At 41.6% G+C, this 68,709-nt stretch overlaps 1 protein-coding gene across 3 annotated transcripts; it reads left to right on the top strand.

Moving 5' to 3' along the window:
• The first annotated feature begins 37,196 nt into the window (after positions 1 to 37,196).
• Nrros (negative regulator of reactive oxygen species) lies at positions 37,197 to 63,652 on the top strand. 3 transcript variants are annotated; one of them, XM_047565593.1, is made up of 3 exons: positions 37,197 to 37,433; positions 57,981 to 58,101; positions 61,227 to 63,652. In XM_047565593.1, exons 1-3 carry the CDS (start codon positions 37,345 to 37,347, stop codon positions 63,195 to 63,197), a joined length of 2,181 nt encoding a protein of 726 aa, XP_047421549.1. In that variant the 5' UTR covers positions 37,197 to 37,344; the 3' UTR covers positions 63,198 to 63,652. The 3 variants fall into 3 exon arrangements, with proteins under 3 accessions (XP_047421549.1, XP_047421551.1, XP_047421552.1); XM_047565595.1 differs by having other exon boundaries at positions 37,197 to 37,689; XM_047565596.1 differs by having other exon boundaries at positions 37,198 to 37,380.
• Positions 63,653 to 68,709: the final 5,057 nt, after the last annotated feature.

The raw sequence follows: 68,709 nt of genomic DNA, 5'->3' as shown, positions 1-68,709 counted from the left end.
TTGCTGTATGTATATTTTGTTTTAAGTCTAATAAAATTAGGGACAGCAAGCAGCTTGCTGGGGTTCTTGGTTTGCTCCTTGAGAGTTAAAATTATCAATATTCCTGTGAAGCAGGAGATGTCAGCCATAGAACAAAGATTTGTTATTGCTACCTGAAAGGTTTACAAGTATTTATTGTGTATTTGGTATGTTGTTTGAAAAGATGAACTTTGTTAAAGATTCTTTTTGATATCTATGTCAAGAAAAAACTGCCTTGTAGAGTGAAAGTATATGTTAAATGTATTAGAGAATATAGCTAACACAGAAATCGTTTTTTCTTGGTGTAGAACAACTCAATTGGCAAAGTCTAAATGATTAAAGAAGAGAACTGGTTCAGGATGAAAATTGACTAGTTATAAAGTGATAAAGTTCTTAAGTACTTGTTGCATTTTCAGGTTGTAATATGGTCAATTTCAAGAGCATCTGCAAAGAAATTTGTTTATAACTTCTATTTTGTCTTGTTAGTAAATGTTCATTTACAACAAAGTTTTGAAGGTGCTTACTGGAAATCAAAGACATGGTTATTCATTCCATATTGAACCTAGAATCAAATAATTGCCTAAATATTTAACAACAAGCCATTCTTATATCAAAGATTTGAATTCCCTAATATCCCTTTGCAAGTTTTATAAAATGGAGTTTCATAATTAGCATGAGCATCAGGAAAATAAAGAATCTTCATTTATAACCTGATGGATGAATTTGTTACTAGGACCAGCACTGACTGTCCAAATGATTAAAACAAACTGCTACCATGTTCAGGGAGATCTCTTATTCATTGTTGTTGAGAGCATTTAGGTAGAAGATTACTTGCACCTGAAGATTGAGTTTAAGTCACTTAAACCAGTGGTTCTCAACCTTGGCTGTATTTGAAATCACTTTGGAGTGTGTTTTTTTAAAAAAGTATGCTTTCCAGGCCCAGGGGCACACACCTGTGATCTTGGCAACTTGGGAGACTGAAGCAGAAGGATTGAAAGTTGAAGGCTAGACCCAGCAACTTAAGGAGACCCTGTCTTTAAAAAAAAAAAAAAAAAAAGGGCTGGGAATGTAGCTCAGTGGTAGAGTGCCCTGGATTCAATCCTCATTACCATAGGAAAAGAAAAATATTATGCTTTGGTCCCATATCCTAAGACTCTGATATTGGTCTGGGATATGATCTGGCCTAAAGGATATTTTAAAACTTCTTGACCAGGCACCATAGTGCACACCTGTAATTTATAATCCCACAGCAGCTCTGGAGGCTGAGGCAGGAAGATCAAAGCCAACCTAAGCAAGAGCGAGTTGCTAAGCAACTCAGTGAGACCCTGTCTCTAAATAAAATATAAAATAGGGCTGGGGGTGTGGCTCAGTGATTGAGTGCCCCTGAGTTCAATCCCTGGCACTCCCCCCACAAAATAAACCCCAAACAACAAACTTCCTGGTGATTCCAGTATGCCACCAAGTTTGAGAACCGGTAATCTAAATCTAAAACTCAACTACTTTTCTCATCTGCAAAATAGAAAATTCTTGCTCCCTCCCTTCACTACCTCACAAGGATATTGAGGGTAAAGGAAAATATAAGGGTTTCGTGCTTGTACTATGAATGAAAGGCAAAGTAATATTTGTTATATTTTAGCTGCAACCATGATCAGGAAAAATGTATAATTGAATTTATTGTGTTGCCTTGGGTAACCGGGAGCTCTTTGGTTCTTTAATGAAGTATGCAGATGTGGAAGCCAATATTAACATTACTATTACCCTTATTCAGATGATGGTCTTCTGTCATACTTGAGATAGACTGTTTTTATTATCTGGTTTTACATAGGAAAGAAAGAACTATCAGTAGGTTCAAAGTCTGTAACGTTCATTGGATCATAACTCATTAAATTTTTTCATACAAGGAATTTTGTGGTTAATAGATATCATTTCATAGTTGCCATATACTTTTTCATTATTTGACTTTTGAATGTCAAACTATTTCATCTTTCATCTTATTCATATAAGTAAGGCACCTAAAGCCAAGTAGGTTTTGCCCAGTTGAACACATGAAATCATGGCTTAATGATTAGGCCTCTTCTGCCTTTTAGATATGACTTGACTGGGTAGTTTAAAAAAATAACAGAACCCTAAACTTTACAGAAATGATTATGACTAACTTTTAACTTAAATCCTCAACTACTGTTTATGTAGACTGTAACTAGTATTTTTTGGACCACTGGATCATTTTTAAAAATGAACTGTTTGAAGAGATAGATGTTTAAGGGGTTTTAAATATTAGTGTTTGAAAGATTACGTTCCAGAAATCAAGACCACCATAGTTGGGACTGTGGTAGATAGGCCCACTTTGAAGCCTTTGTTAGGAAGGAAGAGTCCATACTCAAGCCAAATGCAATCCTCATAGAAAACATTCCTCAATTCCTTTAGCTGAATGTAATCTCTCCTTCCTTGAAATTTCCTTAGTTTTATATGTATCTATGCTTAACTCAAGCTGTATGACTTTATACCTTGCATAAAATTATTTATATTTATTGATTATTTATTGGTGTCTTAACTCCCCTACACTAGGACAGGATCTCTTATAGACTCATCTTTATGCCCTCCTCTCTAAGCTTCTCTAAGCTCAATAGGCTCACATGTATGTTGAGGAACAGAGGAAGAACTGTGTAGGAAGACAAAAGTTCCTCTACAGTTACAGGATATTGTAACAAGATAGATGAGAAGGAAATTCTTTGTCCTAGTTGAAGTGAAGCAGAAAGAAGAAAGATGCAAATCCAAGGCTAATGAAGAAGAAATAATTTTTGTGAATGCATTTTAGCCATTCCCCTTTATTTGTAAATATTGGTAAACTGATTTTTAGTTCTTGGTGTAGATTTCGTATTTGTTTAGAATTGAAACTAGAATTCTGTATTTTAATTTTTTGGAATTCTGTTGTTTTGCTTTAGTTTCCTAATAAAAAGTTAAAACAAAGCTTAAATACCCGTGATTGCTTACATTTTGAAAAGGAAAAACTTTATACATTGGTCAGAAAAATTGGGATGCCTTGTAACCAAGGATAGTGAAGAAATTAACCTATAAATGCTATGACTTTTAACAATAGGATGTTTGGAAGGGAACAGTAATTCTCCAGGGTCTTGTTCCTCTTTGGCACGATCCCAGTTAACCGTTGATAAATAAAGTTGTTTGCCAAGAGTTAGAAGAGGCAGCAACTAGTCCAGGACTGGCTGAACAAATGGCTTCCAAGATCTAAAGCTTGGAAGAGAATCAGCTCATGTTGTTAAATGTGCTTAATATATTAATGTTAAAATTTATACAAAGCATTTAAATTTTCTAACAAAATTAAGGCATGAAATTTCTGTATCTTGTTTAGTGGAAAGAAAACAGGGACAGCTTTACCAGTCTGTTGTCCTAGTTTCTCTTTTAGATCCTCCCCTGAACCAATTGCCTTTTATTTATGTATTCATTAGAATATTGTTGACAGCATCATGTTTTCTAATCTTAATATGATTTTCTGAAAGTAGTCCCACAGGATTTAAAATTGTCCTTATTCAGCTTTTGTCATAATGAGTGACTCAAGAAGGATCATTTAGGGAGTGTCCTTAGGTCACCCTGTTGGCAGTGCTTAGTTTGTTTTATATAGGAAAGCATAAGAAAAAGATAAGGGAAGTCAAGTCCTTTCTATTCTATGGTGTGTTACTTAGTATGATATACCGTATTCTGTTCCATTACAAGTATAATGGGGAGGAGTGAAATCAAGTAATGGTTTTGAGTTCCTATCTCCCTTAAGAAAGACTCCCTAAAATAATTTTTTAAAATAATGTCCTAATTTGACTAATTAAAGGTATATTATAATGGGAACACATCACGTACCTGTTAATTTTAATGTAGCTAATTTGTTTTCTTTTCCATGCCAGTGTTTAAAGGGTATTTTATTTGTCTGTGACCCTTGTTGACCACCTCCACCTTTGAAGGGAAGCAGTCTTAAGATAGGGATGAGTTGTCAGTGACATCCCCCCCTTCAGTAGGGCAAAGAATGATATTGTTCATGACCAAAATTTCCAGAGCAGTAGAGGACAGATAGCTACTTGCTGAAAGGCATGTGGTAGCAAAGACTGCATCAAATTTTTGGAAGCAGCTAAATGCATCCACCCTTCCAAACATAGCTTATTTGAATAGTGATCTTAAGTAGCTATGGAATCACCTGGAGTTGTTATTCCCTAGGCCACACTGGGTTTCATGTGGCTGTAACTGCACCATAGCTTCTGAAATTATGAAGGATCTCCCTGCCCACCTATAGTAACTTAGTAATTTAGGAAGAATGAAAAATAATAATTCAGAATTCATTAAATAGATTCTCTCACCCTTATGTACCAGGCTCTTGCCAGGTACTAGGGATGTGGGGTGGGGTGGAGAAAGGTCTATTCTGAAGTTGCTTATAAGTCAGTATGAAAACAACTGTGGAAATAGACTACCATTAAACAGTGGAATAGTTGCTTTAATTATGTATGAGGACCAGTGTGGCATAGGAGAGTGAATATTCAAGTTAAACTGGGGTGAAATATCTAATGGAGTCTTAGATGAGTGAGATCTATGTTAATGAAGATAGATCTATTGTAGGAAGATGGAATGTATATTCTGTGAGGGTCTAGCATGTCTGAAAATGATGCATACTGGTAAGGTGGGAGAGGGCATGGATCAGGGAAACTAAGGCCAGATCATAATAGTCAATCTAAGGAGTTTGGGTTTTATTCTGTTTTTGGTGTTTTATTTTTCCCCGCCTGAGGGTCAAAGGATTCGAACCGCGGTCCTTGTGCATGCTAGGCGAGCGCTCTCCAAAATGAGCCATTTCTTCAGCTCCTATTCTGTTTTTCATGAAGAAATCATTTGAAAGTTTTCAGCAGGACCATTGTATGATCCATGGTGTTTCTCAATGATTATTCCCACTGTAAACAGCAGTAACAGGTGGGAAGGTATAGGCAGAATATGATGAAGACCTAAAATCAGGTGACTAAGGATAGAGGAGGGATGTATTTAAGAGATATTTTGGAAGATAAGCAGACACCATTTGTCAAGAGTGAGGCACCTCGTTTAGTGTGGACATGTAGAGAATAATGGTATTCTTTTTATTAAGAAAGGGAATAGAAAAGGAGTAATAGATTGGGTGGTGGTGGTGCTACATTAACTTTCAAACAGGTTGGATGTGAGTTAGAAAGATTCAAAAGGTAGTTGGAAGCTGAGCGCGATGACCACACCTGTAATCCCAGGAACTTGGGAGACTGAGGTTGGAGGATCCCAAGTTCAAAGCAACAGTCTCAGCAAAAGCGAGGTGCTAAGCAATTCAGTTAGACTCTGTCTCTATATAAAATTACAAAATAGAGCTGGGGATGTGGCACAGTGGTTGAAGTGCCTCTGAGTTCAATCCACATACCCCCCCTCCAAAAAAAAAAAAAAAAAAAGGCAGTTAGAACTAATAAGTTTATAGTTGAGATAATGAACAGTCAAGTGAAAGAAATGCTGATGTGAAGTTGGGCACATGCCTGTAATCCCAGTGACTTAGGAGGCTGAAGCAGGAGACTCACAAGTGCAAGGTCAGCGTCAGCGATTTAGCAAGAGCCTGTCTGGAAATTTGAATCCTCTGTCTTAATGCCTACTCCTTCAAGTTCTCTCTTCTGCCTTGTTGTAGAAAGCAGCCCCCCTTCAAAGGAGTACCTCTCCCCGGGGGCCAACAATGTTCCTTCCAGCAGGCGGCAGCAGCAGTCCACATCAGGTGCTCGGTAGGGTGGGGAGCTGTGGGATGCCCTGAGGGGAGAACCTGCCCGAGGAAACCCATTAAGTGGAAAAAGTTAGGTAATTCCTCAACCCCACTTCACCACCCTGTGGTGAGCTGAGTCACAAATATCATGTTTTCTGTAAAAGCTGACAGTCTTTTTCTGGAAGGAGTTGGTCAAGTCAATAATCATGAGAACCTGGCTTTTTATTCTTTTGCTTTTCCCCTCATTATCCTTTGCTTTGGCCGTGAAATTCCTTTCACCCTCCTTTTTCCTTCTTTCATTTTCAACATTTTCCTGTCACACAACCCCCCCCACTGTCAGGATTACGGATCAAGCCCCAGAGCTACCTTCCAGTCACTGGCAGGCTCCCAACTTCCTCATCATCCCTGTCTCATCACGTGTATCTTCAAGACCACAACCACTAGATGACAGCGGCCTGTTTTTTGCACATCTCTCTGTTCCCCACTTACTTGAGGGACCCACTCACTTGCTGAATCCTCTGACTGAACAGGAGAGAGTTTTGATACCTGCCTGCAATCTGTCTGGCAGCTTTGTGGACACCTGCATGTCTGGGGGCCGAGCACGTGGTTGGGGGTCAAAGCACAGTGGTGAAGAATAATTCTGCTGGGATCCCCCAGGAATGTGAGTGTAGGACCTTCTCACTGCTTTTCTTTCAAATCCATTATTATGATGTGCTCATATAATCTTTCCATCCTGGCATGCCACGGGAGAGGTAGTGTGGTGGTATACACAGCACCTGGGAGAGTAGCATCTCGTGCTGGGACTAGGTCATAGGTCACATGCTTGATTTTACATACTTGATTTTGGGCAAGTCATTTGCCTTCTCTGAGTCTATGTTTTCATGTTTATAAATGGGTATTAATAATGACTTCTAAGCGGGGCATGGTGGTGCACACCTGTAATCTCAGCACTAGGGAGGCTGAGGCAGGAGGATCTCAAGTTCAAAACCAGCCTCAGCAATTCAGCTAGAACCTAAGCAACTTAGACCCTGTCTCAAAATAAAAAGGGCTGGGGATATGGCTCAGTGGTTAAGTACACCTGGGTTCAATCCCTGATGCCAAATAATAATAATAATAATGCCTTCCATAACTACACAGAATTGAGGTACTCAGGTAAAATAATTATATGAAAAGATTTTTATGTGACAGAGTGCTTTTATTTTTTAAGTAGTTTTGTTGTTGTTGTTAAATTCTGTTTTGTGTTTTAATCTTTTGGTACTGAGGATTGAACTCAGGGCCTCATGCGTGGTATGCAAGCATCCTACCACTGAGCTACATCCCCAGCTGACAGAGTGCTTTTAAAGCTTTGTTTTTCCTTATTAGTTCCTTTGTACTAGCACTTTCCCTTGTTTCATGAGCATATGGAATTAGGTGTTGGAAATAAATGATTCTTCAGGGTTTGAGGGCTATTGAGAGGCAGGACAGGACAGAGAAGAGAAGGATTATTTCTAGGGATTGTGATTCCAGTCCTTTGTGAGAAGAGAGTGTCCTTTCTTTTTTTTCTTTTTTTTTTTTTTTTTTGCGGTGCTGGGGATTGAACCCAGGGCCTTGTGCTTGCAAGCCAAGCTCTCTACCAGCTGAGCTATCTCCCCAGTCCAGAGTATGTCCTTTCTTTCCCTGGGAACCAAGAGAGCCTAACAGGGAGTTCTACTTCTAGAATCCTAATCTAGAAGAGATCACCAATGGGTCATTGGTTTTAGGCCATTTCCCTGCCCCTCACCTAAAGCTGCATCTAAACCACCCTAGAAGGATAAGAAAGAATATGGGATATATAATTTGTTATATTGTTATACATCCAGGGAGAGTTCATATTCTCTCCTGGTAATTCAGGACTAAATATGTTTTATGGTGAGTTATTCTTTGTATTTAATTTTTAAAAAATATTTTTAGTTGTAGATGGACACAATATCTTTATTTTATTTATTTATTTTCATGTGGTGCTGAGGATCAAACCCAGTGCCTCACATGTGCCAGGCAAGCGCTCTACCACTGAGCCACAACCCCAGCCCTTGTATTTAATTTTTAGCTTTCCAGATGCAGTTGAAGGTTGTGAATGCTTTGAGGGCAAGGAAAACATGTATTCATCTTTATATCCTTTCCAGGCTCAGCACAAAGTGGCCCTAGGGTCCAGTTTGTTGACCTGAACTGCATTGTTCTTTTCCCTCTGGAGCTGGAAAATATGCTGGTCACTGTTCTTTGTTGACTTTAAATGTGGTACTTGTAAAGTTCAAAACAAACCTTGCAATCATTTGGCTTGCAGCTTCTCTCCTAAATCTCCCTGCTTTTGGAATGGATTGGAATGGGGGCAGGAAATGTCAAGACCAAGCTCCCCTTTCTGCTGAAAGACTGTCCTCCCTGGCTGTTGGCTCCAGCTCCCCTCTCTCTCCTTATCAGATGACATCAGCTACTGCAGGAAATTGGTTTCTCCAGATTGTGAGAGACAGGAAGCAGCACCAAGAATCTCTAGAGGGGAGGGGGGAGGCACAGGGAAACTACAGATCAGAGAATCAGCTCAGGGCCCCACCCAGCCAGCGCCTGATCCCTGGCTCCTGGCCTCCTTTCCTTCACCTACACTTTTCCTGGGTCCTGAGGCTGCAAGGGACTGTGGAAGTCCTCAAGGCCTGCTCCTGTCAAGTCTTCCCACCTGTGCTTGACACTTGGTGAGTTGGGAGTCATGCTGTTTCTCCCAACAGATTAGCTCCTTTTGGCTTTTTATCCATCTGAAATCTGCCTCCAGTGTTCCCACTGGCCCACCGGGGCCTTCTCTGAAGTGACAGCACTTCAGGTGCCTTGTCTCCTGGCTAACACCCAAGGGGTGGTCCCTTGATGGCAGGAGTTTCTCAGAAACTTAAAACTCAAGGAAGTCAGGAGAAGAGCCTAAGCGAGAAGGAAATGCCAAGAACAATACAGTCCATCCTTGGAACTTTCCTTGCCAAGGAGGCATGTGTGGTGGGTTTTCCTGGATGTTTAGGGCGACCTCAGCATACTGCTGTCCCCTCCTGTGTGTCCAGAGCCTTATGGAAAGAGAACCCATTCTTGCTTTATTACTTTTTGATGAAATATTTTAAAATATATTTAAAGGCATCGTGACATTGACAATCCAAATTTGAAATTTCTGCAAGTTGTCCCTAAATGGTTCTTTACCACTGTTTTGTCCCAAATTGGTTCTTTTTTGTTGTTTTGTTTTTATATGTTCTTTTTAGCTATACATGACAGTAGAGTGTATTTTGAGATATCATAAATACATGGAGTATAACTTCCCATTCTTGTGGTTGTACACAATGTGGAGTTTCACTGGTCATGTATTCATATATGTACATAGGAAAGTGATGTCCGATTCATTCTACTGTCCTTCCTATTCTCATTCCCTCTCCCTTCCTGTCATTTCCCTTTGTCTAATCCAATGACTTTCTATCCTTCCCTCCTTCACAGTATTGTGTGTTAGTATTCCCACGTTGGAGAGAACATTTAGCCTTTGTTTTTTTGGGATTGGCTTATTTCCCTTAGCATGGTAGTCTCTAGTTTCCATCCATTATGACAAATGCCATAATTTCATTCTTCTTTATGGCTGAATAATAATCCGTTGTGTATATATACCACATTTTCTTTATCTATTCTTCTATTGAAGGGTACCTAGGTTGCTTCCACAGCTTAGGTATTGTGATTTGAGCTGCTATGCACACTGATGTGGATACATCTTTGTAATATGCTGTTTTTAAGTCCTTTGGGTATATACTAAGGAGTGCATCAAATGGTGGTTCCATTCCAAGTTGTCTGAAGAATTTACATGCTGCTTTCCAGAGTGGTTGCACCAATTTGGTCCCACCAGCAATGTATGAGTGTACCTTTTCCTCCACATCCTTGCCAACATTTATTGTTATATGTATTCTTTATAATTGCCATTCTAACTGGAGTGAGAAGAAATCTTAGTGAAGTGTCAATTTGCATTTCTCTAGTTGCTAGTGATGTTGAACATTTTCTCCTATATTTGTTAACCAGTCATATTTCTTCTTCTGTGAAGTGTCTGTTCAGTTCCTTGGCCCATTTATTGATTGGGTTACTTATTTATTTATTTTTTGATGTTAAGTTCCAAACTAGGTTCTAATCCAGGACTATGCTTCACATTTGCTTGTTACAGTAAGTAAGGCCCTTTTATTTATGATGTTGACAAGTGGAAGGGAATATCCCATTTTATGGATTAATCTGACTGCTTTCTTATCATAATGTTCTTAGTTGACTCTTCTATGCCCTTTATTTCCTACAAGTGATAAGTTAGATTTCAGGGTTTGATTCAATTCAAGTTAGACATTTAAAAAAAAAAATTTAGTTGTTAATAGACCTTTATTTTATTTTTTATATGTGGTGCTGAGAATCAAACCCAGTGCCTCACACATGCTAGGCAAGTGCTCTACCACTGAACTACAACCCCAGCCCTCAAGTTAGACATTTTTAGCAAGGTTATATCCTAGGCAATACTAGGTACTTCATGAATCATACCAGGGATCATATCTGATTGTTCTACCAATAGTCATGCTAAGATTAACTTCTGGATTAGGTGTTGACAGTTTGACAGTTTCATGTGATTTTTTTTTTTTTCTTTTTCCTGTTGAGATCAGGAAAAAAATAATCTGTATGGTTACTGTAGTATCACACAAATTTCAAGAGATACATGTTTGTATTAGTCCATTTTCTATTATTGTAACAAAGTATCTGAGGTCAAGTAACATATAAAGAAAAGAGGTTTATTAAGCTCACAGCTTTTTTTTTTTAAATTTTTTTTTATTTGTAGATTAACACAATACCTTTATTTACTTCTTTTTAGGTGGTGCTGAGGATGGAACCCAGCACCTCACACATGTGAGGCAAGCACTCCACCACTGAGTCGCAACCCCAAACCCTAGCTTACAGCTTTGAATGCCAAAAGTGTAAGACTGAGTGGCCCCTCAGGTTGGTCTCTGGTAAGTGTCTCATGGGGTTGGCATCACAATGGTGGAAATGTGTGCAGAAGAGATCACGTAGTGAGGCAGGAAGCCAGAGAGCAGGGAGGGACCAGTCTTGTTCTTTTATAATAACCAGCTCTCAAGGCCCCAGGATCAAGGCCCCACCCAGTCAGTAAACTCACTCCAAAAGACTATTAATTCCTTCTATGGGTAATGTCCCCAGTGAGTTAATTACCTCCCACTAGACTCCACCTCTTAAAAGTTTCCACCATCTTGTGTGTGTGTGTGTGTGTGTGTGTGTGTGTGTGTGTGTGTTGCTGGGGATTGAACCCAGGAACTCATGCATGTTAGGCAAGCACTCTACCACTGGTCTTAATGCCACCGCATTGGCAACTAAACTTCCAATACAGGAACCTTTGGGAAACATACCCAAACCACATCCAAATAGTAGTAGTATTTTAAAGACACAATTGGGGGGAAAAAAGGATAATTGATCAGAAGAAAGGCAGCTGTATTATTCAAGATTCTCCAAGGAAACAGAACCAATAGGACGTGTACATATACCAAGAGATTTATTATGAGGAATTTGCTTACATAATTATGGAAACTAGCAAGTCCAGAGTCTGCAGTGGGTGCCAGCAGGATGGAGATTTTCCTCTTGGTGTGGAAAAATCAGCCTTTTTGTCCTGTGCAGCCTTTCAACTGAGTGGGTGAGGTCTACCCACATTTCAGAGCATAATCTGCTTTGCTCAAAGTCCTTTGAATGTTAATCTTCAATGCTAATATCTCCAAAAACATTATCAAGGCAACACCCAAAATAATGATTGACTACACATGTGGGCGCTGTGGCCCAGCCAAGCTGAAACATAAAATTAACAATCACAGTAGGGCTGAGATAGAACTATGATCTGTTATACAAATAATTTAACACTCAGAGACTCCATTTTTCTCTCTGTATAAAAGAAAAATGGCAGGGGGAATGTCTACACGTCCAGCTCTAATCTTTTTTAAAAATTTTGTGGTAAAATACACATAACAAAAAATTTACCGTCTCAACTTTTTTTTTTTTTTTTGCTACTGGGAATTGAACTCAGAGGCACTGAGCCACATCCCCAACCCTTTTTGTTTTTTATTTTGTGACAGGTCTCAGGGTGCTTAAGGTCTCTCTAAATTGCTGAGGCTGGCCTTGAATTTGTAATCCTCCAGCCTCAGCCTCCCAAATTGCTGAGGTTACAGCGTGTACCTCAACACCTGGCCATCTTAATCATTTTTAAGTGATCAGTCCAGTAGTATTAAATATATTCACATTGTTCAACCAATCTCCAGAATTGTTTCATCTTGCAAAAAAACTCTATAGCCATTAAACAAATTCCCCATCTTGTCTTCTCCATATCCCCTGGATGCCTTCGGGTCTCTTGGATATACACTCATAATTGGAATTGTTCCCCTCATAGTGGAATTACCATATAATTCTATTTTAAGTTTTTTGAGGAATCTCTATACCGTTTTCCATGGTGGCTGCACCATTTTATATTCCCTCCAAGAATGCACAAATGTTCCAATTTCTCCACATCCTTGTTATTTTCTGCTTTTGTTTTGGGGTGTGTATGCATTTATAGCAGTCATTCTAGTGGGTATGAAATGGTATTCCACTGTGATTTTTATCTGCATTTCCCTAGTGATTAGTGATGCTAAGCAACTTCTCATATGCTTGTTGGTCATTTGTGTGTATTAAAGAAATGTCTACAAAAGTACTTTGCCAATTTTTGAGTCAAGGAATTTATTTCATTGTGATTTATAGGAGTTCTTTATATATTTTGGATATTAACCCTTATCAAATAGATTAGTTAAAATATTGTATTCTTTTTTGGGGGTGCTGGGGATTAAAATATTGTATTCTATTCCATGGTTTGCCTTTCACTCTGCTGATCATGTCCTTTGATGAATATGAACTTCTTTAAGACTATGAAATTTGGAACTGCAATTTCTTTCTTTTGTGGTCCATGGCTACAGCCTGAGGACCCTCACTTTTCTTTCCTAAATAAGTGGCATTCCCAGTTTACTATCTCTTTGATGATACCTATCTCAAAATTTTAAGTTCTTATAATTGGAAAAGACCTTAGAGGGCTTGTATGACCTCATTTTACCTATGGAGAAACTTGCCCATTGTTAGCAACAGAGCTGGGCCTGCCTGCGGATCTTCTCCCTGTCCATCCAGCGCTCTTTGTATTTCACCAACACAGGCATTCAGCTCTGTAAGTCTCCTGGTTGTCTTAATGACCTCGTTAGGAAACATAACCAATTACAGGAAAAGACAACAAGGCTATTAAAAGGGAATTTTATTCTGTGGAAACTCTATTATGGAAGTATGCATGCGTTTATTATAGGTAATCCATTTACATATTCATAAAAACTCTTCATTTTCTTAAAGAGTTACAGAGAGGATGATCATCACTTTTATCTGCCAGTCTTTATCCCTCTTCTGATTAAAGCATACTGATTTTCTTCAGGAGACCACTCCTTCCTCCAAATTTAGCTCATGTCATTTGGGTGGAGTTTCAGGAGTAGGAAGATGACTCAGTCCAGAAAAATCAGTGCATTCCATCCCCCAGCCACAGTGACTGATCAGGGGAGAGGCGCTTGACCCCAGGTCACACAGGAAAACCAGTCCTAGGTCTTTTACTGGATTCTTTGCTAAAGAGGTCTTCTTTCCCCAGGGATTGCTAAACTGGGAGGTCATTGACCTGAAGCTGCCATGAGCCATTCTCCATGCCATCTGGGAGGAGGCTGCTGCTGCTGGCGTGTCACAGGAGGGCCAGGCTAGAGGTGGACACACTGGTTCGTGAAAGCGTTGGGTCATCTCGCCTTAAACCAGATTTTTTAGTTATTTGAGCCAATACATCTCTCTTTTGTTTATGCCACTTTGAATTGGGTTTCTCCATCACTAATTATTAAAAGAGTCCTGATTATTCCAAGCTGTATTTTAAGATATTCATATATGTTATCTGGAAGAGAGTATAATTGGCAAACAAAGGGTCTAATGGGCAAATAGATGATATTAAATTATTTTAGTTAATAAAAAGCTGCTTGTTGTGGTGGCACATGCCTATAATCCCAGCAGCTCAGGAGGCTGAGGCAGGAGGATCACAAATTTCATCCTAAGCAACTTAGTAAGACCCTATCTCAAGGAAAAAAAAGCGGGGGTGGGGTTGGCACTGGGGATGTGACTCTGTGGTTAAGCACTCCTGGGTTCAAACCTCAGTATCAAAAACAAGTAAAAAAAAAGGGAAACTGATAGGAATAATTCGGCTGGAAAATTAATTTCTTTCTTTCTTCCTTCTTCCTTCCTTCCTTCCTTCCTTTTGGAGCTGGGGATCAATCCCAAAGGTCTGTACATATTAGGCAAGCAATTTATCACTGAGCTACACCCCAGCCAGTTCTCTGCTGGAAAATTATGTAAAACTATGTTACATAGGAAAAGTAACTATGTTCAAGTTTCAGTGTAAGCAAGTGACTGGTAACTCAGGAAATAATTTAAATTGTTTGTAGTATGCCAAATTGCAAGGCTAAATATGAGGGTCATTAAAGGTTCTTTAAGAATGCATTGTGCAAAGATGCTACTGTTGCCAAAACATATTACAAAAGCATAATAGAAATAAAACAGGTGACATGATGTAAATAGAAATAAAACAGGTGATATGATGTCTCCCACCATTGCCTAAAACCACAGTGGTTCAGCCCTCTTCCATTTGATCTTCCAGATCAAGTCTCCACCTTCTCTTACTGGATGCTCAGAACAGTTTGACCTGACTATACCAGCCATTCCTATGTCTGTTGGCTTCTAGTTGGGATTCCTAATCGAGACTCCTGGCAAGGGATTAGAAGCAGGCACTTATTCCCCTGGCTCCCTCATATAGGGGTTTCTTCAGGGTGACTGCTTCCCTTGATCAGGGTGACTTGCTTCCCTCTCTATGTCACTTTTGAACTCTCATTTTCTGGCCTTTGCTCAGACCTAGGGTCATTAGTGACCTTGTATACCAGTCCCTTTATTAATCCTTCCTCAAACTGCCTAACTTGCATGTGCTGACTCTCTTCTGTGATGTGGTATGATATGTCATTATACACATCCTATGTCCACAGTTAGAAAACTGCACTAGATTGTGGCTGTTGAGCCTCATGAAAAATACAAGCAAAGTAGGGAAAGTCTGAAGGAGACTACAGTGATCAAGATGCCAGGGGTGAGAGTAAGAACAGCCATGTAGCATAACCAGAATGTGGAGCCTGAAATCTGCAAATGAATAAACTTACAGATTCAACTATAGAATAGAAAGTCAGTAGTGGGAACACATCTTGAATCTGGAGATAGACTTTAAGCAAATAAAATGAAGTATTGTGCTGAAGGTGTAGCTTAGTGGTAGAGCAAGTACTTAGAATGCAAAAGGTCTTGGGTTCTCCAGCACCAAAAATAAATAAATAAATAGTTATTATTTCATGCAGAGGATTGGATTGTATACTCATGAAAGAGTGGTGTGATTAGAAAGCAAAAAATCAGTTCCAAAGTGGTTTATATAACAAAATAAAGAGTTTTTTTGTTTTGTTTTTTTTTGTTTTTTGGTGCTGGGGATCGAACTCAGGGCCTTGTGCTTACAAGGCAAGCACTCTACCGACTGAGCTATCTCCCCAGCCCAAAAGAAAGAGTTTTAAGGCACCAAGAGAAATGTGAATTTTGAGGCTAACATCAAGATGTGAGAGAAGTCACTGACTGGTTAACATAGAACTGGCCAGACAAGTGTTATATTTAATAATCAAACAAAATCTTGAACATAAACTGCACACAGTGGAGGACACTTGTAACTTCAGTGACTCAGGAGGTTGAGGGAGGAGGGCCACAAGTTCAAGGCCAGCCTCAGCAACTTAGCAGCACCATCAATGGCTTAGTGAGACCGTGTCTCAAAATAAAAAATAAAGAGGACTAGGGATGTAGTTCATTGGGGATGTAGTTCAATCCCAAGTACCAAAAACCAAAACAACAAAACAAACAAACAACAACAACAAAAATCTTGAACACAAAGAAAAGTTAGAATAGCTTTACATTTTTCTACTTCACTTACCCTTCTGAAAACATATACCTTATAAAATACTTTTACCTCTTTCATTTGAATTCCAAACTACTATCAGCTACTTCCTTGGGGCTTTAAAACCTGAGACCCACGGTGTTTGTACATAAAATTCTCTTTTGATACAATTTATTTCTTCTAAGATTCACTGCAATTTACTTTCTTCTACAATTAATAATCATGATTCTGAGGAGTTCACAGGCTTTGCCAGACTACCAGAAGTGGGGAGTGGCACAGGTGAGTTAAGATTCCCCTATAGAACAATCCAGCATCTTGGGTTTCCCAGAATGCAACAGAGAAGGCCAGTGTCTGGCTTCACATCTTTTGCAAGGATCCTGGCTACCAGTGCACTTTTCAGTCTTTAGAGAGGCAAGGGTCCTTCTCCACTTTGCTCTGAATGCAGAAGGCAGAGCGGAGGGAGTTAAGTCCAAACTGACAGGGCCGTCACATTCCAGGGTCCTGGTTGGTAGGGTGAAGCTGAGCTGGAGGAGCTGTCTTCTAGGTAGAACAGGAGTGTCACCTCCCTTTGTTGCTTGCTGTTAACATAGACTCTCTTCTTGCCTCCATTCTTTGATCCCACCTATAACACTGGATGCACTTTTGGACCATCAGACCAATGGTTGGGCCTCTTCATCCTTACCCTGCTCTTTGGAAGCTACACAGCCACCAGCCCTCTTGGCCAGTCATTGCTTTGTCCTTAGTATGAAACACTCCATGACACTCCCCGCCACCGACTGACTCATTGCTTACAATAATATCATAGATTAGCCAAGAAATAAATATGAAGTATCTTTAATCTTTTATATCAATTCATAATGGATATCACTATAGATAAAACCAATAGAAAAATAAAGCTGACAATTTATTAAGTTAAAGCATTTTATACATATTTATGGGTACTATGCAATGTTTTGATACAGGTATATATTGTATAATGCTTTAATCAAGTCAAACATTTCTTAAACATTTATGGTGAAAACATTCAAAATCCTTTCTTCTAGCTTTTAAAAATATACAGTAAGATATACAGTTTAAAATATACAGTACTTTGGCATTATCTATAGTCACCCTAAAAGAAAAAAGAAAGAAAACATTTTAACTTTTGTTTTTAAGTAAAATTTTAAAGTAAAATTTCTTGACAAAATTTAGGCCTACAAAATTCGAGTTAGAAAAGTTGGACTTGATAAAAATAAGGGTCATAAAAGAAAATTAGCAACTGGTATATCAATTAAGACATTTTCAGTTGCAAGGAACAGAAAACTAAGTTGTCTTGAAAGGGGGAGAAGGAACGAGGCACAATGACTGATGCTTATAATCCCAGGAACTAGTGAGGCTGAGGCAGTGGGATCACAAGTTCCAGGCCAACCTGGGCTATTAACTAGAGCCCTGTCTGAAAATAAAAAATAAAAAGGGCTGGGAAAAGCAGCTCAGTGGTAGAGCGCCCCTGGGTTCATCCCCAGTACTGGGAAAAAAAAAAAAAAAAAACCTTGGAGACCAAAATGTTTTCCAACCCCCTACACTGACTCCAAGAAACTCCTACCTCAGTTAGGTGCACATGAGCATATCATTAATAATCCACTTTGGTTCTGGGACTCAATACACTCAAGGGCTTGTGGTCTGTGGCACTGAATTTTTTCACTCTTTTGAAAATTGTAGTAAGAGCTTGCCTCCTGAGCACTTGTCTACCCTTCAGACAATGCCTCAAGGGTAATTCATTTGTAAGACTCTCCACCCTCTGGAAAATAATTTGTTTAAGTTGGATTCCTGGAATTCACGTAGAAACACTGGAGAGCTCTCTTGCAATTTTTTCTCCCTCCTTGGGTTGTCTTTTCCTCTGGGTGTTTCAGTTCTAAGAATATTCCCTTTGACAGAGAAAAACAGAAGCAAAATATGAATTTTGAGGAGTTCTGCTTTCTTTGTCACCAACCAACATGACAGCATTGACCACAAGCAGCGTATTCCTTTTTTGCTTTGAATATGACTTTATGAAGCCCCTCACAGGCCTCAGTTCCTGTGCAGCTTTCACTTTCTCAGAAGCATGATTGACATTTGTTCCATCTTCTTAAGTTCATCTGGGGTCATGTGTCTATTGGGCATAGGCTCGCTTTCTCTTCCAGTCAAAGAAATAGTATCTATAATCAGGCATGTTCTTTAAGCCTCCTTCCCTTTCACCACTGACTGACCATCTCACAGGTAAAAAGAATTTTCTAAGAAGTTACTAAGGGCTGGGGATGGAGCTCAGTGGAAGAGCCCTTGCTTAGCATGTGCAAGGCCCTGGGTTCAATCCCCAGTACTCAAAGAAAAACAAAAAGTTACTAAACTGTTGAGCATTTCAAGCTGTAGTATTTTCTTTTAATTGTTGAAATCCAGTGAACACGTCTAACTGCCCTACCATTTCTCTCACTATCACAAGCTTGAAGAAGACAGTTGTTTTCTCCCAACCTTCCTGTCACTTCCACTCTGCCAACCAATTCCTCCTTTTGGCCAAATTTAGGTTCAGAGTAGCAGTTCCCCTTATTACTTCCTCTGCTCTGTGGAAGATGATATTGTCAGCAAGCAATAATAATAGCCAACATCAATTGCACTCTCACTGTGGGAAGGACACCATTCCCACATGGAAGTCCAGGTGCAGAGCTGCTAAATACCTTGCTCAAGTTCATCCATCTGGTGGGTGGTACAGCATGAGCATTGCAGCCAGGATCTGATCCCAGAGCCCAAGCTCCTTCTCCTGCGATGAGCACCTGTCATAGTCTGGTTTTAGTTGCATGGATTTGCAGCAGGCCTGAGGATGTCAAGATCTCTTATCAGCATCTCCCTACCTCTGAACACTTTTGAGATTTGGATGGGGAGGTTGTGGTCTGTGTCCTGCATCTGCATCTGGGTGAGAACTCTGGTAGTGCCCACCACAGCATCCTTTCTGATGTCTCTCTCTCCTTCCAAACTTAGCTTTCTCTTGTAGCCTAGGACCCAGCACTCTCTCCACTCCTTGCAGGTTTCCTTGGTTGGGTCCCTGAGTATCTTCATCCTCTCCACTGACAATTCATGACGACAGACTTTTCTTAAACATCTTTTCTCCATCTGCCTCTGGATCATTGTAAAGACATGTCTGGTGGGAAGATGAGGGTAGTGCAATTCTGGGGAACACCTGAATAGTGGTGAATTCCCAAGCAGAATGGTTATTCCTTGTGGACCCCCCAAATGGTTATGCTCTTTTTAATTCCCCTAAAACTTGATGTTTTGGGAGTGTCACATCTTTTGGGTTTCTTGAGTAATCTTTTTTCAACTAAACTGCTGCCCAAAGCTGCTTTGGCTCCCACAGTCATTGAGAGTACATCAGACGTTACCCCAAGTGACAAAAACCCCAACAATCACAAGAAGAATGATTTAGTACTTATTGAGCTTTTTTTGCGGGGGTGGGTTGGGGAATTGAACCCAGGGGCGCTTAACCATGGAGCCATATCCCAAGCCCTTTTTTAATTTTATTTTGAGAAAGGTACTCACTAAGTTGTTGAGGCTGCTTTGAACTTGAGATCCTCCTTGCCTCAGCCTCCTGAACTGCTGGAATTACAGGTGTGCATCACTGTGTCCAGTTTATTGAGCTCTTAATAGGTGCCAGGCACTGTTCCAAGAACTTACCCTGTTAATTTATTTAATTTTTCATAACAATTCTATGAAGTAGATACTGTTATCAATGTTTTACAAATGTGGAAACTGAGGCACAGAGTGGCCACACAACTAATCAACAGGTCATTTCTGCTACTAATCATCCAGTTGAGGCCTAAAATACAGCAAAGTCTATACAAATCTGTTCCTTTCACAACTTTCTATTATTTTTAGAGGTGATCCTAGATAGAAAGTTTATTTCATGTTTCAAATATGTCAGTTCTTCCAGTTTGTGCTAACATTCTACTCCTCTTTGAAGTGTTTCCAGGCCTTGTTTACCCTAAGGTCAACCCACTAAGAAACATTAAGAATATCAGACACAAGGGCTGAGGATGTAGCGCAGTGGTAAGGTGCTTGCCTATCACATGTGAGGCCCAGGGTTCCATCCCCAGTACCGTAAAAAAGAAATAATAAATAATAGTAATATTAGACATAATCCTCTCTGGAGAATTCTCTTTCTCTTTTTTTTGTGCCAGGGATTTACTCAAGAGCACTTAACCACTGAACCACATTCCCAGCCCTATTTTGTATTTTATTTAGAGACAGGGTCTCACTGAGTTGCTTAGGGCTGCTAAGTTGCTCAGGGCTGCTAAGTTGCTCAGGGCTGCTAAGTTGCTTAGGGCTGCTAAGTTGCTAAGTTGCGGAGGCTGTCTTTGAACTGGTGATCCTCCTGCCTCAGCCTGCCAAGCCACAGGGATTACAGGTGTGCACCACCTTGCCCAGCCTCTCTGAGGAATTCTATCACTTAGGTGACTCAGTTCTCTCTAGAGTGGTGACATAAGTTTTTACTTTTGCCAGTCGAATAGCAACACTTGTTTCCCTGAGGGTCCGGCAGTTTTGCTCACAGTTGCAGGCAATATGGTTTAATTTGAACAAAACATATAAATTTAATTTCTTTCCACTAATTCTAGGGAAAAAAACTTCCCAAAATCCAAATCCTCCGAATTTTCCAAATTCCAGTGCCTTCCTCGGTCTCCTCTTTTTCCCATCACCTTTTTCAACTTCAAGTAGTTTGTTTGCTCATTTGTTTTTCCTACCTGCAGAGTGAGTCAGGATTTGCGATTGCAAGCAACAAAAATGAACTCTGGCTCATCTAAGCAGGAAAGGAATTTGTTGGAAGGATAGTGGGTAGATGCCAGGTGAAGGCTGGACATCCAGATGAGCAAATGGGCAGCACGGTGAGGAGGTGGGCAGTGTAACCACAACCATGGTCACACCAAGGGGACAGCCTGGTTGGAAGCCTTTACCAGTATGGCTGCTGAACACTGTCCCTGGTACTGCGGCCACCACTGTCTGAGATGCCAGAGACTGCTGCCACCTCTGAAGCCAGTCAGCATCTTTACATCATTTGCTCCAGACCCATGGTTCTTGGCACACATTCAGGGGGTGGAGCCTGGATTATGCAAACATACCCTAATTTCCAAGGGATATGACTCTGCTTCCCAAGATCACACAAGAAAATGCTCCCCTAAACAGTAAAGGGGCTTGGATGCTGAATACCCCTCAAAACAACCCCAGCAAATATTGATCATTATAGATCCCAACCCAAGACACATAATCCTTCTTTCCTTAAAAGGAAAATGGGAGTTGTTTTTGCTCTCAAAAGAATGAAAACTCCTTTCTCCTTAACAAGGAATATCAACTTCCTGAAGTTTTCTGACATCAATAATGTACAATCAATTTTATATAGATCATAAAAATTTTTAAATATTTAAATGTTTATTATCTTTATATATTACAGTTATATTTAATACATTATAATAGTATAAAATATACTTTGTTAATATAGTATAATATAATTAATGTATATTAATGATCTCCTTAGCAACCATCTCCAACAAGGGATTAAGGATAACTGTATTTTAAATAAGGAATCTGTATCTTCAAAACATAACATTTCTACCATCTAGCTATTGTGAATTGAGCTTCTATAAACATTGATGTGGCTGTGTTACTGTAGTATACTAATTTTAAGTCCTTTGGGTATAAATCGAGGAGTGGGATAGCTGGGTCAAAAGGTGGGTCCATTCCAAGTTTTCTGAGTAATCTCCACACTGCTTTCCAGAGCGGCAGCTCAATTCACAATAGCTAGATTGTGGAACCAACCTAGATGCCCTTCAATAGATGAATGGATAAAGAAATGTAGTATATATACACAATGGAATATTATTCAGCCATAAAGAAGAATAATATTATGGCATTTGCAGATAAATGGATGGAATTGGAGAATATCATGCTAAATGAAATAAGCCAATCCCCCCAAAAAACCGAAGGCCGAATGTCTTCCCTGATGAGTGGATGATGATATATAATGGGGGTGGGAGGTGGGGATGAGAGAAGAATAGAGGAACTTTAGATTATGTAGAGGGAAATGAGAGGGGGGTTATGAAAAATGGTGGAATGAGTCAAACATCATTACGCTATGTACATGTATGATTATGTGAATGGTGTGAATCTACATTGTGCACAACCACAGAAATGAAAAGATGTACCCCTTTGTGTACAATGAATCAAAATGCAGTCTGTAAAAATAAAAAAATAATTTATAAACCTCCCCCCTCAAAATCTGAAACATTTAAACAGATAACAGAAGGAGAGTTCAATAGCAGTGGAATATTTTTACTTCAAGAAGTCAAACAGGGGCTGGGGAGATAGCTCAGTTGGTAAAGTGCTTGCCTTACAAGCACAGGGCCCTGGGTTCGATCCCCAGCACAAAAAAACAACAACAAAAACAAAAAAAAAACATATTTATGAAATACTCGAGAGCAACAAAGAAATATCCTGCACAACTTCAAAATAGTGAGGTCAAATTGGGTGTGGTGGCTTATACCTGTAATTCCACCTATTCACATGGCTGAGGTAGGAGAATCTCAAGTTCAAGATCAGCCCAGGCAACTTAGTGAGATCCTGTCTCAAAATAAAAACTATGAAGAGCTGGGGATGTTGCTCAGAGGTAGAGCACCCCTGGGTTCAATCCCCAGGACCACACACACACATACACAAAAGAGGTTAATATGCTATGTCATTGTTCAACTGGCTTTAAGATGCTGCAAGTTAAACATCAAGTTTTGTCAAGGTCATACACCTAATAAATGGCAATGCCAAGGAAGAAAAAGATGCTGTTAGTTGCTTTAATATCCCGTCTGACTTAAATTCTAATAGTTGGGCTCTTTCTCTCTCTTTCTCTCCCGTCTCCCCTTCTCTGTACCAGACATTGAGGAAAGGCCATTTGAGAACAAGAAGGTGGCCATCTGCAGTCAGGAAGGAGTCCTCACCAGAAATCAAATCAGTTGTCACCTTCATCTTGGACTTCCAGTCTCCAGAACTTGGTGAGAAGTGGCAGGGACCTGTGGAATTCATAGCAGCTGCTGGTGGCATGGAACACCTCAGAGCCCATGATGTCTCCTCCCCTGGTATGGTCACCAGCAGCTTGGGCTGAGGCCAGGGTACATCAGGAACCAGTCCCTCATTCCTGGTGAAGTTGCAGAGCCTGAGGTTTCTTCTGAGCAAAGTGGAGGTGAGCAATGAGGAGTCCTAATGGGAGTTTCCACACTCTGAGCCAAGATGGCACCGAGATCTAGGAACTGAGGGCACCTCTGTCTTCTGGACTGCTGGGGCTCACACGTGCCCTTGCCAGCGATGCACGTAGAAGACAGGGAACACGGTCCTGTCGGACTGAGGTGTTCTCCAGTCTTGAACTCTGGAAGAATTGCAGTCTACTTTTTCTCACAAACCTGAGGAAACCCAGGAAGGTCCATCAGCTTGATCTGAAGGTAGTCTTGAGCCAGAGGATTTGCTTTGATTCTCAGAATTTAAATTTAAATTTAAAACAAACTTCTAAAGCATATACAAAGCATGCACTCATCTGGTTTTTGTTCTTGGGAGACTTTTTATGCTTCGTTTGACTGGGTCTACCCCACCCTCCCTCCCTGTCTTTACCCCACAGTGCAGACATATACAGACTATAGTTTGGGAAATTTAGGCCTAACCTTCCCATTTTATAGATGAGGAAATTCAGGCTTCAAGAACTTTAGATGAGTTGCCAGAGACCACACAGCTGGCAAGTGGATCCTGTCCATGAGTGTCTCATCTTTAAATCTAATTCTCTTCCACAAAGAAGTGAGTGGAAGTTTCCTCAGGGTGAATATTCTTATATGCTGCAGAGACCTGACAGGAGAATTCCAGGTCATCAGGGGAGGTAGAGGATGGGGTTGGGGGCTCAGCTCTCCACTCCTGCTTCTGACACCAATTCTGAGATCCAGGAAGAGCCCCCTATCCCCCAGGCCTACCTCACTTGCCTGTAAAATAAATTTGGATATAATGTTCTGAACTATGTCCCCAAAAACTCACATGAAGTTCTAACCTCAAATGTGACTGTATTTAGAGATTCAAGACCTAGGTCATTAAGAGGTTAATTAAGTTAAAATAAGGTCATTAGGGTTATCCTAGTCCAATCTGACTGGTGTGCTTTAAAGAAGAGAAGGTTAAGACACAGACATAAACAGAGGTACAATCAAGAGAGGACCAGACAAGAAGGTATCTGTAAGCTGAGTAGAGAGGCCTTGGGAAGAACCAGCCCTGCTGACAGCTCTACCTTGGGCCCTAGCCCCTAGAACCAGGAGACGATACCTTTCTATTGTATAAACCTCCTAGTCTGTGGTTCCATTTGCACAGCAGGAAAACACCAACGTGTAGAAATGTTGCTGCCGGTCACTGTGGACTCTGTGAACTATACATGGTCAGTTAGCTGGAAGTCTGAATAAATGAGACTGGGTCTTGCAAGGTTTTGAGCCCAACGTTTCTGAATTGCTTTTGGTCCAGGAGACGCACCCTGTCCCAAAGCACTCCTTTTTTTTTTTTTTTCTTTCCAAAGCACTCCTTATGCTATCAGGTTTTGTCTGATGATCAGGTAAGCATGGCAGAAAGGAAAACACAGGGGCTTATGAAGTAGTGTTTAAAGAATAGAGAGAAAAATTGGCAGAGTTTTCTCACACTCAGAAGCTAGGGAGACAGGAGTGGAAATGACTGAGCTCCCCCAATTCCCGTGGGTGCAGAGGCAGGAGTTTTAGGGTTGCCTAGTCCAGGTGATGTGTTTTACAGGTGGAAATGAGGCTAGAGAGGGACAAAGTTCTGCCCCAGGCCAAGCTGACTGGCTATATTCCCATCTCTTGACGCTTGTCACTTGACCAGACTCATTTGGGAAATAGGAAATAGGAAAGTGCCCTTCAGGGAGAAGTCTTCTCTGAGCATCATAGCTCCTGTGAGTTTGAGTTTGTTCATACTTTGTTCACCCTTTGCTGTCTGAGGAGCTCTTAGAGGCAGCTAAGTGCTGTCACCCATCCATTGTGTGACAACTGAGAGGGGTAGAGAGAAACTCGCTTGCTCAGCTCAACCTGCCTGAAAACCCTCATCACTGGCATTGTTTATGTCCCTCCCAGGACTGCAGTGCCAATTATACTTGTGCTTTATTTTGGATGCCAAGGTGATGAGCACAGAGGAGAGAAAGCAGGATTGGTGGCCACTGTTGCCATCAGTGGAAGGTCAAGTGCAGCACTCCTCAGCCTTGGTGTTTGCTGCAGAGCTGCAGGCTGGGTCCTTCCACTGTACCCTGGTTCCCTAGAGGCAGCCTGTTCTGGGGGTCTTTGGAGAGACACCACTACACACAGACCATGTTGGTGTCACTTGACAGGCCCTCAGACATCGTTCTCATCATTTATCAAACACCCTAGCATGGCTCTCAAAAGATGATCTGATAAATGGGCCTCAAGATATTTGCCAAATGGGGGTCTTGCTAAGTTGCTGAGTCTGGTCTTGAACCTGTGATCTTCCTGCCTCAGTCTCCCAAGTCTCTGGGATTTCAAGTGCACCACCTCACCTCACCTGGTGACATTTGTCAAATGGAAGCAAGAACAGAATGGTGGGAGTAGGCAGCTGCTAAAAGTGACCTGGGTCAGTAAGTTCAACAAATAACAACCTTTGGTCATTGGGCATTTACGGTGCACACCATGTCTGCAGGGTTGGGAGACCAGCATGCACAGGGTCATACAGTCAGGAGAGGCTGAGCTGGGATTCATAATCACACCTGCCTTAGTGCAAATCTGAACCCTCTGCATTTGGCCACATGTACCTGAGTGTCTCCCAGAGCCCTGGTTGTATACTGGGTGGGAGGTCAAAGAGGGAAAGCATGTCTCTGAAAAAATTAATTAAGTGTTAATTAAAAAGAAAAAAGAAAAAAAAAAACTATTACAAATTTAAAATGCAGAAAAGTAAAAAAAAAAAAAAAGGAAAACAGCAACTGCCTACTACATTTTCACAACTAGAAGTTAACTCATTACTTTTCAGTGTATTGTTTTACTCTATTTTCCCCTACACATTAGTTTTCTCACAGAGTTGTAATTATCTATTGATAGTAGGCTTCAGTAGACAAAAACCTAAGTTTTTCTCATTTTCCATTTTATCCCTAATACTTGTATAGTGCTCTGCATATGGATGGTACTCAATAAAATAAATTCATAGAACATTAAAATCATTCTAATAGTTGGGAAACAGAGTGATCTACAAAAATGTATTTCTAAGTAACTAGACAGTATCAATTTAAGTACTACTCTTTTTCATTCTTTTTAAAACATTTTAAACAAGTTACACATTTTTCTTTCTTATATCCAAGATGCTGAGTCTATGGGATTCTATTCTTGTTTCCTGGTTTTATTTTGGTTATTTTTATATAATGACTTTACTGAGATATAACCTACATGCCATATAATTGACACATTTAAAGTATACAAGGCAATGTCCTTTTTAACATGTTGATTGAATTGTGAAACCCTCAACACAATTTTAGAACATTTTCCTCATCTTACAAGGAAACCCCATACCCATTAGCAGTTACTACCCATTTTGTTCCAAACCCCCAGACTTAGGTAATTACTAATCTTTCTCTGTTTACCTATTCTAGATACTTCACATACAAAATGGAATCATACAATATGTGACCTTTTGTGACTAAACTTCTTTCACTTGTCATATGTTTTCCAAATTTGTCCATGTTGTAGCATGTATCAGAATCGCATTCATTTTATGGTCAAATACTATTCCACTGAGAGGGTACACATTGGCCTTCTTTTTTTTTTTAATATTTTTTAGTTGTTAACAGACCTTTATTTTTATTTATTTATTTATTTCTATGTGGTGCTGAGAATCGAACCCAGTGCCTCACACGTGCCAGGCAAGTGCTCTACTGCTGAGCCACAGCACCAGCCCCCACATTGGCCTTCTATATCTGAGGATTCCACATCTGTGGATTCAACTACCCATGCACAGAAAAAATGTTTTAAATTATATCTGTACTGAACATGAACAGATTTTTTATTACCTAAATAGTATAGTATAACAATTTTTACACAACATTTACATTGTATCAAGTATTATAAGTAATCTAAAGATTATTTAAGGTATAAGGTATATGTGTAGTTTATATGCAAACCCAACACATTTTGGACAGGGGATTTGAGCATCTGTGGATTTTAATATCTGAGGGGAGCCTGGACCCAATTCCCTGAAAATGCAGAGGGATCACTGTAGTGTATTTTATCCATTGATCAGTTCATGCACATTTAGGTCGTTTCCAATTTCTGGTTATCATTAATAATGCTCTTCTGACCTTTCATGTACAAGTTTTTGTGTGTCCATATGTTTTCATTTATTTTGGGTACCCAGGGATGGAATTAGTGAGCATTATCATAATTCTCAGACTGTTTTCCAAAGTTTGTGCTCCACTTTATATTGCCACCAGCAGCATGAGAGTCCCAATTTCTCCACATCTTTGTCAACACATGTTATTACCTCATTTTTTTATTCTAGCCATCCTGGTGGATACTAAGTAGTTTCTCATTTTTGTTGTTGTTGTTGTTTTGTTTTTTAGATTTAAAAGCGTTTAATGACATAACATATACTTAACAGCTAGGGTAAAGGTTGAGAGGCAAGGTCGTATGATGGAGCACCAGGCCTGGGTGAACACTCCCTGATCAAGTCCAGCCTCTAGAGTTCATTCCTATCAATGCCATTTTGATTGTGCAATAAGATGAACATTTGTCATTACAATAGTTACAGTGACAGAGAAATGCGTATCAAACAGCACAGTAATGAAGCAAATTATAACATGGTGTGGCAACACATGAGCAAGTAACCATTAGAGTAACGTTACTTCGTCCAGTCAAATGCTTCAGTTCCACTTGTACACGTAACAATGATTTAAAGGGTTTATTATACATCCAGTTTTATTATACATTGTACCAGAATTATCTCAAACATACAATATAATGTATTTCAGCAAATAATTGAAATTACATATTTTTTAAAAAGTTATCAGTTTTCTATTCATTATGGTTTTGATTTGAATTTCCCTGATGAGACTGATGTTGAGGATTTTTTTCTGTGCTTCTTGGTCACTGGCAAGTTAATCTGGTCTTGAGGATTCTTTCACTGAGGCTGTGAAAGGAGGGGCTCTCATGGAGAACCTGGTAGTCCACAACACACTGCTGTCAAGAAAAGCAAAAGGGCAGATAGAAGAATATGTCATTATAGACAGATTCATTCTCTCTCCCTCCCTCCCTCTCCCCACCCCCTCCTTTTGTCCCTTGTTTTCACAGTTCTAAATATACATGTATTATTGTTTTAGGTTAGAGGCTCAGCTTCTCCCATGAATGAGGTGCCGGGCTTTAAGACAGTTTTCTGCTGTGATTTGGGCACCTGAAGTTGCCAGGAATCAGATCTCTGGAACAATCAATCTGTATTTTACCTAGAGATGGTGGGTTGGACAGGGTGGGACTACCCACTGCTGGGGGGAAGGTTTGCTGGAGGTTGTCAAATCTCCAAGGAGGCAATGGTGGGGAACTAGCAGAGCCGAGGAGGTTCCCAGGCCTGTGGAACTGGCGGGTGGGGTGGGCAGTGACCAGCACAAGTTCCTGGAGAAGGGAACACGCGGGATGAACGGAAGCCACCGCCTTGGTGGTGTGAGTGATCCTGGAAACTAGGTGAGAGGCAACCAAGAGGAAGGGTGCCCCTCAGAACCGGGAGGGTCTCTAGGTCAGCCCCTGCTCTCAGAGGGAAGCGGATGACAATAATTGGTTCTGATCGGTTCATCTTCCTCTGGTTTGTTGGTGTGAGAAAAAAAATTAAAATAAAAAAAGGTCACTTTTCCCGTTTCCCGCTTCCCAGCACCGCTCCCTGCGGACCCACCCGCCCCCAGCTTGCGGCTAAACTGCCTCGGAACCCACACTTCCCGGCAGGCCCCGCGCCCCCAGCTGCCCCCGGCCCCAGCGCTGCCCTCGCTCGGCAGCTGAAAGTGACACTAGCAAATCACCTTCCAGGTTCAGGGTGTCCACCGCAGGGCCTCTCGCTCTCTGGGGGCCTCTGCCGCCACCTCCCTCGACTGTGGCTGAAGTTGCTACCACTTGACAGCAAACCACACTACGCAGGAAGGACGGGGCCCAAGGCCCCGGGCCTCCAAAATCAGCAGGGCGTGCTCCCGCTCCCACCGCAGGCTGCTACCGAGCCCTCCCCCTTCCTTCCTCTCTCTGGGTCTCAGGAGGCCCAGCAGGGGCCCTGCTGATGGTCTGATCCTGACCTGCAGAGCTTCTGGGGGTCGGTGGGTGCGAAATGAATTTGGGAGCTATGAATCTTTGTGGCAGTTTGCACCTTGCCCAACTGCCAAGGCCCCTCTCATTTGTCACCAGCACTTCCTCCTTCCCTTGCATTTCCTCACTTCTCAGGAACCTGCAGCTGACCCCCAGGCCTGCACCCCTCCCTGTTCTAGGAATCTGCCGCCACTTTTATTTGCTTCCTTCCCTTCTCTGAGCAGCCAGAACCTTGCCTCAAGAATAGGCCTTTCACCCTGCTACCACTCTGGGAGGCCACGGGGCTGTTGGGAAAGGCGGTCAGGCGGTGGAACAAGGCAGGTTTCAGGTTCTGAGATGAATCCGTGACTCTAAACTCTAAAAAGCTCTGAAAACCAAAGTTGGTTGTGTGTGTGTGCGTATGTGTGTGTGTGTGTTTGATTTTGGCACAAACATTTAATTGCAAAACCTAAAGTGGCAAAAGGGCCATTTTGTCCACTTTGTCCAGTTAATGTGGATATTCATGTTTATTGACAATATATCAATGAATTGATGTCAGGGAATGTTTCTAGACCCTAATGGAAGAATTATATAAATATATGACATATGCATTGTGATACCTCTCTAAACCATAGAAAAATTGTGACCTTTTTTTTAATTCGTTTTTTATTGTAAACAAATGGGATACATCTTGTATCTCTGTTTGTACATGAATTGTGACCTTTAAAACACTTCTGGCACACTAATTTTAGGATAAGGAATTTTGTACCTGTACTGTAATGCCACTCAAAAGATGACTGGATAGTTAATTATAGGCATTCATGTGACAGAATACTATGGAATTAACCAAAATCATCTGTGTAAATTTAAGGATATGAGAAAACAATTCCATGTTATTTGCATGTTATAAATTATACATGCAAATTTACAAAAAAAGCATGCAGAACTGATTCCCACTTTATCTACTTTTTGGCTAGGGTGCTTAACCACTCAACCTTTTTTAATATTTTATTTAGAGACAGGGTCTTGCTGAGTTGCGTAGGCACTCACTAAGTTACTGAGGCTGGCTTTGAACTGGTGATCCTCCTGCTTCAAACTCCCCAGCTGCTGGGATTACAAGCATGCACTACTGTGCTGGGTCCCTCAGTCCCACTTTATATATACATCTATCTATCTATCTATCTATCTATCTATCTATCTATCATCTATCTATCTATCTATCTTCCCCCCCCATCCTTGCATCTGCATAGGAAAAACTTGACAAACAATACACCATAATTTAAACAATGGCTTGTCTCTGTTGTGGATCTATGATTGATTTTCTTCTTTTTAGCCTTTTTTTTTTAATTGAAGATTTTTTTCTTCACATTCCACTGCCCTACCCTTCCCCTCATTCCTCTCTGCATAATCCAAAGTTCCTTCATTCTTTCCTACCCACTCCCCACTATGGATCCGCATCCACTTATCAGAGAAAACGTTTGGCCTTTGTTTTTTGGGAATTGGTTTTTTCACTTAGTATGATATTCTCTAGTTCCATCCATTTACCTGCAAATGCAATAATTTTATTCTTCTTTAAGGCTATTAGCCTTTCTTTACCAGTAGTCATGTAATATTTTTATAATCAGGAAAAAAACAAAACAAAACAGTAAACGTTACTAAAACCAAGTTAGTACTGACACTTTCTACTGTGTGACCTTGGACAAATGACTTAGTCTGAGCCCAGATTTTCTCTCCTGTAAATTGGGACTATTGATACTTACCAAGCAGAATTATTGAGGGATAATGTGTGTACCTGGGGCAGAGAATGGGTACCATGCCAAATCTGCTTTCTCCTCTGCCAGTCAGGTCTGGGCCACCCACTGTTGTCATAAAATAGTGTAAACTGAGGTGCTACACTTTGCTTGCCATTTTCCTGGTGGATCCTTGCTGATGATCAGCAGAGGATTTCAAGTATCTTTCCCCCTCCCTATCACATTGCCTTAATTTCATCACCACATGCAGAGTTTTCCACTTTGCCAAAGTTAAACCCCATTGTATGGACACTCAGTCACATCTCTACTTACCTCTCTCTGACCTATTCTGACAAAGAAAAGAGATGAATTTGTATGGTACTTCCTATTTTAAAAAGATATTCACATATCGACCCTTCCCTTTGTTATCATATTTTGTTTTTTCTTTCTCTCCTACCTCCCTACCCGCCCCCTCTTTCTTTAACAGATGGGATTTCATTATATTGCCCAGTCTAGCCTTGAACTCCCAGGTCCAAACAATCCTCCCACCTCAGCCTCTGGAGTAGCTGGGACTGTGGGTGCCACCGTGCCTATCTCTTACCTCTTGCAAGAATAGTTGTCCTTCCCTGTTTTTACATCATTACCCCCATTAAAAAAATACATATATATTTTTTGATACGAGGGATTGAGCCCAGGGGTGCCTAACCACTGAGCTATATCCTCAACCCTTTAAATTTTTTATTTTGAGACAGGGTCTCACTAAGTTGCTTAGGGCCTCACTAAGCCACTAAGTGGCTTCAAACTTGGTGATCCTCTGACCTCAACCCCCTGAGTTGCTGGGATTATAGGTATGTGGTAACCATGCCTGGCTCAGTATTCCTATTTACTAATTAACCAACATCTGCAATCCAGTTCCTAAACCCACCATGCTACTGACACTACTCTTTGTGAGATCATTCATTCCATCATGTGGTCCACAGAAGTTCATAAGCACCTAGTCTATGTCAGGCTCTGTTGTAGGTCCTGGGATATATCAGCGAATAAACAAAGTTCTTTTCCTACATACAATCTAGTTGCAGGGGTGTAGATAACTAACCTGTGTGTGTGTGTGTGTGTGTGTGTGTGTGTGTATAATAAGATATCAGGCAGTGACATAAATTTTAAAAATTCTGGGGTGGGGGAAGTATAGTAAGAGAAAAGAAAGCGATGGAAGCAGGTGCTTTTTTAGATGGCATGGTCAGGGAGTGCCTCTTTGAAAAGATGACTCTTGAGCAGGGGCCTAAAGGAAGTTAAGGAGTGAGTTGTCTGATTATGTGGTAGATCAGGCCCAGGAAGGAGCAAATGACTTGAACAAAAAGCTACAAGAAGGACTTTATGCTTTGGGTAGAGTAGGTGAGGAGGAAAATGGTGGGCTATGAAATCAGAAAGAGGGATGTGGTCATAGGGTCTTGAGCCCATGGTTAAAGACTCTGGTTTATACCATCAATTATGGAAATTGAAAAGGCTTCTCAATGACCATCAAATGACTTCCCAAGTCCTCAATCTCTTCAACTGCTCTAGAACAAGTAATATCAACCTTCATTCAGGTAAGAAAACTTTGCCCAGGACCTAGAAGGTGCTAAACTAAGGATTGCTTGAGGAAACACAAACCATAGTCTTAGTCCACAAGGACTCGGTGTCCTGGGGGAATGTGGAGCTGTAGCAGATGACCGTGATTCCTCACGGGAGTACTGAACAGAGCCATGAACAAAGTCCTATAGAGGCACAAAGAGATGCCATCATCTGTACCTCCTTGGCATGGCCTTTTCCTAACTCTTCATCCTCTTTACTTCCTCTTTAGTCTCTGATATCCAGTGCCATCTCAAGATAGTCCAGTTCAGATCATCCACCAGTTGTACTCACCTCCTCCCACGAAGCTCTCAGCATCTCCTTGCTTCTGTTTTGCCATGATCCCCTTTCATTCTTCCCTGACCTGAGATGTGGTTAGTTATGTGGGTTTCTTTACCTTGCTGTCCCACTGCCAGTCATGGCCTGGCATTGACAGGATTCTTCCATGATCATCTTGTTATATTTGTACAACATGAAATCTTTGATCATGTTTCAATATTTCCAGAAAAGGAGGCAGCAATAAACCCACAGGGGTCAGTCACTAGAGTTAGTGGCTGAATGGAGGTTGTGGGCAAGGGAGCAAGAGGAGCTGAGCTTGGGATATCAGACCCATACCTTTCCCAATGTGGTTAGAGGAGAGGAGTGAACATTCCAGGAAGGACCCCCCACCACTCCTCCCCACTTACATTGCCGGAGGCACAGGGGTCTTTGCACTGACCCCAAGTCCTTCCAGAACTGGCATCATGAGGCATTGAGTGATACCAGCGTGGGCGGTGGCCTCTCTTCTTTCCGGTTTTAATTTTTGGTTCTTAAAAACTCCATTCCAAATGAAGGAAATGAAACTAAGACTCCCCCAGTAGCCAGCTGATGTAGGGCAAGAAAACAATTCCCAATTAAGGCACCAAAGGAAATCCCCTCCCTGACATGTGCTGAGGCTGGGAGAGGAGGGGGAGGCACTAGCTCTGGGTGGCCAGGCCTGGTCACCAAGCTGCCACAGACAGGGCAGCCCGAGGCAGAGTGGAAAACATCAGAGTCAAGAGCAGAAGGACCAAGATCTTGGACATGGGTGGGTTGCCAGCTCCATTTCCTTATTACTCCATTGCCAGGTATGGTAACTGTTTCTTCTCTCTCATGGAGCTGGCTGGAGGAGGGAAACTGACCCCTATTTCTCCCACTATATCCCTTGCAGATGTGCCCCCTACTCAAGCAAGTCTCCCTTGACAGTCTCCACTGTAGTCCCCTCACCTCTGCCCCAGTAGTGTCTGATCCATCTGGCAAAGCAGTGGGAGGGGAGGGCAGAAACCAAAGTTCACACTGTTCTCTTTGGAAGAATGAAAATTTCCACAAATGACAAACTATTAGGAGGCTTAGTTGAAAGAAAGGGAGGGAGGGAGGGAAAGGGAAAAAGGGAGAAAGGAAGGAAAAAAGGAATCTCTGAAAGCAATATTTACTCCTTCTTGGAGTAAATATTGACTGAGTCTTTTTATGTGCATTGGACAGTATGTTTTTTGGAAAGTACATGACCCCCATTCTCAAAAGTTTCTAGTGTAGTTGGGAAAACAAGACCGAAATCCAAAATCTTAAATCACAACACAAGAGCTTTCAGGATACTGTGGGTGTTGCAGGCACTGGGACCATGTGTTCAGAGGAAGAGAGATTCAACGGGAGTGGGAAAGTCATCACAGAAGAGGGAGAGCCCAGCCACACCTTTGGGATGGTGTAGGCAGAAGAGAATCTATTCCAAGCAAGGAAACCCTCTGATGGAAGGAACAGAGAATGGAAAGCCTTTGTCCTCTGCTTGGGGAAATAAGGAAAAGACCAGACTGGCTGAAATGCACTTGCAGACCTGAGATGAAGTGTGGGAGAGACTGAGGCTAGTGCAGGATGAATGAAGCACCTGAGTTCTTTCCACCCTTTGGGATCTGTCAGTTTCTTGTCTTCACCTCAGATCTCCTCAGGTATCCTAGGCACCAAACTTGCTTAATTACCATTGAGCAGGGGGTGGATACAAACACAACAGCACATGCCACAGGCTCAAAGAAAGAAGCACATAGTCCACCAGATTCTCATGGTCTCATGGAGTGGTGTGCCAGGCCGGGAGGGCAGGGTGCACCCTGGGTCATGTTGGAGAGGAAGTACGTTGATCCCCTCAGCCTAGAGCAGCACAGTTGGGAGGGAGCCCAGAGCATCCAGCCAAGCTGGACAATCCTGAGCTGAGTTGTCAACTCACAACCCTGTAGGCACAAGGAATGTTCTGTGTTCAGCTGCAAATCTTCTCTGGTTTCAGCTAAAGTGTTAGGGTTCCTGTGCTGAGCCAGCTTCTGCTAGAGGAGAGCTGTTGGTGCTATTTTCCAAATGAACTGGTTTGTCTCTACACAACCTTTGAGACCACTAGTTTCTTAAATTTTCTTGGGGGAGCCACGTGTGGTGGCACATGGTTGTAATCCCAGTGGCTTGGGAGGCTGAGGCAGGAGGTTCACAAATTCAAAACCAGCCTCAGCAATTGAGACTCTGTCTCAAAATAAAAAGTAAAAAGGGCTGGGGATGTAGCTCAGTTGTTAAGTGCCCCTGGGTTCAACCTCTGGTACACAAAAACAAAAAACAAAACAAAACAAAACAAAAACAAAAAAAATCTTGAGGGGTAGCAGCTGCCTTTCTTGAAAGAAATTCTATAGAAAATGCTAATGTATAAAATGTATAAAAGTGGAAGAGAAGGGGAGAATTTAGGCCATTGGTGAGGAATTTGAACCTGCTGAACTTGATTTTAATCTTTGATCCAGTTAAAGGGATGCAATGGCAATCATGAAAGGGTTTTAGGCAGGGAATAGGATAAACCAATATCAATTTTTTAATGTGTCCACATATTCTGCATTGGAGAGACACGATTAAGGGCAGGGAGTCAGTTTTCAAAATGATCCATATTCAAAATGATCTATCCAAGAATAGAGTTGGATTCAAAAACATTTCTGAGTTAGGATCAGCAGGAATTGGTGACCAATTTAAAGTGAGGGGTGGAGTCTGAGAGAGCTGGGTTGCCTAAGTTGAAGAATGCCATCAATGATGACCACCATACAGGAAGAAAAACCATCTGGGACAAAGGATAAGAGTTCCGTTTTGAAAAAAAATAACAAAAAACAAAGTTCTGTTTTGAACCAGGCTTGGTAGTGCACACCTGTCATCCCCAGGGCTCCACAATCACAAGTCCAAAGCCAGCCGTAGCAACTTAGCAAGGCCCTAAGCACTTAGTGAGACCCTGTTTCAAAATTTTAAAAGGGGTGAGGACTGGGGATGTGGGGGAAAAAAAGACTTGTGTTTGGGATACATGATGTTACAGTGACAACACTCGGGGACATTGAGGAGTTGATTAAGCAGTAATTAGTTAAAAATATAAGTCTGAATTTTTTCTCTTAGAATTTTGGATCTAGCGATTAAAATTTGGGAATTATCAACATATTGGTAGACACCAAAGATGTGAGAGTAAAGAATGTATATAAAGCAAGAATCAGAAACCTTGGTTTGTAACAATTTGATTTTCATTTTTTTCATCGGTATCATCATTATCACCTTTACAAGTGAATATTTTAAGGAACAGAGAGAATTCGCTGGATGTTTGGAGCAGGAAGGACTTGCTCCTGTACTTTTAGGATGAACATGGCAAGGATAATTATGCTGTACAGAATCACAAATCGCCACACTACAAGAGAGGTGACTCAACCCTGGTGGACCTTCTAAATCTGCTAAAAACCAGAAAGCAGAGTTGGAGGCCCTTTCTCCCACCTGGCAGTGACTGGCCGCATCACCCTTCACCATGTAGCAGACACTGTGACTATTTTGCCTTCTGCCCTACAAGTGAAGTTCCTTGAAAACAGGAGCTCAGAGCTAATGCACATCAAGTCCCTAATAGTGCCTGGCACCTCTTTGATGACAATATATGTATTTATTTGTTTAGGTACTGGGGATTGAACCCAAGGGTGCTTTACCCCTGAGCTACATCCCCAGGCCTTTTTAGTTTTAATTTGAGACAATCTTGCTAAATTGTTGAGCATCCCTCTAAGTTGCTGAGGCTGGTCTCAAACTTGGAATTCTCCTGCTTCAGACTCCAGAGTCACTGGGATTACAGGCAGCACCACTGCACCCAGCATGATGGCTATATTATTAATTTGCATTATTCTTTTGAATTTTTGGCAAGAGCTATTAGGGAACTCTGTACCCATCAGGTATAAGAAACCTACCCATGTGGGCTATGATCAAGACGCTCATGATACTATCTACCACAATGCAAGTTCCATTTCTTTTTCTTTTTTTCAGTGCTGGACCCATAAAAGATTATTAATAAGAACTAGCTAAGCGTATTAAAAGAAAGACTAGCGAGTTGATAACTCTTCCAGATGGTGGTTTTACCCTCTTTTCAGTTGGGAAACATGTGCCGCCCCTTCCCAAAGTCTGTCCCAGCTTGGATAGAACCTTGGAGAAGAGTTCTGGATCAGCAGACCTCACACAGGGAAGGACCCCAGCTGCCACCCCCGAAAAACGCTAAGGCAAAGAAGCCTTAAGGGAAACCTGCTTAGGATGGTGGCAGATCCTTAAAAAGCCACCTCGTTGGTGACCACACCCCACCAGTATTGCAAGGGGCGCTGCCTGCCGCCCTCTCCCATCCCCCGCACCCCCCGCGCGCAGCAGTTCCCTCTAAGATGCCGGGTATGTGTGAGCCTGAGTGCTGAATCGCTGAGCTGCTCGCTCTCCATGTGACTTCAGTTTCCGTCCGTTCCTTCCGCAAGTGCTAAAATAATCTGATGCCCCAGAGAGAGGAGGCAGCCCAGCGCCGCGTTTGGCTGCTCTGGAGGAGGAGGCCGGGCCCGGGAGACGATGCGCCCCGCGGCGCCGCCTGGGCCTGGGGGAGCCGTGAGTATTTCCTGCACCCGGGACCTCCCGGCCCGCAGCCACCGCCCTACTAGGTGGGCGAGCTCGGGTCAACTCGGGCGGTGGGAGGTCAGCGTCCGTGGTCCACTGCTGGGGGCTGACCGGGAAGCTGTGGCTGGCTGCTCTTGGCCTCTATGGAGGGTTTGGAGGTTACAGCTCTGGGTGTAGGTGGAAATGCCTCCCTCAGGAGCACTTGGAGCTGAAAGACGTGATGTGGTGTGATGAAAACAACCAGGGCTTCAGAACCAGACGTGGTTTTGATTCCTGGCTCTGCAGGGAGAATGTGAGCAGGTCAGTGAGCATTTATGAACCTCAGTTTTCTCATCTACCTAATGGGAATGATAATACTCCTTCGCTGGGGTAGGTGACTGGATGTAATGAGACTACTCTGTGAACACTCAGAATCCGCCAGGTGCGGGGCTGGGGAGATACTCAGTTGGTAGAGTGCTTGCTTTGCAAGCACGAGGCCCTGGGTTCAATCCCCAGCACTGCAAAAAAAAAAAAAAAAAAAAAAAAAAAAAAAAAGAATCCGTCGGGTGCTTGGATCTCCTTTCCCGTACCACAACATACTTGAGAATCACCATTATCATTGATAAATATTCGGTGACTCATTTACAGGAACACATATTTACTGATGTCTTCCAAGTGCCAGGATGTGTGTTCACCTTCCTGGGGATGCAGCTGAGAAGACCCACAGAGCTCCTTCCCGCGCCCCTCCACAGAGCTTTTGTCCTGGGGCGGTTCTTAGGATTCTGTTACTTGGACTCTTTTACTAGTGTCAGAGGAATACTAGAACACAGGCTCTTCTGATCCTTTGTCCGGTGCTCTTCGGTAGCCCTCATGGCCTCTGCCTGTGGGCTGGATTCTAGGATTCAACATATGTCCCCAAGTGTCAGCAGCAGTGCTGTGCTCAGAATGGGTTGTGAGCTCCACCTCAGGCCTGTGAGAAGGCAAACACGTGGGGGATCCATTAATCTGGCTGGGATTGAGAAGGCAGAGGCAGGCTTCTGCCCACTACCCGCAAGTGTGTTTCCAGGTGGAGCAAGGGGACCTCCCTGGAGATTTCCTCCATGATGGGCACAGTCTATTTAAAGAGTTTGGATGGTAGAAACATCCAGAGCCTCTGGGGCTGGCTCTCCACGATTTCCTGTGCCCCTTTTACCTCCTGACTGGGGGGCACAGACTGTTTCCTCTGTTGTCTAGTTGCTGGCCTCTATAGACAGAGACATTTCTTTATCTCACCCCCCATAAGTTTGTACACTCGAGCTCTTAGAGGAGATTGTAGAATCGTGGGACCACGCCTGCCTTTAGGTTAAAAACAAAGACCTTCACAGAGGTGCTTTCATCTAATAGGTGCCCTCATGGGAGCATCAGGAACACCCAGGTAAACTCCATCCCCCACCGACTTTAAGCCCTCATCAGAGTCGGAATATCCCAAACAGCCGGCAGGCACCCAGTGTCTGTTCTGAGGTCTGTGTGAGGAAGACACTGGCCTCTTTCTCTGGTCTTCTAGACTCCTGCAGAAGAACCACACTAGCACTGATTACACCCTCATCTGAGCTTGTCCCCACCACAGAGCTGAAACTAGGCTCCTGTGGAGGGTCAGTGTGCCTCATACCATGCCCAGAGCCAGACTGTAGCCATGTAAGTTAGGAGAGGGTGGCTTCTCACAACTGAGAAGTACTGTTTCTCAGGAGCTGCTTGTCTGCCCTGTAGTTCCAGGACCTGTGCTCACGTGTGCTCATTAATGTGTCATCCGGACAAATATTTATAATTCTTTTTTTGCCTTTGGTAGAACTTCTATATTATACTAATTCCCTACCCCCACCCCCCAGCATTCTTCTCATCTCAGTTGTTGAACAAATGTCATGTGCTCAATTTGTGGAGGAGGTGGCATTCTGGGATGAGATAGGTGGTATTTTTTGTTTTTTGTTTTTGGTACTGGAAATTGAACCCAGGGGCACTTAACCACTGAGACCATTCCCAGCCCTTTTTATATTATATTTAGAGACAGGGTTTCACTGAGTTGCTTAGGACCTCTGTAAGTTGCTGAAGCTGGCTTTGAACTCCCAATCCTCCTGCCTCAGCCTCCTGAGCCACTGGGATTAAGGCGTGTGCCACTGTGCCTGGCAGGTGATGATTTTTGAAAGCTCAGAGAGGCAAGGAGAAGGAAAAAGAACATTGGTGCTTGGATCTTATAGTCTCATACAACTCTATACTTCAATTCAGGGGTCTATTAGATAAGATTTAAAACTTTTTATTTTCTTACTGCAGATCAAACCCAGGTCCTCACACATACTAGGCAAGTGCTTTACTATAGAGCTATACCGCAGCCCTGGAATATTTTATTGTATTTGTTTTATTTATTTTCAGTGCTAGGGCTCAGGCCCAGGGCCTCACATGTGCTACGCAAACCCTCTACCACTGTGCTGTATCAGTGAGCTACATCCTCAGCTTCAGATAAGATTCTTCTAGTTACAAATGACAAAAACTCAACTCAAACTGGATTCAGAAAAAAAAAAAAAGAGGATTTATGTTTCATGCAACTGTAAAGTTTTTAGGTAATTGCTTTAGGCATAGGTGGATCCAGGTGCTCAAAAACATTGCCAGAAATCCGTCTGTGTTCCTCCTTCAACTTTACTTTCTTTCCCCTGTGTAGCTTCATTATCAGGCAGGTCTTGGAGGTGGTGGCACAAATGGCCACCTATGACTCCAAATTAATCCCCACCAGTTTGGCATGTGAAGCAAGAAGAGAAGGCCTGCCCCCATTAGTTCTAGCAGTTATCCTTGGATCGATTCCCATGAGCTCAGCTTCTGTGATGTGCCCCTCAGTGCAGGTAGAGAAATAGGATGCTGTAATAGGTCCAGCCTTATTCAAAGGCCCCTCCCTGGAGCCAGGAATTGGGATCAGATCAAATAAATTACTTCTTAAGAAAGAAGCGAGCCAGGCAAGGTGGCACCCACCTGTAATCCCAGCAACTCAGAAGGCTGAGGCAGGATCACAAGTCCAAAGCAACTCAGTGAGGCCCTAGGTAACTTAGGGAGACCCTGTCTCAAAATAAAAAGGGCTGGGGATGTGGCTCAGGGGTTAAGTGCCCTGGGTTTATTCTGTGGTACAAGAAAAAAAGGAAGAAAAAAAAAAAAAAAAAAAAAGAAGGGGATTCGTTGCTCAGCAATGAAATAAACTCAACAATACTGAATTGTACACTTAAAAATGGTTAAGATGGGGCTGGCATTGTGGCTCAGCGGTAGAGTGTTCACCTAGCACATGTGAGGCACTGGGTTCAATCCTCAGCACCATATATAAATAAAATAAAGGTATTGTGTGCACCTACAACTAAAAATAATTTTTTAAAAAATGGTTAAGATGATAATTTTATGTTATGCATTTTTTACCATAATTAAATTAAAAAAAAAAAAAAAAGAAAGGAAAGTGGTGGTTTCCCCAAAGGGGAATTGAGGAATTGTTACCATAGAGAGGAGAAACAAATGTGAGTAGGCAAAACCAACTGATTTCCAGAGCAGTCGAGTCAGGTGCTGAGACCAAAACCACGTGTCTTTTTCTCACTTTAATGCACGAATGACTTCAGACTTAATGTAGGGAATAAAGGAGGAAGTAGAACTCTGCCATGGTTCTTACCAATGAGATGGGCATACGGCTGCTGTCAGTGATGGGCAAAACTTGGCCACAAAGCCTTGTGAGGTCATGGGGACTCCCCTCTTCCAACCCCAACCCCAAAAGTCACCACAAGCAGGTACTGTGCTGTGTGCTTATGCCCCAAGCAACTTTCTACTGCCACTTCCAAGAAAGATAAGAATTGGTTCTCTTCGGGAGATAGCACTCGGGGCTTTGTATTTTCACCCTGACTCTTCTCAAGTAGGCCCTGAGCATCTGTTGCAGCCCAAGTCTCTCCTGCTTTTCCAGCATCAGATGACAAGGCTGAGCTCTCCTTCAATCTTTAGGTTCAGGGGTCAGTGGGTCCTTATTTGCCTGACCCTGAGCCACTTCCTTCAGCTTCAGTCAAGTTAATGGTGTCCCTAAGACCTCCTCATGGCGCTCCCCCAATGGTCTCTCTCTTCATCTGGGTCATTGGCCCTTTCTCAGGTCCTTAAATTGAAACTTCCATTTTAGCTAATAATCCTGGCCTCTTATTTCCTTGTAAATTCCCAGTGTCTTCTAGGCGGTCTAGCTCCTTTTGCAGCACCTCTAACAGACCTCTGTCCTACCTTACCCCCACAGAAGACCATGGCCCTGTGACACATGCAGGGCTGCTATTCGGAATATCCAAGACAATAGGGCATCAATCAGAATGGATGCTGTCATCAGAAGCAAGGTCCTGGGGGATCAGCTGCTACCTCCTTGGTTGCTGGATCATGGTTAGGGGCCCTGGAAGTTCCAAGGGGGGCCAGGCGTCTGGGGTGGTGGCTCATGGGGTAGCTATTTACTAGCAAATACATATCTGCGTACCCCAGCTGAACATTTGTAGGACACATACCTCCCAGATAGGTGAATATCCACCTCCTACTTGGGTCTGAACTCACATCTGAGTTTATGTATATTCTGTGTGATTTGAACTTTGACCTTTTGAGTCTTGGATTTCTTATTTGTAAAATGGAAATAATAAGCAGGGACTGGAACAGGATACAGTTATACCTGTGTTCGAATAGAGCAGCATTATTCACAATAGCCAAAAGGTGGAAACGACCCAAAAGTTCCATCAGCTGATGGCTGGATAAAGGAAATGTCTATACCGCCTTCAGCTTTACAAAGGGATAAAGTTCTGGAACGTGCTGAACATAGATGAACCTTGAAAACATGTTAAGTGAAATAAGTCACACAGAAGGGCACATATTACATGATTCCACTTATGTAAGAACTTGGAATTGGCAAATATATAGAGAAAGAAAGAATAGTGGTTACCAGGGCCGGGGATAGGGACAATAGGGAGTTTCCATTTGATAAACAGAGTTTCAGTTTGGGATGATGGAAGGTTCTGGAGATGGATGGTGGTGACTGTTGCACAACAATGTGAGTGTAAATGCCACTGAACTGAACCTCAAAAGAGTTAAAATGGTGACTGCTACGTGTATTTTCCCACAATAAAAAAGTGGAAATAATGCTATTCCCTACAGCAAATATTAAATGGGACAAAGGTCTGTAGAAAGACTTCGCATCTTCAAGTGTCATTATTGTTGACTACTAGCATTAAGTTTTAACCCAATTCTCTTGGCCGTATCCAAGAATTCCCCCCAAATCATTATTATTTTATTTATTTATTTAAAAAATGTTTTTAGTTGTAGATGGACACAATAACTTTATTTATTTATTTTTACATGGTGCTAAGGATGGAACCCAGTGCCTCACATGTGCTAAGCAAGTGCTCTACCACTGAGCCACAAACCCAGCCCTCATTATTATTTTTTATGGAAAGAATTTTTTTAAAAACATCATATTCCCACTCCTCTGTGAATTCAAATAAATTCTACAGGGGGGCAAAAATCAGCCTTAGAACAGGTTGCCAGTGTAACTTGAGGAATTTTGAAAAGGACAAAATTAACTTCCATATCATCCTGAAAGAATACCATGAATAACCATGGTATTATTTTTCATCATTACATGTAAAGTAGGTCATTAAAGGGCAGTGCAGGGCTGGGATTGTGGCTCAGTGGAAGAGCACTTGCCTAGCATGTGTGAGGCACTGGGTTCGATCCTCAGCACCACATATAAATAAAAATAAAGGTCCATTGACAACTAAAAAATAGTAAAAAAAAAAAAAAAAAAAAAAAAAAAAAAAAAAAAAAGGCAGTGCATTGACTGGTGCAGTGTTACTTGCTTGTAATCCCAACAATTTGGGAGACTGAGGCAGAAGGATTGCTAGTTTGAGGCCAGCCTCAGCAACTTTGCAAAACTCTGTCTCAAAAATAAAAAATAGAAAGGACTGGGGATGTTGCTCAGTGGTAGAGCACCCCTGGGTTCAATTCCCCACTACTGTAAAATATGTACATAAATACATAAAAAAGAGGAGTGCAGTGGTGTATTGAAGAGGATATCAGTACTCTTCACTTCACTGGGAGCTGCTTTCCTCCTAATTTTGACTGAGAACACTAAGGCAGTGGTTCAGTCCTTTTTTTTGTTAGCACAGAAACATCTGTCCTCATCCAAAGTAAAACAAAGTAAACAGCTGCCTTTGCAATTTTAGGATGCTCTCAATTAAATTGATCCAAAATACTGAAAAAGTAGGAACATTTTTTAAAAGTTAAATCATTTGATATATATTCTGAAGTACTAAAGGGGAAGTGTCCTATTGACTGCTATCTATTTTGAAATGCATCAAAAATAAGGTAAGGGCTGGGGAGATAGCTCAGTTGGTAGAGTGCTTGCCTTGTAAGCACAAGGCCCTGGGTTCAATCCCCAGCACCACAAAAAAAAAAAAAAAAAAAAAAAGGTAAATTGAAGGATGGATATAAGAACAAATAGTTGGATAGATATATGATAAAGCAATTATAATAAAATGTTCAGAGTAGAATCTAGGTGGTGGATATACCAGTGATCACTGTCAATTTTTTTCCAATTTGGCTATATGTTAAAACTTTTTGTAATAAAACATTGGGTACAAATTACTAATAATACATAGTATCTGCTCACATTCTTTTTTATCAACAAATAAATAATTAAAAAATAAAAAAATACTTCTGTAGAAACTATAACTACTTATAATATACTATCATATCATATGGATAATTGGATTATCACTCAGCTGAACTTTTAGGCTATGATAAGGATTGATACATGCAGTGGGCCTTCAAGGATGAACAGGAGTTTGGTAGGTAAAGAAGACCAGAGAAAGGGTCTTTCCCACGGAGGAAGGAGCACATGAAAAGTGTGATTTCGTCAAGAATACCAAGTATCCTAGAGTGGCTGAGTCTTGTGGTATTGAGGTTGGGTTGATGCAGAACTCAGAGGCCTGAGTTTGAATTGCAGCTGTAACATTCTCCAGGTATATGACCACACCTCTGTGAGCTTCAGTCTACCATGTATACAACAGGGATAACATTTACCTGCTAGGATTTCATGAGGATTATTATATGTAAAGTACCTGGCATAGAATTTATTCCATGGTAAATACTCAATAAAAATGAACTATTATAGTTCAGAGCCTGGGAGGAATCTGAGAGCCCTTCTGCACACCTTGAATACTATCCTATTGTGCAGGTCCATGTCAGGAATCTGTATCAGCCACTCCTCAGTTGCAGAAGATCTTGCAAAAAATTTTCACCCATGGTGCTTTTCTGAAAGGAAACCAAGCTGGGGGGTGGGTATATTTTCATTCTCATTCCACTCCAGGCAATTAGCCTTAGTTGTTGCTATGATTCCTGCCCAGTGCCTCACAGACTCTGGGTGGTCTCCCCTCCACTGCATGTCCTGAGTCTACACTGCAGCTCACATAGACATGACATAGTGCAGGTACTTTGTCTTATTTCTTTCAACACTAATTCCCTGTTTGCAAGGAAACTATAGGAAATGTCTGCCTTAAGGAGGTGGAAAGGGGTACTTCTGCAGGCCTTGGAGAATTGTTGGGCATCCTCAGCCTTCTGCACTTGAAATGAAGCCTGCAGCATCCCTTTATATTGCAAAGCTTTTCCACACTTTCTCTCATTTAGTCTTGACACAACCCTTGAAGGTCAGTGAGGCAATTAATATTATCACCCATGGGTACCACTGGAGTGAAAGAGCCACACTGGTCCAGATCTCTTGCTCCCATCTGGAGTCCCTTCCTGTGCACAGATTTCACCTGCTTCCTCTTATTGAGAAGGATAGTGGTAGGTCCTCACTGTTTCAGAAATGACCAGAGGTTATAAACCTGTGATACTTAAAGGGTTGAACCTATCTGTAAAGATTATGTGGGTCCCTCCTACACAAAGATGACACTGGAACCTACTCCCAGCCACACCAGACATACAAGATAAAGGTGTTATCTCCCCGTGGGGGCAGATTTGCATTTTCTAAGATCTGTGACCAGATGCAGCCTGTGGCCATGGAATAGGAGAGAGTGAACTGGCCCCTTTTGGTTATGATGGGCTGGCCCTGACCACATAGGGAAGCCAGTTGACTCATCTGTGGCCCTGAGGGAATGAAGTTTGAGCAGGTAGTGCTCAGTGTGAAGCTTTCCACACTGAAGTTGCAATAGGAAAAGTCCAAGGGAAGAACAGCTGCAGTGGCCTAAAACCTTCGTCCAGGTAGAGCTGAGCCTGAGCCACTTCCAGACAAAACCTCTCTCACAAGCCAGGGCAGAGTCCTGGCTGACCAGGAGTGCACTGCTTAGGGTGGGACCCCTGACCAGTGCTTGGAAACCATTGCAGGGCATCCCCCAAGCACCTTGTCCATTATCATTGCATTGCTCTGGCCTGAGTGTACTTACCTCCAAAATGGTGGACTAGTCCTTTTCAGAACTGCTATAGTTCTTCTCAAAAGGATGGTCAGTTAAGAAATTTGAATGAAAGTGCATTTGCCAGAAGGGTCACATGCAACAGAACTGTCCTTTCTGAGGACCACATTTCAAGGAGCATTCCAACAAATTCAAATGATACAGCTCCTCACTTGTTCAGACTTAAAGAGGAATCCAAGCCCCCGAGGCCAGTGTGATGGGCCCCCAGTAGTCCAATCAGCTGCTTCCAAGGTAGTATCTCCCACTGTGGGTAAGTGCAAGCACAGGCAGGTTGACAACCTGCAGGGATACTGTAATAATGGCAAAGATTATTTTTGAACATTGAATAAAAACTTGTCCTAATACTACAGCAACCTGCAGCACAGGCAATATTATTCCCATTTTACTGGGGGAGGAAATTGAGGCCCAAGGTCAGAGGCAGGCTTTGAACTTGTTCCATCTGTCCCTTTAGCCTGGTTCTTCCTTCTCCCTTGACAGCTGATTTTCCAGGGACCAAACTGATAACATACAACCCCAAATCTAAATCCCCTTCACCCAGAAAAGGAAAAGTGATGCCCATAATAAAACTTTTCCTAATCGTTTGTCAATGTTACTTTTTCCCACTAACTCTAAACAAAATCATTTTGAGCACACTCACAATAATTTTAATTCTAAGTATCTATAAGAAATTATCTGTTTCAGTGAAATTTATTAGGCTCTGATTATGATGCATATTTTAGTTTTTAAGTTGTAACAGATTTATTCTATTCCTTTAAAACTTCTCTTAAGTCAGTAATTGAAGTTGATTGTTGGAAAATTAGAAAATACAAAGAAGCCAAAGATACAGATGTAGAAAAAGCAAATAGTGTACAATTCTCCCGTGTTAAGATTCTAATGTGTCCCTTCAAGAATTTTCTTGAAAATACAGATACATGCATATTTAAAAAAATCTTGGAGTTATATTTTGTTTGTACTTTCTTTTTTTCCTAATACTATTTTATTAATGTTTTTCCAGGTCAGACAGATACATATCTACTGAAATTTTTTCCTTGCTTCACACCAATCCTGTCATATAGTTGCATCATAGTGTATTTAACCACTCTTTCCATTGTTGGATTGTTGGACTTTTGACTTTTGCTGATTTCCACTTATTAACATTTATTTTTGGTAGTAGGGATTGAACCCAGGGGTGCTCAACCACTGAGCCACATCCCCAGCCCTGTTTATATTTTATTTAGAGACTTAGTTTCTTAGGGCCTAAGTTGCTGAGGCTGGCTTTGAGCTCATGATCCTTCTGCCTCAGACTCCCAAGCCACTGGGATTACAGGCGTGCACCACCATGCCTGACTTTTCTAACATCTTGAGACAGGATCTTGCTTAGTTGCCCAGGCTAGTCTGTATTTCATGATCCTCCTGCCTTGGCCTCCCAAGTAGCTGGGATTGCAGGCATGTGGCACTGCTCCCAATATCAACTTTTTTATTATTACTATTGATGTTGCAGTGAATATTCCTTTAAAATATTTTACATGCTTTTAATTCCTTAGGATAAGTTCCTAGAAATGGAATTATTGAATCACAAAGAATTCATGCTATCAAGTCTTCGATAAATTGTGCCAAATTGTCTTTCAGAAAAGGTGGGCCAGTTTACTCTTCTACTTGCAGGGCATGAGACAATTCTTAAGAGAAAAAAACTCAAAAACCACTGTATTACCTACATTTTAACAATTCATTATTAAGAGAAAGTCAGAGAAATGAATCACAAGATTTGAATTCAGATGTCACAATTCTAAATGCTCTGTTGCCTTAATGCTCAATTATAAGTTCTTTTTTTAATGTACCCAACATTTGAATATTGGCTATTTGTAAAACATAGAAATGCATTGATTTACAAGAGTATACAAGTTGTTCTTTTATTTATTTTACATGAAATTCCAAAATCAGATAAAAAAAATTGAATTTAAAAGTACACATGGACGTTTCTCCAAAGATACAGAGGTCAGTAAATATATTTAAAGATTCCTAATATCTTTAGTCATTAGGGAAATGGAAATAAAAACACAATACATCCTACTTCATACTCACTAAGATGACAATAATTAAAAATGACAGGTGATAATAGCTGGAAAGGATGTAGAGAAATTAAGAACCCTCTTATACTATTGATTGAGTATAAAACAGCAGCCACTTTGGAAGAATCTGGTAGTGCCTTAAAAAGTTAAAAGGGACTGTATAAAAAAGGATGACTTTATGACTTTTGCTGGTAAGTGGATGAGTCTGGAGACTATTAAGCTAAGCGAAATCAGCCAATTCAAAAAACCAAAGGTTGAAAGTTCTCTCTCATAAATGGATGCTAACACACAACAAGCGGGGTGGAGTAGGTAGAAGTTCAGTAGATTAGACAAAGGGGAATGAAGGGAAGGAAGGGGTATAGAACTAGGAAAGACAGTGGAATGAATCTGACTTAACTTTCTTATGTACATATATGAATATCCTACAGCAAATCTCTACATCATGTACAACCACAAGACTGGGATCCTAATTAGAATAAGATGTTCTCCATTTTTGTATAAATATGTCAAAATATATTCTATTTTTACGTATAACTTAAAAGAACAACAACAACAAAAGTTAAATAGGGCTGAGATTGTGGTTCAGTGGGTTCATCCCTAGCTCCTTAAAACAAAACAAAACAAACAAAAAACAATTCCAATAATTCTGCTTCTTGTTATATACGCAAGAGAATTGAAAGCATGCCTACACACAAACTTGTACATGAATATTCATAGTAGTAGTATACATAATAGCCAAAAAGTGGAAACAACCCAAATATCCATCAACTGGTAAATGAATGCATAAACAAAATGTGGTATATTAGTACAATGGAATTTTAATGGTATTTAAAAAGAAATGAAGTACTGATATTTGCTACAACATAGATTAACTTTGAATGCATTATGCTAAGTGAGAGAAGCCAGAAATAAAAGGCCACGTATCGTTTGATTCTGTTTATATAAAATGTCTTGAATAGGCAGATCCCTATCAGAAGGTACACTAGTAATTTCCAGGGCATGGGGGAAAGTTGGAAATGGGGAGTGACTGCTAATAATATGGGCTTTCTTTTGGGGGCAATGCAAACGCTCTGGGATTGCATGGTATCAATGGTTGCTCAATATTGTGAATAAACTAAATTGTACATTTTTAAAGAGTGAATTTTATGGTATATGCATTGTATCTCAAATTTTCCACATTTTTTATTGGCGCATTATAGTTGTACATAATGATGGGATTTGTTGTTACATATTCATACATGCTTGCAATGTAACCGGTCTAATTTGGCCAATATCACTCCCCAGTACTTTCCCCCTCCCTTCTCTCCTTCCACCCCTTGGTCTCTTTCCTCTGCTGATCTCCCTTTGATTTCCACGAGATCTGCCCTCACAATTCTTTTCCTTTTTCCTTTCTAACTTTTGCATATGAGAGAAAACATACATCCCGTTATTTTCTGAGTTTGTTTTATTTTGCTTATTTTTGGTCTATAGTTCCATCCATTTTCCTGATAATGACAGAATTTCATTTTTCTTTATGGCTGAATAAATGCAATTTATTTTTTAAAAAGCCCATATTGTGGCTTATTTTTAGGGAATAGGACCATATGGTATTTTTTAAAAGTTTTAAACATCTTAGATTTAATAGTTAATTGTCAAAGTAATTCTAATCTCACTTATCAAAAATTGAATAGTTGTAATATTAAAATTTCAGCCAAAATGTCTCTCTGGCTTTCTTCCTTCCTCTGTTCCTCTTTTTTGTCTTTTCTTTGCCAGGTTATGTTTTAAGCAGTACATATATTTTCCTGGTGTAAGTATATAGCCAAGCAAAAATATCGCAAATAAATTTAGTTTTACAAACAGATTTGTGTGTGTGATGGGATCTTGCTTAAGTTGCCCAGCCTGGCCTCGAACTTGCAGTCCTTCTGCTTCAGTCTCCTGAATAGCTGGGATTACTGGCTTGTGCCACCACTCTGGCCCACAGATTTTTTTTTTTTAACATTATGATGTATTATTACTCAAAACAGGCCATTTTTCATGTGTTGCATAAATCTTATTAGTATTAGAAAGGATTTTTCAAAAACAGTTTGTACTTTTATGAGTTAATTTTGGGGAACTTACATTTTTAAATGAAATTTCCCAAACTTACAGAAAAGTTGCAAGAAAAAAGAACCCAGACTCTTCATCCAGATTTAACAATTATTAACATTTTGTGTGTCACTCTTGCTCTTTCTCTCTATAAATATAGATATTTTAATGAATATTTTCTAAGGACAGTTTTTTGTATAACCACAGTACAATGATCAAGCCTGAAAAGTTAACATTGATATAACACTATTTTATTTCATCCACAGTTTGTATTCAAAGTTGACCCAGTAAAATATTCAAAATTGAATTTTGAAAACATTCAAAAGTGCCCAGTGATGCCTCTACAGTAATTTGAGGATTTGGTTGAGGTATCTCCTGGTTTCTCCACTGTAAAGTTGCATTTTTGCCTTTGTAAAATTAACAAGTAACTAGTAGGGAAATACTTTAAAATTACATTAATATCTTGTTTCTCAATAATTTTTCACCCTCTGGCTTTAACATGTCTGGGTGATTCTTATCTGTAGGATGCACTTTGAAAAATGCAGCCCTAGATACAGATTTTAGACAATTTCTTTAAATGTTCAGGTGGCATCATAAATCTCTCATGTACTTCTTTGGAATTCTTATGTACAGATTTGTACTTTGCACTTAGGTTTATTAACCCATTTTGTCCCATCATCTCAGATGTGGAGCACCTACAAAAACTCAAATTGAGCAACAAATATACCATTATGGTAACTTTGAAATAAAATATTATATTTTTGAAGTTTTATTCTTTTGAGAAAATAGGTGACTGGTTAGAGTATTTAAAAATATTTTTAAATTCATTGTGAAAATGGCATACACTGTACTGCAAAGTTACTTTTTCTAAATGTTCAACTGAACAAAAAAATTGCATACATAACTGATACATGATATAAGGAATGCATCCATGGAAGTATTTTCTAGAACTAGGTTATTATTTTATTTCAAGGAATGTACTGTACTTCAAATTATCAATGTTAAAAAGTAACTACCCTAAAAATAGGACTCTGTGACGATGTATACTGCACTGCACTGCTGCCTTACAAACTCTAACGTGTTGCTACTCCTGGTCCTTTGTTGCCTAGTTGTGACCAATGTTTTCATACTCCAAAGAAGATATTAGAGATATTCTGAATGCTTGAGAAAATTATGTTGTCCCAGTGTCCTATTTATAGGAGCTGTATATTATGATTTCAAACCCATTTGAATGCACCTGTGTTGATTTTGTTGAACTATTCACAGAGTTGAAAACTTGGGACTTAATGGGTTAAAAAGCCCAAATTCTGTTTTAGTTCAACTCTTTTTGTTTTCGAGATGCCATATTTGAGCCAGATCTTGAGGATAGGGATAGAGAGGTGGTTATCAAGAGAAAATATAATACTTGTAAATGGACTTGGCCTTGGAAAGAGCCTTGAGGCACCAAGAGGCAACCTGAGAGCTGGCTCTTTCCACACTCTCTCGTCAGCTTGGTCAGTCTTTCTGTCACTCTTTCTACTCCAACTTCTCTGTCCTCTGTTGACTGTTTTATTCTTCTCTATTCATGTGCCTTGTTATCTACCTGGAAGCATCTGCTTCCCCATGGCAAGATCTCTAAAGAATTCATCTCTACCTACTCCCTCTGTGCCTTTTAGCTTCAATTTCTACTGCTAATGACCCTCATCTTTGCACCAGACTCATTCAGAGGATGCTGCTGGCATGTAACAGTTTACCACTCATGTTCAGGTGCTTCCCCAAGATTCTGGCAGCTTGGTGAGGAGCCATGTACAGTCAGGTGATTCTCCTGAGGGCTGCTTCTCCAGAGGGACCCTGGGTGTGCAATCCACCTGGACAGTGGAAGTTATGTTAGTGCATCAACTGTATGTCCTGATTGTAGATCAGGAAATTTCTCTAGTACCTCAGTGCTCCTCAAAGGTACAAGAAATCACTTGGAGCTGGGTTTGGTGGTGTATACCTGTCCTTCCAGCTATTCAGGAGGCTGAAGCAGGAGGATCACATGGCTAGCTTGGGCAAACTAGCATAGACCATGACTCAAAAACTAAAAAGATCTGGGCATGATGTAACTCAGTGGTAGAGCGACCCTGGGTCCTCAGTACCCCATCCCAAATAAATAAATAAATAAACAAACAAATAAATAAATAAATAAATAAATAAATAAATCTGGAAGTTCTAGTTTGAATGCCAAAATATTAGAACTTTTAGAATATCTTTAAGATTATGTGTGTGTTCATTTTTAACTTAACAAATGTTTACTGAGCCTTTTCCTGACAATATTGAAAAGGTCTAATAAAAATACCTGGAAATTTTGGGATAAAAGGCTACCATAATTTTGTCTCCCCCTTTAGGAACTCCAACAACAACAACAAAAACTTTATTTTGAAAAATTTCAGATGTGCGGAAAAGTTAAAACACAGTGCTAAATTGACCAGTTAGTATTTTGCTTTAACTTTCTCTATTGAGCTATTTTAAAATAACCTACACAAATTATAGACACCATGAAATTTCACCCTAAATGATTCAGCATGCATTTCCTAGGAAGAAGGGCACTTTTTTTTTTTTAAGACACAAACAGGACATTATTATTAGAAAAATAGCAATAATCTGATAATATCATCTGTACATGATACCTTCTGAGAATACTTCATTTAATATATATTCATCCACCCCAACTGTCCCAAATTTTTTCTTTGGATATTTTTTTAAAGTCCAAGATCCACCCTAGATTCATGAATTGCACGTGGCTATTGGGCTTCTAGTTACTTGTAATTGAGAACAGACATTGCCTCCCTTTCTCCTCCCAGCCTTTCTTTGTTTTTCAAGACTGATTTTTTTGAGAATGCAAGTCAGCTGTCTTGTAGGCCATCATACAGTCTGGATCTGTTGGAGGTGTCCTCCTGACTAGATTCAGGGCATGCGTTTGTGGCAAGGGGGCTGCCAGCATGCAGTTTCCAGCATACCACACTGGGAGGCTGGGCTCTGAGGGGGGTCTCACTATGGGCAATGCTAAGTTTGAATGTTTCATGAAGGTTGAAGTCACCCTAATTTTCTGCCAAGAGTCAAAGGGACCAAAGCAACTTGTCTGATGCTTTCAGATGCTTCTTGGTAATAGGAATCATTTGAAGTGGTCACAGACTGAAAAGTTTTTGTCTTTATTCTCTCTGGGCTGTGACCAGCTGCCCTTCCCTTTCTCCCAAGATGCCCGGTGGGATTTGCTCCTTACTTTCAAACAAAGGCAGACCTGATTTTTTGTGGAGCCCTCCGTCTCGTCTCATACAGTAGTTACACCTTTTTTGTATTCATGGGTGTTACTGTTACACATTTATGACACACTTTCCTGCCCACCCTGCTTCTGAAATTCCCTCCCCAAAACCAACCTGTAAATACTTGTCCCTGGGCTGGGGAGATAGCTCAGTTGATAGTGTGCTTGCCTTGCAAGCACAAGGCCCTGGGTTTGATCCCCAGCACCGCAAAAAAAAAAAAAAAAAAAAAAAATACTTGTCCCTAATATAAATACCTTGAGAGCCGCCCCCTTTCTCTTTAAAGCTTTTTCAGCTTATTATGTTGAGGAGAAAATTATCAATTATGTGGTAATATATGTATAACACTTGCTGAGAACTCCTAGGGCAAAGAGGTTACAGTTCTACCCTGGCAGCAGCTGCTATAGTATTAGCAGTTGGGGGTTGGGGAGGAGGAGGGGAAGCAGTCCTCTGCACCTGGGAAACCGTCATGGGATTTTCCAGTAAGATAGGGAACCCAAGCTGTTTCTCTTGAACTCTTTGCAGTGCTATGACTGAAAAAACTTTCATAGTCTAGAAGAGTGCTTCTCAACCTGAATGGTTACTGTTTGAAAGTCTTCTATTTCTTTCTTTTTTTTTTTTTTTTTTTAATTTTTAAAGAATGCATTTTGATTTATTGTACACAAATGGGGTACAACTTTTCATTTCTGTGGTTGTACACAACGTAGATTCACACCATTCGGGTAATCATACATATTATACATAGGGTAATACTGTCTGTCTCATTCTACTATCTTTCCTTCCCCCACCCCCTCCCTCCCCATTTTCCTCTACACCATCCAAAGTTCCTTCATTCTTCTCTTCCCACCCCCCCCCATACCTCCCTCATTATGTATCATCATCTTTTTTATTTAGCACTGCTTCAAGGCCATTCTCACTTATATTATTGAATCAGCCAGGGTCCAATCAGGAAACAGAAATCATCCAGATTATTTAAAACAGAGGAAATTTAATTCAGGAAACTATCAATACATGACAGAAGAGTCTGAGAAGCCAAACATGTAATAGACGGTCAACCCAGAGATTAGCAATTTAGGAAGCTTTGACCTGCCCTTGGTAGGTGAAGGAAAGAAGGAAGTGATGGTTCCAGAGTGTGAGGGTCACCAGGAGAAGCTCACAGATCTCTCTGTTCAAGACAGAAAGAGAAATACCTTAGATTCTTTGCTTGTCCTGCCTTCTAGCCACCAAGCAGTGCTTCCCTTTGACCAAACCTGCTGGAGGCCGCTGACAGCAGGGTTTGGGAAGCAGGGCCTTCAGAAGCCAGTCCCCGACCATATGGAGCAGAGCAGGGGAAGGGGAAGGCATGGCTCTGAGGACAAAGATCTCTCCAACGGCACAGTCACCTGCCCCTGGGATTAATCTTGTTCTGGATTATTATTGTATAATTTTTAAGCCAATCTTCCCATATACCTTTTATGCACTTAGTTGATGTAATGATACAGTGACCCTTCCAACTGAATTATTCACTTTTTTCTTCTGCTTTGTGTAGCTGTCGAATTATCTTGGCGATTATGCACAGGAGTAGCAACACCAGCTCATTGGTGTTTGGAACTCATAAATACTAATTGTATTGTTAATTACCTTCACAGTTAATGAAGCACTTTCACATACATTATACTATGTGATTCTCATAAAACTTTTTGAATTGTTAATATTATTCCCAATTTCCAGGAGCATTATTTGAGTCTTGGAGACTTCACATAAATAGCTCAAGGACAAACAGCAGGTACCTGAGTCAGAATTTAAATTCTGGTCTCTCAGGTTTCAAACTCCATAATCATCCCTTGATATTCTGATGCTTCATTCTAGAAGCTGCCAAGGGAACATAATAAGACCTTTTCTGTGCTGGCTGGCTGAGTTTAGGAAGAAGGAGAAGATAAGTTTTAAATTTGAAAAATACTTGTTGACCTAGAAATTAAATTACCTTCCTGGGTGCAAGTGACACCAGGACTATCTCCATTCTGGTCTGAAGAGTTATGTTGTCCCTGAAGAACTACACTCTTGCCCTGTACACATCTCGATTCAGATTTTCAATACACAGGGCTGGCTCTTCTGGAGAGATCAGACCCAGCAGCACGTACCAGCCCAAGTCTTATAGGAGATGGAGAAGAAGGGGATATGTCTATAGTTCCCATCTCTCCTCAATAAACAGGACATCCAATGAAATTTGAAAGTCAGATAAACAAGTTTTTAGTATAAGTACACATCTGACATTCAAATGGTATATTGGCATTTGCTAAATCTGGCAATCATCTTAAGGTGGGATGTGATCCCAAGGTTTCAGGGGTGTATGTGTGCACGTGGGAGGATATTGAGGACAGGAGGCCATATGGCTCTGCATTTGCCATCTGTGCCCTGTGCAGGCCATGAGGTAATTATTCCTGCACAGGTGCAGAAGCAGAAATAGGGTCTGGAAGGGGCTCCCCAGTGTCCAGCATGAATTCTAAACTGGAGATTCTGTGCAATGTAAGGAGAAGTAACCTGGTCTGAAGTCAAGCCAGGTTGATTCAGCTGATTTCTCTTAGGGTTTCTGTTAGTCTTTTTTCACTGGTGGATATTCAAATCTAATCAGGAAGTTAAAATTAGCCTTCGAGATGGGTTAACTTATTTGAAGAAAGGAAAAGAGGAAGGGGCCAAAGGTGGCCTAGATGTGTCAGCAGAAAGGGCTGTGGATGGCATGTAATAGGTAGGGAAATTTGCATTAGCCCTGGTGCTGCTGGCCCAGGAAGAGACAAGGGCTCATCTGCAGTCCTTCCCAAGGGTGACAAGGAGGGACTGGAGCAGATGAAATTCTGGGTCAGGCACTTGCCTCCCATCTTGAGGAATGTCAAGCTGGGAGGGAATGCCACCAACTGTCAACTCTGGAAGGTAGTCAATGCAATATACAAGGAAAGAAATTACCCAGTTACTCATCCTGGAGCTCTGAGAGGACTCCTGGGGGATGCCCTCAGCCCCTGTCACTCAGTCAATCTAGAACCTTGTATAGCCCACTATTATCTCTGGCCTATTCTATTATCTTTGTAAAAATATCATGGTTGATGGTGGATGATATAATACATTCCCTTTATGGTTCCTCTAAGTTCTAAAATTCTTCCGATTTTAGTTCTGGGGATATATATTTTAGTTCTGGGGATTGAAACCAGGGGATTTTACCACTGAGTCATATCCCTAGCCCTTTTCACTTTTTATTTAGAGAAAGGGTCTCACTAAGTTGCTAAAGCAGGCCTCAAATTTGCAATCCTCCTATCTCAGTCTCCCAAATCTTTGGGATTACAGGCCTGTGCCACTACCCCTAGCTTGGTATATGTATAATGCTAAGCCCTCTCATGACTGCTGTTCTGTGCACTAGCCAGGCAAGAGGGCTGATAACCATACTTCATTATGTAATCTTTATAACATCTGAAGATTGCTCATTGTTTTAGTCAACTTTTTTGCTATTGCAACTAAAAGACCTGATGAGCCCAATTGTAAAGGAAGAAAAATTCATTTAGGGCTCATAGCCTTAGTCCTCAAGCTCCATTACTCCAGGATTGAGGTGAAGCAGAACATCTTGGTGGAAATGTGTGGCAGAGGGAAGCAGAGAGAGAGACTCCACTCACCAGATACAAATATATACCCACGCCCCAATTCCCACCTCCTCCAGCCACACCTACCACTTCAGTTACCACTCAGTTAATCCTTATCTGGGGATTAATTCACTGATTGGGGTAAGACTCTTACAACCCAATCATTTCTCCTCTGAACCATCTTACGTTGTCTTACACATGAGCTTTTGGGGGACACCACATCTAAATCATAACACTCATTCGTTTTCCCATCAAGTTTTTTCCCCTTGCAGGTAAAATATCAAAATCCTTTATTCAAAGGACTGTATTCAAATGAGGTGACCATTGAGATCCACACTTTTCTAAAAGCCTCAGTCAGTGGTCTTAAACTGACAAACCTCCTGCCTGAGACTTCTGTGTCACTGGGATTATACGTGTGTGCATCCATGCCTGCCTGACTCATATATTGCATTTATAAAATGCTACTAGAATGGCTTTAAAGTTTTCTGAGAATAAAAATGCTAATTATATAAAATAATGTATGAGTTAATTAGTTCAAATTAGTCATTTCACCTGTATGATACTTTAAAACATCGTGATATATATGGTAAATATATCAAAATTTGTCACTGTAATCAATGAATAAATGACAAAAACTAAAAACATTTAAAAAAATGCCTCAGTCAGCAAGATAATTAGAAACTCAATTATAGAGCCTGAGGCTACAAATAGTATTTCAATCCCAGTTTACCCTTCATTGGTTCTTTTATTCATTCAGCACATATTTCTTGGTTCCTGCCATGCCTCAGGCAGAGTTAGGGTGGAAATCTCCAGTAGAATTACAAAGCTTGGGAAATACTGGGTGACACCTGATTAAGTCCTTTGCTTCTTCAGTGCTGGACTCTTCAGAGTTTCAGAGTTCAGCCACTTGGTAGCATCAAATGGTAGAGGCAAAGTGAAAATGAGTTGTTGAGGGTTTCAGTGAAAGGTTGAAAGTGTTGGTTAAATTGAGGTATTTGAATAATCTGTGGGTTTCCACCTCCATGTAGCTGTGGGCCTCTAAGACCAGACAGAACTGGGAACTGGCTCCTTCTACGCAGCGTAGAGCACCCTTGTGGAATGTCCTTGCCTTACATGTTGCTTCTTTCCTTCTGTCCACAGTGCTGCCCTTGAGATGGAGTTGCTGCCCCTTTGGCTCTGCCTGGGTTTTCATTTCTTGACCATGAAATGGAAGAATGGAAGTGGGATGGTCACAGTAGCTTCCCAAGGGGGCTGCAAGTTGGTGAGTTTCCCTCTTGGACTTGTCTGTTCCTCCTCTCTTGACCTGCCTCACCCAGTGCCATATGTAGCAGCTCTTTAACTGAAGGTTTTCAAGATAATGCCTCGGAAAGGCTGGCAGTCCCTGCCATCTTTCTCATACCAGGCACTGCCAGAATGGTTTACATGTCTTAGCTTATTTAATTATCACAACTAGTGTTATGGTATTATTGATTGGTATTATTATTACTTCTCTATTTTACAGATAGGGGAGCTATGGCACAAAGTGGCCCCAGTGTCACCAGCTAATCAGTGGTGGGGGTGGGATTTAAACATGGTGTCAAAGCCAGACGTGGTTGCACACGCTTGTAATCCCAGCAGCTTGGGAGGCCATGGCAAGAGGATTATGAGTTCAAAGTCAGCCTCAGCAACTGAGCGAGGCCTAAACAACTTAGTGAGACTCTTTCTCTAAATAAAATAGGCTGGGGATGTGGCTCAGTGGTTAAGCACCCTTGGATTTGATCCCTGGTACCAAAACCAAAACACAAAACAGAAAACCTGATTGGTCTGGCTCATAACCCCTGTACCATACTGGAGTATACTCTAGCCTCATGGTTAGAGGTCACTGCTAGTGGTTCACAATCATGACAGCTGGAGTTTCAAAGAACAAAGCATGAATCCTTTAGCCACTTTTCAGGGTTCAGGCTAGACTCTTAGGAACTCAGCTGCCAGGGAGCTCAAATAGTAGACCTCCCATGACTCTTAGAATTTGAGGACTGTTTGCAAGTCCAGGCACCCTCCATTGCTCCTCATTACACTGGCCTTTGATGTTAAAATGAACTGGACATGGTAAGGATTTCTGGGGTTCTGGTGAACATGTGTTCCTTTGCAGTGCTTTAGTGGGTCCACAGAGAATTGCAAATTTCTTGACTACAGCAATTGTGGTAGGACAGGACCTCACAGCTTGAGGAAAGCCCCTAACCACAGTACTCTTCAGAGACTCCCCATGGAGCCAGGAGACCAATGTTTACTCAAATATAGAAATACACCTTGTCTCTGGAGGGGGATATTCACTTCTGTAAAAATGCAAGTTCTCCCCCAAATTAATCCATAATGGTAATGAAATACCAGTCAAAAGTCCAAAGACTTTTTAGGGAGAGTGGAGCTGTGGAAGGAACCTAACAAATCCATCCTAATATCCATCTGGAAATTTAAAAACAACTCAAATGTTCAATAATGGGGGTTTAATTAATTAGATCAAACAATTATTACTAATGTTAGGCATAATAAGTGTGTTTTACATAAGTAATCACACTTAATCCTAAAATATATATAATTTCCACTTTGCATGCAGGGTAGTGGAGGCCTCTTGTTTAGGTAACTATCCCAAGGTCACCCATCTGATAAAAAGCAGAGTCAAGAACTGGGGTGTAACTCAGTGGTAGAACACATACTTAGCTTATGTGAGGCCCTGTGTTCTATCCTTAGTACCAAAATACAAACAAACAAACAAGAGAATTAGAACCCAGATGAAGTGATCTTTGAACTCCTGTTCTTGATCACTGTGCTATTCAGTGTACTAATATAGTTCCTAAAAAGCACGTAATCAAATTTATTTTTTACTGCCAAAGCAATATGTCTATCATGTATTATTGGGAATGGAGTAGATTACTGAACATCTTGTAGAATTTGTTTTCATTTTTCTTTTATAAAAAGGTAGGTAGTATTTTTAGAAAAAAGTCAGAAGGGGATGTAACAAAAGGTTAGTGTGTGTTTGTAGGAAAGTCTGAGATTACTGAAGAGTTTAGTTTTCTATATTTCAATGCAGCATCGATTTTGAATTATCAGAGGATGTTGTTTTTAAAATCAGATAAAGAACTTGAGGTTCAGCCAGGCATGGTGGCACATGCCTGTTATCCCAGTGACTCAGGAGGCTGAGGCAGGAGGATAGCAAGTTCAAGGCTAGCCTCTGCCACTTAGCAAGACCCTCATCAACTTAATAAGACCCTGTCTCAAAATAAAAAATAGAAGGACTGGGAATGAAGCTCAGTGGTAAAGTGCCCCTGGGTTCAATCCCCAGTACCAAAAAATATAAATGAAATAAAATAACTTGAGATTCTAAGAGATTTGTTCCTTGCTCAGGGTCCAGAGCTAAGAATTAGCAGAGCCAAGGTTCTGGCTTGAGTATTAGCTCTTATAACTTGGACTTCCTCTCCTCAGGACTCTTCTCCCCTGTTCCTCTTGCCCTCAGGGATTGGGCCCACAATTTTAGCCAATCATTGGTCTTATTTAACTGACCAATCTATAAAAAGGAATAACATTGCTTTACTAACTTACCATTTAAAACTTTTTTCACTGACACCTAACTCACATCTTATGACTGATTGTTTTTGCCAATTTTATAAAATATCCAGTTGAGTTAAAGAAGCCTGGTCCATGTGATTTCTGCTGAGACCAAGGTGGCTCCATCCTTTCTGCTTCCTTAAAGTGCACAATCAGTAGACCTGCTCTAATACTTATTGATACAGGTATAGGATAACTTCCCCAGGCAAAAATATTCTGAGTGATGCGAAGGTGCCACGGTGCAACTGGTTATTTGACAGTGGTTCTGTAGATACCCAGCTGTTATGTCACAGTGGTAACAATGCAGTAGGAACCATGTACCCTGCACTGACTATGTGCCTGGCACCGTGCTAAGCTCCTCACTAACAGCCACTTTAATCTTACAACAACCCTTCAAACTAGGTACCATTTTTAATCTTCATTTTGCAGAAGAAATAACAGACTTAAGGTTAAATTATTACCCCAAGGTCACACAGGACACAAATGATGGAGTTCAAATCCAAGTAGAGACCTGATCCTCAATCCTCAGAGTTAAAACCAAACTTCAAGTACAGTTGTCACTTCTCAGCACCTGATGTCAGATCTTCTCTGACACCCTGTGTTTTACATGAGGTCTGGAACTCAGCTCCCAGCTGACTATTTTAAAGTATGAAGATAGAGATTATTTTCCTATCCCATTTCAAAAACTCAGATTCCAGAGTCATTCCCAGTGGTTGCAGGGACAGTTTGATAAATGAACCAAGTTTCTGTGCATAAATCTGTACTTTAGAGGTGTCTTTCCCACTGACCCCTATGTTTTGGACCTAGGTGGGTGGAGTTGCTGACTGCAGAGGGCAGAACCTTGCTTCAGTGCCCAGCAGCCTCCCACCCCACTCACAGACACTCATCCTGGATGCCAACCCTCTCAAGACCCTGTGGAATCATTCCCTCCAGCCTTATCCTCTCCTGGAGAGCCTCAGCCTGCACAGTTGCCACCTGGGACTCATCGGCCTTGACGCCTTCCAGGAGCAAGGCCACCTGCACAGTCTGGCTCTGGCTGACAATTGCCTCTCTGAGAACTACAAGGAGACAGCAGCTGCTCTCCACACCCTGCCAGATTTGCGGAGGCTTGATTTGTCAGGAAACTCCTTAACAGAAGACATGGCAGCTCTCATGCTCCAGAACCTCTCCTCACTGGAGGCTGTGTCCCTGGCAAGGAACACCCTGATGAGGCTTGATGACTGTGTCTTTGAGGGCCTGGAGCACCTCAGGGAACTGGATTTGCAGAGGAACTATATCTTTGAGATTGAGGGTGGTGCTTTTGATGGCTTGACTGAGCTTAGACGCCTCAACTTGGCCTACAACAACCTCCCCTGTGTTGTGGACTTTGGCCTCACACAGCTGCAGTTTCTCAACATCAGCTACAATGTCCTGGAGTGGTTCCTAGCAGCCAAGGAGGAGGCTGCCTTTGAGCTGGAAATGCTGGACCTGTCTCACAACCAACTGCTGTTTTTCCCTCTCCTACCCCAGTGCAGTAAGTTGCACACTCTCCTGCTACAGGACAACAACATGGGCTTCTACAGGGACTTGTACAACACCTCATCGCCACAGGAGATGGTGGCCCAGTTCCTCCTTGTGGATGGCAACGTGACCAATATCACCACTGTCAGCCTCTGGGAAGAGTTTGCCTCCAGTGACCTGGCAGCTCTTCACTTCCTGGACATGAGCCAGAACCAGTTCCAGTACCTCCCAGATGGCTTCCTGAAGAAAATGCCTTCCCTCTCCCACCTGAACCTCAACCAGAACTGCCTGATGATGCTCCACATCCGGGAGCATGAGCCCCCAGCAGCACTCACAGAACTGGATCTGAGTCACAACCAGCTCTCAGAGCTGCACTTGGCTCCAGGGCTCACCAGCTGTCTGAGGAGCCTCCGCTTGTTCAACCTGAGCTCCAACCAGCTCCAGGGTGTCCCCACTGACCTTTTTGCCAATGCCAGTAACATCACTACAATTGACATGAGCCACAATCAGATCTTACTTTGTCCCCAGCCAGCTCCCATAGATAGGGCAGGGCCTCCCAGCTGTGTGGATTTCCGAAATATGGCATCTTTAAGGAGCCTCTCTCTGGAGGGCTGTGGGCTGGGAGCATTACAAGACTGCCCATTTCAAGGAACCTCCCTTACTCACTTAGACCTATCCGGCAACTGGGGGATTCTGAATGGGAGCATTGCCCCTCTCCAGGATATTGCTCCCACCTTACAGGTCCTATCTCTCAGGAATGTGGGCCTCAATTCTGGCTTCGCAGAATTGGACTTTTCTGGATTTGGGAATCTGAGGGACTTGGATCTGTCAGGAAATTCCTTGACTAGCTTCCCGAGGTTCAGGAGCAGTCTGCCCCTGCAGACCCTGGATCTCCGCAGAAACTCTCTCACTGCCCTTCCTCAGAGGGCTGTGTCTGAACAGCTCCTGAGGAGTCTGCAGACCATCTACCTCAGTCAGAATCCATATGACTGCTGTGGAGTGGAGGGATGGGGGGCCCTGCAGCACCTAAAGTCCGTCGCCGACTTGGCCATGGTCACTTGCAACCTCTCCTCCAAGGTCATTCGCGTGCTGGAGCTGCAGGGCGGCATGCCTCAGGACTGCAAGTGGGAGCGGGTAGACATGGGCCTGCTCTACCTTGTGCTTATTCTCCCCAGCTGCCTCACCCTATTGGTGGCCTGCACTGTGATCTTCCTCACTTTTAAGAAGCCTTTGCTTCAGGTAATCAAGAGTCGCTGCCACTGGTCCTCCATATACTGACCTGGTTACATGCCAGGTTAGAAATTTGGTCTGTATGACTTTTTCTGATAGATTTTGAGATCTGCTGCAGAGGTCAGGCATGGTGGGTGCATGCCTTTAATTCCAGTGGCTTGGGAGGCTGAGGCAGGAGGATTGAGAGTTCAAAGCCAGCCTCAGCAATTTAGGAGGCCCTAAGCCCTCTAAATAAAATAGAAAAAGGGTTGGGGATGTGGCTCAGTGATTAAGTGCCCCTGGGTTCAGTTCCTGAAAGATCTGCTGCAGAGGCCAAGTCTGATGAGTTGAGGTTTAAATTAAAATTTTAAATGTCTCCATCCTTTAATCCCCTCAAGTCCTTTCTCTACCCTTATAATTCATCCTCATCATCCAGATAAAATATTTATTAAGTGACATACTATGAAAATAAAAGACAATATATCTCAAATATTTTTAAATAAAACACAGTTTGTCTTCTTTTCTTTTTATAATGTTCTTTTGTGTGTTTTCCCATAGATTGTTTTTTTCAGTTCCTTTCCCTTGGTGACAGCCAGGGAGGTAAAAGGGTGGCAATCCAGGGATACCCTATAGCAAGCACACCTCTGAGAGCATGTCCTAGGGATTCAGCAAGGACATAATTTCCCTCCAGGCATAGCTGGAGGGTTTGGCATGAGAGAAGTCTTACCCCTGCAGTGAGAAAGGCTTGTGGTCTGGATTCACATCTAGTCTCTGGCAGATGACATGACCCTTCCGTGGAAAAGCTAAGAGAACAACAACTGGGCCTGGAATTTCTCCATTCAGTAAACTGAGCACTAGGCATAGTCTCTGTTCTGAGGGAAAGTTAAGAGAAATGCGGAAAGGATGAAGTGTGCTAATTATGGGCCACTTTTACTCTTCAAGAAGATCATGAATCACTTCTTAACCAGTGTTCAGCATCTGTACTCACGAAAATCCTCACATCCTCTCTCCATCCATTCCTTCAAAGAATGACAAACCAGTCCTGAGCTCCTCTCTAGGAAAATATAATAAAGACACAGCCCCTGTCCTTTTGGAAGTTGAGAATTTACATTGTCTTTGAACTTTTTATCTCCACTTATTAAATCTTAAAGGGGTTTAATTGCCGTGGAGAAGAAAGGGACTGAGAGAGAATAGAAATCCTAAGAACTGATTTCTACTACCATGCAGACTAAATGTCAGCAGAAATCAAAGAGAAAAAAACCCTACTTTAACTGGCAGAAACTTCCCAAGAGAAGTTTACTCTCCTAGGTAATTTCATTCTGTAGTACCAGTGGCAACCCTTAGATAGCATTAGCTTTTGCCCTTACAGTAACCCCATATTTCCTGTCAACATCTCCATCCTGTAGTGGCCCCACCCAGTGCCGTGGATGTTCCTCAGGTTGCCTTTGTCCAGTCCTTCTTGGCAAGCTCCATCAGTCAATGCCCACAAGATCAGACTTTCCTGATTTCCTCCTACTATGAACAAAGCCCTTTCCCTGGGGTCCTGCTATTTCCCAAAGGGGCAACTAGCTTCTTAGAAAAGTGAATCTATCTGTGACTGATCTTGAGTTAATATGTCACCCTTTGTATCAGTCAGTGTTCCCAGTTTCTTTGCAAATGAAGATGATCCTGTCTGATTTAAGTAGCATGGAAATTTAGTAAAAGGATGCTGGGAAACTCCAGTCTCTCTGGAAAAGCTGAGGATGAGATTCAGAAATGGTTAGGGATAGGGGATGCTATATAGCAGTTGGAATCTCAGCCCACGGCTATACCAGAACCAATAATTGTGAGAACATGGCTGCAGCCACTCCTTAATCTTGGACACCATGGCTTGCACTGCTCTTCCCACTGCAGGATTACTATCACTGCTGCCACCCAATGCGAAAAATAAATGCCCTAAAATTCTGTTGTGTCACTACCTAATGCACAGTCTGGAGCAAGTGTATGGTTGTTTGACTTTAGGTCCTGTGCCCCTGCCTGGCTCCTGGAAGATCTAGGACAGCACATGCCATACCTCTCAGTGAGGTGTCTATGATAGAAGCTGGGCTCTGCTTCCTGCAAAGACTCATAAGAAGCAGAGATATCAAAACAAAGAAGGGAAGCCAGATGTTGATCAAACAGAAAGAATAACAAGCACCACACCCTTTTAAGCAGCATATGCATTTTAACAGAGGACTTCTGAAAGAAAATTTTTCACAAAAAGATTGACTCTAATGATGGAAACTTTAGACAGAACCTCAGACCAGCAGGGGAGATCAGCTGGGGTCTGGAAGGCCCTTCAAAATTATTCAAGTGGCACCACATAGAACACCCACCTTTTCTGTTCTTAGGGCCCTACCTAGTAGGGTTGCAGACTGAGAAGTTAGGATAGAGCCCTACCCCTGCCAGTGATAGTGACTTCAGAAAGCTCTGGGCTCTCTTTACTAGTTTATTCCATTCCTAAGTTCAAAAGGCTGTTTTCTGGGTTTCTTTCAGTGTGGTTAGAAGGTTGAATAGAGCATGTGGATTTCTGCCTCTAGTCCTGAGTTGCAGTTTCTGCAGCAGATTCTGTATCTTTGCCCAGTTTTGCGCACCTTAATTCCACCTGCAGAAGAGAGCGCACTCTAATGTTCTCTTAGGGAGTACTGGAGAGGGAAAGACCCACAGAGCCTGGCACCAGAATTCCCCGGTAGGACCAGGATGGTTATCAGCCTAAGATCTCCCATACAGCCCGAACTGAACACCAAGCAGTTCTTCCTCAGTGGGTAGGAAGTGGGGTCCACCCCCAGTCGCCACATGCCAGAATATTCAAACAGGAAAATGTTCAGAATCAAAGATAAATGTCAGAGACTGGTCTGTTAACATGAATAACTATATTCAGATATTGAAAATATGATCAAAATAAAGGCTTAAGGTTTTCTTAAAGGTATAATATAAGCTATTAGACCTTAGTTGATTTTTTCAAGGACACCAGTTGCAAGGAATTGGGTTAACAATGATCCTCAGGTCATATCACCACCCATCTGTCATCATTATTGATCCATGCATGGCTTACTTTTACTTATTTAATGTGCCAGATTACTTCCCCTTGCCCCTTCAGATCCTCCTTCCACACACACTTCTGCTGCCCAGGAAGATGACTTCAATGGTGACTTCTCCCTTGCCCTCTGACTTCCAAATATGGCTAATAAGGAGTCTTGACAGATTAGAGAAAGAGGAAAGTGAGGCTCAATTATTTATCCTCTTAACATTTTCCCATGGATTTGTCTCAAGCTGTTTGTACCTATCAACCAAAGGTCACATTCCTCCTTTTGAGGTGACTCTTTGTACATAAATCTCTGCCTCTGGGTCTAGGAACTACTCATGGTGCTGGTCCCTCCCTCTGGGCTTAGGGTAGGTAACAGCTCTGTCTTACCTGCCCTGTGTAACTGCCTTGTCCTTTATTGTTGCCTTTCCCTAACTGATCCTTTGTTAGAAGTCCTTCTATAAATCCTCCTTGAGTTATCTTTGTTGGAATGCACCATCTGGTTCCTTTTGAGACCCTGGGTGATGCAGTTGGTTATTTATTTAGTAATACTATGCCAGAAAATCCCAGAATTTGCACCAGGGAGCCACAGAATAATAAGAATGCAGCCAGAGATAGGAAGGCCTATTCCTCAAAGATGGCATCCCTCTGAGTCACTGGGTGGACATGAGAAGGAGGAGGACATGAGTAAGATGGCACATCTTATTGTATCACAAATATATTCAGATTTTAACCAAATTAGAGTGGGAGAAATTTCTATCCCTAAAGATCTCTAAGACTATGGGTGTTGTGATGGCCAAAGGAAACAGATGGTGGCGGGGCTAGGAAAAAATATTATAAAAAAATACTCCTTAATAACTAGTCCTATTCTTCTCTTTCATTACCATTAACAATTACCAAAGCTTTTTTTGTGTGTGCTAAATGCTTTATATGGCTAATATTACTTAATCTTGGGGAAACCCTAGGTTGAGAGCTGTTAAAATTTGCCTAAGATCATAGAGAACTGTGGTCAAGATGTTATCATTATGTTAAGAAGAGAAAGCAACTTCAGCAACTTGACCATCTTTTTCAAGTCTGTCAACCTAAAGGTGATAAGAAGTTGCTGAACAGTACACTTTTGCTGATTAAATGGGAAATGTGGAGAAGCTTCATATGGGGCACAGGTAAGGAAGACCAGCATAGCAGAAGATCACCTATTGCAACTGAGACAGTTTGGAAGGCATCAGCATGGTGTGGTGATTTTCTGGAGATAATTTACAACTGAAGGAATCTCACACAATCCCTTTCTCTGGCTGTGCAGCATCTTCCTGCTGAATAATCCGGATGAAAGGCTGATGCAAGAGGTCTCTGGTTTTCACCATGATTTTAAAGGTTCAATGTGCATGTGGGAGATTGATTAGGGACTGAAAGTCTTGCCAGGGAGGAGGCTGTTCCCAGATGATCACTTGATCCAAGTCTTTCAAACATACAACTTTTATAGAGGCAGTTTCTCAGGGAAGAAATATTCAGTTAAATATCGATAGACTTATGAGATGTTAAGACACTGACCCATTCTGAAAGTTGGCAGTTCTTGACTCTTGGTGTTACCAAGGAGATAGTCAAAAGGGACCAACTAAACCCCAGGAAAGGCTTCAGAGGAGCTTGCAATGCACATACCTTGATATCCCAGATGGAGTCTCTCTCAAAAGATACTTCTCAGGACTCTTTAAATCTGTCTTCTTTTGGGGCTGGGGCTATGGCTCAGTGGTAGACCACTTGCCTAGCACATGTGAGGCACTGGGTTCGATCCTCAGCACCACATAAAAAGAAATAAAGGCATTGTGCTCATATGCAACTAAAAAAATATTTTTAAAAATTCTGTCTTCTTTAGTGTCTGCTCTTGAGAGCTGTTTGTGTCCTTCACTCATATCAGACCCAGTTTTTGTTTTAATTGTCCTATTAAATGCCAGCACAGTGACAGTTCTTGGTGGTTTTTTGGCTCTTGGACCTGTGGTCATTCTTCAGCCTTGCAATTCTGCACTCCCACCACCTCCAGTGCCCTTAAGATGTAAAACATGAAAACTAGAGTCCCAGCTACTGTCATACTTAAAATTCTTATCCCTAGACATATTGCATTTGCAATCAGTAATCTTTCCCTTTGCTTATTTCAAAGGTGTGAATTTTAAAAAGGGTAACACCTGAGCGTGGTAATGCATGCCTATAATCTCAGTGACTTGGGAAGCTGAGGCAGGAAGATTGTAAATTAACAATTTAGCAATGCCCAAAGCAACTTAGTGAGACCCTGTCTCAAAAAATAAAAGAGGTCTGGGCATGGTGGCACATGCTTGTAATCTCAGCGGTTCAGGAGGCTGAGATAGGAAGATCACAAGTTCAAAGCTGGCCTTAGCAATTTAGGGAGACCCTAAGCAACTTAGCAAGTCCCTGCCTCTAAGTAAAAATATAAAAAAGGGAGGGGATGTGGCCCAGTGGTTAAGTACCCCTGGGTTCTATCCCTGATACTCCCCCCCCCTCAATTAAAGAAAAAAAAAAAAAAAAAAA

Source organism: Sciurus carolinensis, chromosome 9 (genome assembly GCF_902686445.1).
Source record: "Sciurus carolinensis chromosome 9, mSciCar1.2, whole genome shotgun sequence".
NCBI lineage: Eukaryota > Metazoa > Chordata > Mammalia > Rodentia > Sciuridae > Sciurus > Sciurus carolinensis.
Note: the sequence above shows the minus strand (reverse complement) of the source record. Positions and strands in the feature narration are given on the sequence as shown.

Coding starts and splice junctions, on each gene's coding strand:
- Nrros (XM_047565593.1), top strand. CDS start 37,345: ATGCGCCCCGCGGCGCCGCCTGGGCCTGGGGGAGCCGTGAGTATTTCC. Junction 37,434..57,980: donor CGCAGCCACCGCCCTACTAG/GTGGGCGAGCTC, acceptor TTCTGTCCACAG/TGCTGCCCTTGAGATGGAGT. Junction 58,102..61,226: donor CCCAAGGGGGCTGCAAGTTG/GTGAGTTTCCCT, acceptor TTTTGGACCTAG/GTGGGTGGAGTTGCTGACTG.